Source organism: Oryctolagus cuniculus, chromosome 4 (genome assembly GCF_964237555.1).
Source record: "Oryctolagus cuniculus chromosome 4, mOryCun1.1, whole genome shotgun sequence".
Lineage (NCBI taxonomy): Eukaryota > Metazoa > Chordata > Mammalia > Lagomorpha > Leporidae > Oryctolagus > Oryctolagus cuniculus.
Window position 1 is genome coordinate 146,199,480 of NC_091435.1, and position 72,089 is coordinate 146,271,568.

Consider the following 72,089-nt stretch of genomic DNA (forward strand, 5'->3'; position numbering starts at 1 on the left):
TGGGGAGTCTCAGGGGAGGCTGCGGGAGTCGCTGGCTGGGAGGTGGGGTGGAGATGGAGAGAAGTGTTTCCAGCACAGATAGGTCCATTGCCCTTCCTCCTTGGCCTAATGAGGACCCGGAGGGGCCAGCACCCCTGGGACAGCCTCTTGGTTTAAGGACAACTCCAGCCTGGTCTTCGTTCCTTGTCACCGAGGCACCTTCCTCTCTATCCCGAGAGCTGTAGGGCTGGAATCTGGGCAACTTGTGGCCCCAGAGTGTTCACTGATCCACGGTTCCTTCCTCGGATCTTCCAGACTGTCTGCATCTCTTCCCGGAGAAGCTGAGGCAGAAAGCCCTGGTGCAGTGCTCACGCTGACTGCGTGCCAAGTTCATGGCCTACGGCAGGGACACAGGGAGTACCCATGAAAGGCTGGGGCTCCTGAGTCACTCACTTCCTTAAATTCCTCCATAATGCTATTTTCCAGCCCAGTTTTTTCCCTCCAAGGAACTATTCTGATGTAGGCGAGGCGGGGCGTTAGGGAGGCACACGGCGCTAAGAACCTTCCACCTATCTCCACGCTGTAGCCATGCACTGCTAAAATCTCTACTCTCTTCCATGTCAATTTGATGTGGGCATGGCTGTATTAATTTTTTCCAGATCCTTTTCCCATACAAAGATTTGCATTCTACATGCAGATATTGATAAGGTTTACAAATAGGAGCAGGACTGACTTAATAGAGAGAGAAAAAATTTACAATTACACTTTAGCGCTCCCTGTGCCCCCAGTGAAATCTCCCAAAGCAGCAAGGATCCAAAGGAACCCACAGGGGTTGCCAAGGTCCAGGCTGCCTTGGACTGCTGAGCTGAGGGGCCAGCTTCTGTTGGGCAAAACTTAGAATCCTACCGTCATCCGATACTATTCCCCAGCAAGCTTGTCCTTCCGGCATGCCCGAGACAGGGCTGGCCATGCGTCCTCAGCTGTCCCCCCGGGGCGTCAGGCAGCCGGCTCGCCAGAGCTGCTCAGACTCTGGGGGAGCCGCTCTGTCAGAAAGTTTCTTCCTGTGTGGAGCCAAGCACCGCCCACCTGCCGGGTGATCCTTCTGCCTTCCCAACCAACCACCATGGCGTCTCCAGCACGAAGCCCTGGAAGGAAGGCTGCTCTCGCAGGCCCCCTGAGCGGCCTGGGCTCCGCCATCCATTTCTTCCCATTCTCCTTCCTAGGGGCTGCGTTTGTATCCCCTCATCAGCCTGGGGCTTGCTCACAACACACTGCCTGTGGTGGCAAATACAGTGCTCGCGGTTGGGGGAAGGGAGGGCGGTGCATTCTCACCTGGGTCATTGGGCTTGCCAGGCCTTTGCCAGTATACTCAGCTTCTATTTCTTTCTTCTTTATTTTTTAAAGATGTATTTATTTATTTGAGAGGCAGAGTTACAGAGAGAGAGAGAGAGAGAGAGAGAGAGAGAGAGAGAGCTCTTCCATTCACTGGTTCACTCTCCAAGTGGCTGCAACAGCTGGGGCTGGGCCAAGCTGAAGCCAGGAGCCAGGAGCTTCATGTGGATTTCCCAAGTGGGTGGCAGGGGCCCAAGCACTTGGGTCATCTGCTGCTGCCTTCCCAGGTGCATTAGCAGGGAGCCGCTGGTGTTGTAGGTGACAGCTTAACGCACTGTTTCACTGTGCCAGCCCCTGCTTCTGTCTGTTAATGCTCTCTTTACCTCCCTTCTCTGATCCATTGAAGAGAGGCAGAGATAGTCCTTACCTCTTAGGCTTGCTTGAGAGTGGAAGCAGGTAATCCAAGTGAAATACTTTACACACTGGCTAAACGGGGTTCTCCAACATAGCCTGGGTGCCACTGAAACCTGAGACAGGCTAGCAGGAATGCAATTTGTCTGGGGAAGGGAGGGAATGGGGCATGGGAGGCTCACATACAGGCCATGGAGAGAATGACGCAGGAAGGAGGGAAGGCTGGCACATGGCACAGTCTTCTGTTAGTCACTGCTGTTGGCAACCAGGGCTCAATCCCACTGGACACCTCTTCAAAGCAATGCATCTTGGAATTGTTCCCTTGAGTGACGGAGGTGGGAGCATTTGAGATTGTCTGTCCATTGTCATGGCCGGCGTTCTTGGGTGTGAACTTCCTCACACCTTCTGACTGCATAAGGAAGTGCCAGTGGTCTCCCTAAATGTCTCACACTGGGAGATCTGACAATCCCTCCAAGGCAAGAGAGTCAAGGTGCAGCTGAAGCAAGGTGCCTCGGGGTGACATTTGCATAGAGGTGATTGTCCCAGCCAAAGCTGGAGTGAAAGGATGTGATGGAGGATGCTAGTGGTGTCCAATACATGGGGATCAATACATCTTTCTTATTTTTCTGATTATGATCATTATCAAAATGTAGGCAAGTGCAAGGTCACGTTCATTCTTGCCAGCCCCAGGCACAGGGCCTCACATCCCCAGGAACCTCCGAGCTGCATGTTGTGGCCTCTGGATTCTAGCAGTGCCCAGTTCATACAAATTGCACACTCAGCAAAGCCTTCTGCCCCCGGCTCCTCCTCCTCCATGACACTGCCCCGAGCTCGCTCACGGAATCTCAGGTTCCTAATCTACAGAATGGGTGGCTAGGAGTGTGAGGGAGGTGATATGACAGAGTCTCCAGGTTGGAAGTAAGGGCTTTTGAAAGGCATATTCATGGGGGATGTGTGCAGAAGCCTGCCCCGAGACAAGAGGGGGCACCCTCCCTTTGCTGGTGGACCCAGAGGACATGCAAGGGATCTCCCATAGTCCCTTCAGCCATGGAGAGACTGAACAAGAGGCATCAGTTCTGTAGCTGCGTGGTGGACACCAGGAGCAAGAGTGACCCTGGCCGCTAGAGGCCACTCCCTCTGCAATGGCCGAGAATCACCACGGCAGGGTCAATGCACAGCACACGTCCACCTCGGCCTCACTGCCCAGTGGAAGAACCGTGCTGCCCACATCAGAGTGTCACGAACCAGTGTCCTCCGTCCTCGCCTGGAACCACTGCTGCATAAGAATCAGATGGAGCCACTGTCTTCCTATTCTGCAGTTTTACCCAGGGAGGCCGGGGGGTGGGGTGGGGGGGTGCTAATCACCCTTGGCCTTCCCATCTATGCTGCAGTTTTACCCAGGGAGGCCGGGGGGTGGGGTGGGGGGGTGCTAATCACCCTTGGCCTTCCCATCTATGCTGGAGATGGAGCCTGCACTCAGCCATGCGTGCTCTGAGGCCAAGGCGAGCCTGACAAGCAAGCTGACACTCGCATCGCTCTCACGCCAGCGAGAGGCACGACTTTAATTAAACGGGGTTGCTTAAAACTGTGGCAGAAGAGCCGGGGCTCAGTGAGCCTCTGCTCCTGTGACGACGTCACCCGCTTGCTGGCGTCCTGTCTCCTTCCCTCAGGACTAATCTTCCCTTGGCAGTGGCCTTCCTCTGACTTCAGAACACTGAGATGTCTTTAACTTCTGCCTTCAAAGCCCTTTGCAAAAATAAACTCTGAGGCCGGAGCTGGTAGGAGGTGTAGGCAGAAAAGAACTTCCTCTCCGTGGGCCACCTCTTTGGGCAGAATGAATTCTCTCTGACCTTCTTGTGCCAAACCCTTACCTCCGTCTGGTTGTGCCTGTTTATGAAGAGTAGAACGTGTGAGTTTCCAATTTAGCCTTGCGTGTTGTCTAAAAGGTATGCAATTTGATCCTATGCACAGACACAGCCATGGTCCACGGGGGCTGGGATGGCCCCAGGGTCCTGGAGGGTCCGCTAAGGGCAGAGTTGAGGGGCAAGCCTGGTTCCTTGGGACCATAGGGATCCCAGTCCCCAGCTTCTCTGTTAGCACCATGCTGGGAGTGGACAGGGTGGGAAAGAAGACAGTCACACTTCCATATAGGTCTGGCCACATTCCAGTTGGCTGACCTCCTGCCAATCACGGCCACTCTTTTTCTGCACCGCTATCCACCGCCTACGGGGACTCCAGACTGGGGCTTTATTTGTTTCCAACTGTAGTTGTTTCAAGATGGGATGGCTCTTTGCTGGGAGGTGGGGGATGCCTTTTGCCTTTACGTTGGATATTGTAGTTCTCTCCTGGCTTCTGAAAGTTGATCTCTTCTAGGCTGCCATGCATAAAGGAAGGAAAAAGAGCAAGCTGAGTAAGTGGAATAAGTCATCTCCCCGGGCTCCATCCTGGCTGTCCGAGTTGGTTATGGAGGGATAAGGGCCTGCTCCTGGTGTGAGACTGATCAAGGCAGGAGAATGTTTAATCAGAAGAGTCTATGAGCGACGGGCAAACCCATTACCTCACCTTCCGAGGTGCGAGTCTAAGACATGGGGGGAACCGTGCTTTTGTCAGTCCCTCCTAACAGCTTTTAATTTTTAAATGCATTAAAATTCTTTTTAAAGAAGGGAAGAGTTCTGAAGGTTTTTTTTTTTTTTAATAACTCTGACTTGACTAAAAGTTGGATTGAGAACATCATTTCTTTCTGGAAATTTTTCCCCAGCCTTTGAAGTACTCCCAGCTCTATTCCGCCTTCAGAGAGAAAATGGTTGTTTTGAAAGTTGCCTTTTAAGCAGCAACGCTGTTTTTTCTCTGCTGAGAGCTGCTCCCGTGCACTTCAAAAGCAGACATGTCAGCCTTCTCCACCCTGTTTCTCCCCTTTGAAGTGAGTGTGGGGGCAGCGGCTGTCTCTTCAGCACGCTCTCTCGAATTTCCATGGCACTTCGCGCTGTTCAAAGCTCTTCCATAGCCATTATCTTATTTGATCCTCAGGACAACCCCTGAGGTAGGCAGGGCAGGTGGCCTCATCCCCATTTCACAGATTCGAAGCCTGGCGCTCAGAGAGGTGCATATTTGACCCCAAGTGTCAGGACCCCTTAACGGGAGGACACTGGGGCCTTCCGTGGCTACTCAAGGGCTCTTTTCACCAAATCACATCTCCGCTTGTTATGTTGACATTTGGGGGACCAAGACGTCGGGCTAATTGGCGTGCTAAATAAATATTTCATAATCGGCATAGGAAATAAAGCTGAGAATGCACAGGTCTTGCCCCCGCCCCCACGCTCCACGAATGCCCGCAGCTGTGCTAACTTCTCCCCCACCTCTGGTGCAGCCCAGCCAGGCCCTGGGAGTGGGACCATCAGAGGCTCCGCCTCCCTGGGCCCTGGCTTAGAGTCTGTAGCAGCTGCTGTTCCAGGTGACGCTGCTTTTCCATGACTGAACCTCGGCCCGTTTTGTACCCGCTACGGTACATTCTTGATTTCCGCCCACAACTTAATCACTACATCTAGGGCAGCATTTAGTTCAGGACTCCCGCTTCCACAACACGTTGTCATCTTTTCCATGTGCACATCCAGTATTTGAAGCCGAGCGGAAATTTCTCCCAATGGAGACACTGCAGGCTCAAGACACTTCACGGATTCATCTCATCAGCCAGGTCCCCCGATGAGCACCTGGCCCATACTACCTGCCCTGAGATGTTGGCAGAGCAAAGAATGAATCCAATGGGAAAAGAGACAAAAGCTCTTTGGTGTGGGAGAGGGCAGTGGGAGTGCTCCCAGGTGGGATGAGCCCAGGGGCTGGGGGCCTCCCAGTGCAGAACTGGGTGTCAGAGAAGGCTCTTCAAGGAGAGGCCTGCTCTGGCTCCTGAACCGTGATTAGGTAGGAGCCAGGCAAGGGTGAAGTGGAAGGGCGTGGGGATGGGGACCATGAGACAGACAGCATTCCTGGAGGAGGAAGCAGCAGGGAGAAATGCCAGGAGGCAGGAGAGGACATGCTGGGGGTGGGGGGGCTCAGAGTCGCTGAGTGTGACCAGAGCGACAGTCTGCGGAAGGAGAGAGGGGGTAATAGATGGGAGGGCTTAGTCATAAAGGAACAAATTAAAAATCTTGGACTTTTTCCCGAAGGCAATGTGCAGCCTTTAATAAGGGTTTTTAAGCAGGAGAATGTCATGTTCAGATTTGCATTTTAGAAAGATCATTCCAGTTGCAGTGCGGAGAATGCGGTGTAAATAGATAGAGACCCAGGCCTTCCCACAGGCCTGCTCAAGACATGGGCAATTGGAGAGACAGTCGGAGCAACATGCTAGCTCCCCATTTTCCTGGCTCCCCTAAGCTCCGTCCTCATATTTAGCAAGGTCATCACAAACCCAAATGCTTGGCCTGGGCTGTTTCAGTTCCCTGTAGATGTGCCATTTCAGAGCGAGGGTGTGATGATATTTCGTTTATGTAAGAACCGTCCATCTGGAAAAATGCTCAGTGTTTTTGTCGAATTGAAATTAAAGACCTTGTCCGTCAAGTACCCACCATCGTTTATTTGAGGAGCCTCTCAGAACAGAACTTGCTTTGACTCAGCACCAAGAAGCATGCTCATCACGGCTTTCTTGTCTGTAACACGGGATTGCCTTCCTGGGCTCTTGGGAGGCCTGGTGGCAGCCACACGTGTGAAAATCCTCCGATCCTCTTGGGCACTAAATAAGCGTTTGCTCACGTCTCATGGCTTATATACAACCTTTAATTATAGGAAGAAGGTAATGGGCTTGGAACAAGGTGGACCTGAGCTCAAATCCTGGCTGCACCATGTTCTAGCACTTCCTTTCTATGAATATGTGCTTTGTTATTCCTGAACTTGGAAACTGATGCTTTTTCCATCGAGTTACTCAGATGTGAATGAAGGAATACACAGAACGTGCCTGTCACATAGTAGGCACTGAACGGATATTGATGGCTTCTTCCTTCTGCAAGCAGACTCGTGGGCTTTGTTTCATCACAGGGAGAGGATGACACAAATCAGCTTATTTCTTTTTCCTTCTCAACTGTCAGAAAACTCAGCGCCAACTCAGAGCTCAACTACAGGTTCCTGCCAGCATCTATTCTGCTGCTCATTTTTCAGATCTCTGTTTGTTTTTGTTTTGCAAGGCTCTGCTTTGCATTTGTTTATATTCTATGACCACCCCAACTACCTCTGTGTAGCTGGCATCTCTTAAGAACCTAGTAGGTTTAAGAAGTACATTCATGCAATTATTACCACTTTGTTGGTGAGGTTTGGCTCCCAGAGTTGGCTGTCTTATAGAGAAGTGACCTTGGCCCTCACCTTGACCATGGGTTTGAATTCAGCCATGACCGTCAATGAAAGAATGGGGCTGGGACAGTCATGGGTGGCTTCCCATATATTAGCTGTCCATCCTGTTGGGTGCTGGTTCTCTTGAGCAGTGTGTTGAGGAGATACCCAAAGCAACAGTGCTCACTAGCCCAGCAGAAATGGAGTCTATGCCGAATGCATTGCAAGTGTGCTGGGACAATGCTGCGTGTAGCTTGACTGGGGCTCCTTCCATGTCACCAAGATGCAGACAGTCTCTGCCTCAGCTCCACTCTCCATCATGTGTTAATTCCATGCTTAGACTTAAGGTCCAGCAAGGCAGCTGGAAATTGCTCCAGGCGACAACTTTTTGGGATCAGCCTTGAACCTTTTTCTGCCTTTGTCCCAGAATTTGTAGGAAACTCTCTATGCATCTCATTCACTGAGATTAACTTTTGTTGTTGTTGTTACATTATCTCTTTGTTCCTTCTTTACTGAGACAGGGTGATGTGATCTTTTTTTCTTTTTTTAAGGATTTATTTATTTATTTGAAAGAGTTACACAAAGAGAGAAGGATAGGCAGGGAGAGAGAGAGAGAGAGAGAGAGAGAGAGAGAGAGTTCTTCCATCTGCTGGTTCACTCCCCAATTGGCCGCAACGGCCGGAGCTGCACCAATCTGAAGCCAGGAGCCAGGAGCAGCTTCTGGTCTCTCACGTGGGTGCAGGGGCCCAAGGACTTGGGCCATCTTCTACTGCTTTCCCAGGCCACAGCAGAGAGCTGGATCAGAAGAGGAGCAACTGGGCAAAGAACCAGCGCCCATATGGGATGCCAGCACTGCAGGTGGCGGCTTTACCTGCTATGCCACAGTGCTGGCCCCGATGTGATATTCTAATCGTATATACCATTCCAGGCTCACCCTTACCTCGTTTTCATGGAGGTAACAGAGAAGAAAAGAATGATTTAAAAAATAATAATGCTACTGTTTTTTTCTCAGAGTAAGATGAATGAATACCGCGTGGCAAGAGGAATAAATAGGCAGTATTCAGCCTGTACCAGAATCAGTGATTTATGCACCGTATCACCGTATCTCATCTCCAGGAGCACAGTTCACACTCTGTGATGCTGGGGCTAACATGTTGTAAACTCTGCTTCCGAGATCCCTCATCAGCCAGCTCTCTAGTAAGTTCTGCCGCATATATAGAACGGTCATTGCATTCCATTGTTATAGTGGTTCTATTTCATTAGTAGTACACTTTATCATAGGTATGCAAGAATAGAAGACAAAACACAGGACATGCTGGGTGTGGTACTATCCACGGCTTCACACAAAGAAGACTGGAGAAGACAAAAGAGGAAAAGCAGGAGTTTCTCCTGGCTGCCCAGTTCCTCCCATCTTGCCTCTGATAACAGCGCACAGCAACTGGCTCTGACCTCGTCTTCCTTTTGCCCCACCCCCACCCCAGCACCATCCTGGCCTGAGCCTCGTTGTTTCTAGACGTACACCTAGAATTCGATTACACACACTCTGGACGACAAGTGCAAAGTCTGCCCCAGAGGAAAGCAAGACTGGCAAGAGTTTGCTAATTTACATACGCAGAGACTTGGAAAATAGTCTGCGGATGATTTATAAGGTGACAAACTAAGGAAGATTGCTTACTACAGTGGATTGGGCTGAATTTGTATGGTTGAAGGGTTAGTTGACTGAAACTGGAGCTCAATAACATTGAGATGCTCAGACTTCCTGGCGTAATGCAGAGCGAAGAATCACAATGGTTAGGAAAACAACACTGCTGAGATAGGTTTATTCTGTGCAGCTTTCACACATGCTCAGCCCACTTAGCGCATGGGAAGGGGTCCATGCGGCTCTTCCTAGGAAAACATCAGCAAGGGGGCATAGGAAATCCTGCAGGGCTCTGCCGTGGCCAGCTGCAGACCGGGTGGGGCCGCCACTCAGGTTCTCTCACTGTGGTTGGGAGGCCTGAATTCTGAAGTAGCAGAAGCCAAGTGGTGACATGAAACTCCCAGACACAGGTGGGCCTGTGCCATCATTTGGATGCCTTCCGTCCACACAAGTTCCTGTGTGGGAGGCATGGTTTCCTGTTGGTGATGGGCAGGTGGCAGAAGGTTTCAGATGTGAGAACTTAGTTGAAAATGATTATGGTCATTGGGGGCACTGCCCTCTGCAGGAACTGGTCCTGGTCTTGCAGAGTGTGCAGCAAGGATGATGTATGTGGTCGTTAAAAAGTCAACCTTTAGGGCTGGTGCTGTGGCGTAGTGGGCTAAGCCTCTGCTTGCAGTGCCAGCATCCCTATGGGTGCCAGTTCGAGTCCCAGCTGCTCCTCTTCCCATCCAGCTCTCTGCTAATGGCCTGGGAAAGCAGTAGAAGATGGCCCAAGTGCTTGGGTCCCTGTACCCACATGGAAGACCCTGAAGAAGCTCCTGGTCTTGGCTTCGGATCAGCGCAGCTCCAGCCATTTCAGCTATTTGGGGAGCGAACCAGCGAGTGGAAGACCTTTCTCTCTGTCTCTAACTCTGCCTCTCAATTAAATAATAAAATCTTTAAAAAAAGGTCTTAACCTTCAGAAATGTTTGGCAATGGCTCTTTAATGACATTGTCTCCAGAAATGAAAAGACGGACAACTTCCTAAAACCTCACTTCATCTCCATAAGAGGAAAAACTTCAGTTTGTTGATTTGAAACCTGGATAGAGATGCCAAAGGCAGCATCCTGGTCTCCCACCCAGTTCTAAGTCCTGAGCCAATTCCCGGGTCCAGAGTCTCTGCATACATGGAACTCCAGGTTCTTGAGACAGGTCCCTGCAACACTGCCTCCATGAACGTCTCCCTAACTTCTCCAAAGGGATCTGAAGCTATTTCTTAGAGTGATTATACACAGGAGAATGGGTATTACCCAAGACTTCTAGGAACGATTAGACCCTGGTTCTGACTTATCAATTATCCTTAAGCATACACAAATTCTATGAAGATCCACCATCAGAGTGGAGGTTTATGGAAGTTTGGTGATCAATTAGGTCCAATATTATCTCACAAAAATCCCCATGAGTTGACAGATCCTCACCTTGTATATTTGCCACATCCCTAATTGTCCTTTTTAAAGATTTATTTATTCACTTGGAAGGCAGTTACAGAAAGAGAGCGAGAGCGAGAGCGAGAGAGAGAGAGAGAGAGAATCTTCCACCCATTGGTTCATTCCTCAAATGGTGACAAAGGCTGGGGCTGGGCCAGGCCAAATCCAGGAACCTAGAACTCCATCCTGGTCTCCACATGGGTGACAGGAGCCCGAGTACCTGGGCCATCTTCTCTGCTTTCCCAGGTGTGTTCCCAGGGAGCCAAATCAGAGGTGAAGTAGCCAGGACTCAAACTGGTGTATATACGGGATGCAAGGGAAGTAGGCAGCAGCTTAACTGGCTGCTCCACGACATTGGCCTCTATTGTGCATTTAGAACAGACCTACTCAGCAACTAGTAGAACCTCACATTGATTCCCTGATCTAGAAAATAATGGAATTTCCCCTTCTTATTAGGATAGTAAGCCCAAAGCAAAACTGTGTCTCAGGGGAAACTACGGAGACTGAAGCCTTGAAAGATGCAGGAGTGGTGATTCTTCCCATATATATTCCCACAATATTCACTGTGGTTTATGCAGGTGAATGGCTCACTCAGAGAATGACTGGAATATTGTAGGCATCATCGAGGCAAGCAAAATTTATGGCTGCTTTCCCAGATGTAGAGTCTGTCTTGGTACGTATTGACACAATGCCTAGAACCTGTTACACAGCTATTTTAAACTGATAAGAACAGATACTACACTTGATCTTAGCCAAAAGGCTGAGAAGCAATTACACAGCTATTTTGTAGCAAAGAGACAAGAAGCAGTTCTCTTTTACCTGGGAGGAACACAGTGCACCGTCGGTGTTGCCTCTGGCTATGCCAACTCACAACCCACCTGGCCTTTGCAGAGATATTAACCGCATTGGTATTCCACCAAACGTACCCATCCCTACCTATCCTGAAAGCACCAAGGTCTTTAGGGAGTTGTAGCAAGATGTATTAGATCCAGAGGATTGGCAGTAAGTCCTATAAAAACGCAGGGGCTTCCTACCCCAGGGACCTGTGCAGGGCTCCTGTGGTCCACAGCATATGGCAAATGCTCTTTATTGTGAAAGATTAAGTTTCTGCACCTTGAGCCATATATGCCAAGGAGATGAAGCAACATTTTAGGGAGCCTATTTGGATTTGAGACATAAACATATACAGTAGCCCTTGCTTATCCATAGTTTGGCTTTCCCTACAATTGTAATCTGAAAATATTAATATTTGCCTTAACTCTCTTAAGAGAGGAGAGACCCATATTCATATAGCCTTTATTACAGTGTATTGTTATAATTGTACTGTTTTATTAGTAGTAATCTTTATCATAGGTAAGCATAAATAGAAAAATTGAAAAGATATATATGCTAGTATGCTCATATATATGTGGGTGCATAGACACACACACACACACACACACAATGGTACTATCCTTAGTTTCGGGCATCCCCTGGGGGTCTTGAAATGAATCCCCCAACGACAAGGAGGAGGCAGCTAGTACCTCACAGTTGAGTGTTTTGTTCAGATTCGTTTATCTAGCAAACTGAATGTTGGGAGTGGGTCCTAGAGGAGAAGGTTCTGTAGGAAGTCCAGTCTTCAGGACCAGCTACCGTACCACTTGGCGCCTGTGAGCTAGCAAGCTCAAGGTCATATAAACTTACCTGAAGTCTTATTGTGTCTTCTGGCAATAATCTCAGGGGAGAGTCTTAGGGTTGTGGAGAAAAAAAGAAATCATCTCTCTTCTCCAGGGAACATCCTCCTTTAGAGAAATAGCTTCTTGTTATCTGTCCCTGGCAGTGTTTGAGTATCTGACCATGGGACTCCAAGGGGTGTATGTGATCTGAGCTGCTCTGCCCGAACTCGGTACGATGTACCTTCCAAGTCCTGGAGTTAGGCGTGCATAGAAGCAATCTGGTATCAAGCGAGAATGTAAGTGATATCCATGACCCCGACCACAGAAGTTCCGCAGGCCCAAGGGAGTTGTAGTCACAGATGATCCTGACTCTACAGCACCCAGTCCAGCCGAACGGCTTCCTTTTTCTCCATCCACACCCAAGGCAACATGGAGAAGTTCCCTATAAACAACTGACCCCCTCTCTCCCACCAAAGTAATTAAGATCTACTGTACAGACAGCTTGCATGACCTGCTGGTACCCACAGGAAGTAAATCTCGCAGTTTTACCACCTGGATAGCTTCTGTTCCTGTCTTGCTAAGTGCTCTAAGTCTTGTCTCCTGTGTGTGTGCAGGCAATGCAGGTTCCTTCAGTTCTTCTCCTGCCCCGACCTTAGCAGGTGCACTTAGATCAGACCACGGCAAGACGGCTGCTGTACTTCCAGACAGCAGGAACAAACGACGAAGGAAATGCCAACTGTATGTCCCATTAACCAAGCCAACAGCCTTGCAGAAAACTTCTGCTTCAGGCTCATGGGCCACACAGTGTAGTACGACCATCTCTAGCTTGTTTGCAGTGGAGGTTGGAGAAGTATTTAACTGCCCATCTTGGGCAGTCACAGTGGCCAAGGAAGAGGGGGCTGGTTGTTCTCCAGCCACAAGCACAGTGAGTGATTAACCATTCTTGGGGAGCAGAAACTGCGTCATGGGACCCTTCCCAGCAGTGCTGTGCCGTCTTCAGACAACAGCCACTCGCCTCCTGCACCAGCACCCACAGCTCAAATCATCCAAAAACCACCAGGAGAGGTCTAAGGGCACAGGTATTTTAATGCCATTGGTAATTCTGTGAGAAAGAGGAGGCCTCCCCTTCCATCTTAGTCTTGCATTAAGATATTTGAGAGCAAGTTAAATGCTCTTGGCTCAAGAATGAGGTTGTACAACTTGGGCCAGGTTTGATTTCTGTCTGTGGTGTAACAGCTGATGACAAGATCAATACACGCTTCTAGGTCTGAGGTTATTTTGACTTGCATTTCCAATTAGGGAAAATGGACCTTGCAGAGTATTTTAGATTAAAGTGCCTAGACCTGCACTTTATCTTAAAAAAAAAAAAAAAAAAAAAAAATTGGTGTCAGTTCTGGAGGTACACTCAGTGGGATGACAAAATAGAAATTTTGAGAAAGAGAGATTATTGCTCCCTTTATGTTCAAGGAATAGACTTTGGGGACCATCTGCCCAATTAATTAGCTGAGGTTAAGTGTTTTTGCAAGGACCAAAGCCTGCAATCCAGGGTAGGCTTCAGGGCATTCTGGAACCAGAATTCATCGCAGAAGCAGCCTTCTTGGGCTTCGGAAGCTAATTGGATGTTGTGTCATCCCTGGAAGGACTCTGTATTCAGTTTGGCACGGAGTGGATGTTAACGCCACCGATCTAGGAACTGCGCTTTACCCAGACAGCTACATGACCGCTTTTTTTGAAGTCTTGTCATAAGCCACCTTTTCTGTGTGTATGCCTAGAAACCTTTTAATAAAAACATTTATAATTGAAGTATGAAATACACACAGAACAGAAGACAAATGGTGCATGTTTAGTCTGGTGAATTTTCATGATCTGGACATAATGCATATAACCTGCACCCACATCAAGAAACAAAACATGGGGCTGGCATTGTGGCGTAGTGGGTTAAGCCGCCACTTACAATGCCAGCAGCCCTTATGGGTGCCGGTTTGTGTCCTAGCTGCTCCATTTCCAGTCCGGTTCCCTACTAATGTGCCTGGGAAAGCAATGGAGGATGGTCAAAGTCCTCAGGTCCCTGCACCTATGTGGGAAACCCGGATGAATCTCCTGGCTCTTGGCTTCGGCCTGACCCAGCCCAGCCCTAGCTGTTGCAGCCATCGGGGGAGTGCACCAGCAGGTGGAAGACCTCTCTCTCTGACTCCCCCCATCCATCTGGAATGCTGTCTTTCAAACACATAAAATAAAGTCTAAAAAAAAAAGAACAAAACATGACTGGCATCTCCAAAGCCACCCTCTTTGTGCTCCTTCCTTCCCGTCAACATTTCCCCCTCCAAGGGTGACTCAACCTTTCTATCAGTAAAGATGTAACTCACTTGCTTGCAAAATTTAAATCAATAGACTCGGCTGGTGCCGTGGCTCACTAGGCTAATCCTCCGCCCGCGGCACCGGCACCCTGGGTTCTAGTCCCGGTCGGGGCGCTAGATTCTGTGCCGGTTGCTCCTCTTTCAGTCCAGCTCTCTGCTGTGGCCCGGGAGTGCAGTGGAGGATGGCCCAAGTGCTTGGGCCCTGCACCCCATGGGAGACCAGGAGAAGCACCTGGCTACTGGCTTTGGATCGGCGCAGTGCACCGGCTGTAGCAGCCATTTGGGGAGTGAACCAACAGAAGGAAGACCTTTTTCTCTGTCTCTCTCTCACTGTCTATAACTCTACCTGTTAAATAAAAAAAAAATAGTCCATTGTATGAATAACCACCATCACTTTACCCATTCTTCTGTTAATGGTTGTTTGGGCAGTGGTACGTTTTTGGCTGCCATATGTAGTATAGTCTTGTCCGTGATTTTTGATGAATTCCTGGATTCATTCCCGTCAGATGAAATCGCTGTGTCATGGACTACGCGTATGCTCAGCTTCAATAGTTGCAAGCTGGTTGTGCCCCGGAATCAACAGATGCTGTATGCCCCTGGAGCTCAGGGCCGGGGCTTCCTCTGAAAGTAGTAGGGTCTCTGGCTTCCGCCGGGAAAAAAAAAGAACTTCTGAAAAAAGCATGAGTTCAGCATACCTTCTAACAAGCTCCTATTAAGAGTCTATGTTGCTGGTTTTCCTAGATTTTGATATTTCTGGATGTTTCCTGGAGATTCTCATTTAATGAGCCCTTGACTGCTCATGTGCGGGCAGTCAGGTGCATGCGCGTACCAGGCCCTGCGGGCTGCGGAGCCCCCTTAACTCCACCAGACTTCACCGGGAGACGGCGAGTCTCTTACAGATGATTGAACCCGTGATGAGAAGTGGTGCTGTGGCGCCTGCTCATCTCGCTGCCGTCCACCGTGGCTTCCCACTAACTCTGACACCTGTCTTTAGCACTCTTGAAGCTACTGCGAGTGGAGAGATGCATTGTCTGAGTCTTCTCTCAGCCTGCTGTTCTCTGCCACCAGACACAGTGTGGAAAGGTTGTAGCTTCGGGACTGCTCAAAAATCTACAACGTGGCATCTGGGGAAAGCCCGGCGAGGGAGCAAGTGTGACCGAAGTGAGACCTGCTGGTGCAGCTCAGGCCTGGGTGGGGGTGGGGGTGGGGAGCTGTCCCGAGCACACAGCATCCCCTCTGCACCCTGTGCATTGAATTAATGCTTTGAATGACTTTCACGCCAAGGTCCTAGGCCCTGGGCATGCAGAGATGGGAAGACTATGATGACCGCCCTGGAGGAGTTCATGGTGTACTGGAGAAGGCATGCAGTTAAGCAAAAATTGCCCCCCAATGCTGAGGTGCTCTAACAAATATGGCGCAGAGGGGGCCCCAAGAAGGGGTCCGTCCTTCTGAGGGTGTGGTGAAGAGCAATCTAAAGAGGCTACGTTTTACAAACCACCAGTGGACGGCGTGGGAGCCAGGTGTGAAGAGAATGAGACCAGAGACCTGGCAGCCACAGGCGAGGACGCAGGAGGGGCCGAGGCGGGGGCTGGCTCATTCCTGCCGAGGTCCCCACCTGTTTCCCGTCAGCATGATTCTGGAAGGCAATGGCAGCCCTGGCGAGAGGCTGTGGTCGGGTGGGCGGCGGATCATGGTGGGGTACAGCCGCCCACCCGCCCTGCATAACGCTGGACACTCCCAGGACGCTTGCCCCCGACGGCTGCCCCACACCCCAGGACGGCTCTCCCAAGCTCCTGCAGGCTGGGACATGCAGCCTATTTGTCCCGTGAATGCCCGTGCTCCCAGGGCGGGGGCCCTTCCTACCCTGCGCCGGAGGGAGACACGCCTGCAGTAAGAACTTTCACACTTCCAGGGAGGAAAGCTCAGGCCTTCAGGGAACGCGAAAGGGATTCGGTGCTCGCTGGCAGGAGAGGCGGCGGCGGGGGAAGTGCTGAAGAATTTCCAGGGGAAGCTGCACACCGGCCATGCGCGCTAAGAGGGTTCAGGCAGGGCCGTGTGGATTCCACCCAGGGGACCAGAGAGTGGTGCCCTTCCTTGCTCTGTCCGGGACGCAAAGGACGGAGCTGGGATCTCTGGGTCCTTTCCTGAGCTCCGCATGAAGCTGGCGTGGGTCGTCTAAGAGTCTCCGGGTTCCTGACGCTGCAGAGCTACCCCTGACAGCCCCATCCACGGGCAGACTTGTCAGCCCCGCAGCTGTGAGCCACCTCCGGATCCTTCCGATTAATCACGCACAGCCTCGCCCTCCTCTGCTTTCCTTCTCTTCCCTCCTGCGTGACGTCAGTCAGAATGAGTTTCTGTGGCTGCAGCAGAATCTTGGCCGGTACAGAAACTGCTTTCCAGGAATTAGCTGTAAGCAGCAGCAGGGCCTCGGGGCATTTGGAATTGCTCTGGGCCCAGATGGAATGGGTAAATGTATGGAGAAGGGGCGGCTTAGCCAGGCGCAGCCAGGTGCCTCTTGTGCTCCCCAGAGAGTGCAGGTGCGCCAGCAGGGCGCTGCTGCTGCCCACCACAGAGAGGATGCCACGTGGGGGCATCTGAGGCCCCAGCAGGTGATCTGGCCCAAAGTCAGACATCACAGATCTCTTCTTCCTCAGAGTTTGCGGCTGATACTCCAGAGAAAGCTCGCAGGATGCCATCTACTGGTCTGGGAATGGCAACCTCCTCCACCAGGGCGTAAGTGCCCCGGGCTGGAGGCGATGCGATGGGGCTGAGGACTCTGCTTCGCCAGACTCCTCTGAAGTACTCCCCCAGCCCTCCCTTGCCCACAGAAGCTGTGCTGGTTGGGGTCCGTGCTGTGGCACAGTGGGCTAAGCCTCCACCTGTGGCGCCAGCATCCTGTATGGACACCGATTTGAGTCCCGCTGCTCCACTTCCGATCCAGCTCTCTGCTATGGCCTGGGAAAGCAGTAGAAGATGGCCCAAGTCCTTGGGCCCCTGCACCCACGTGGGAGACCTGGAAGAAACTCCTGGTTCCTGGCTTTGGATTGGCCCAGCTCCAGCCATTGCAGCTGCCTGGGGAGTGAACCAGCATATGCAAGACCACTTTCTGTGTGTCTGTGTTCTCTAAATAAACAAGATTTTGGGCTCCACCTGGCCTGGAGTTGAGATGAATAATCCAAGCACATTCCCCTTTGGCTACCACATTTTCTCTAACTGATAGATTTTAGTGGCTATGCTTATGGGATAATAGATGAAACTTGCCGTGACCTGAGAGGGAGGGGGTTTTGGTCCCTTCCTTTTGTATGAACTGGCTGAACAGAAAAAGCAAAAGAATAATCAGTGCACAGAAGTAACAGTTAGGGCTGCCTGGATGTGATTGCAGGCCTATTGTTGGGGAGACTTGGGGGGCATAAATGCTGAGAGTGTTTAACTAATGAGGCTGGAATATGATCTTAAACAAGGCAGAATCTATTGTTACAGGTGCACCCATCAGGCACTGTACCTGCTGTGTGCCTGCTTAAGACAGGCAGCTGGAGTCCAGCCATTTGATACTCCCATTAATGAAAATCTTTGCTGAAGACCGACCCATGCTGGGGGAACCAAAAGGTCAGAAAGCTCCGCGATAATGTGGAGAGGGGAATTCAAAGACCCACCCAGACACTGCTTCCCCTGCCAGGGCCTGGGCCACTCTTCTGTCCCCCCAGCCTTGAGCACCAGCTGGTGTGAGAAACGCCTGTGTCGTTAACAATGCTCCTCTGCCAGTCGCCCTGGGGCCAGGATGCTGTGGGTGAGAATCAGCCAGAATGAGCCCTGGTGGTGGGCGCTTGGCCTTGTGGTTGAGACCCTGCTTTGCATGGCCCTCCCCACCCACCCTCTTCACTCCCCCCAGCCCCTGTCCCATATCAGAGGACCTGGGTTTCAGTCCTAGCTGAAACCTAATTTTCGCTTCCTGCTAAGGCACACACTGGGAAGTGGCAGGTGATGGTCAAGTAGTTAGCTCCCTGCCACCCACGTGGACAACCCAGATGGGGTTTCCTGCTCCTTGCTTTGGCTTGGCACAGTCCTAGCTATTGTGAGCATTTAGGAAGTAAACCAGTAGGTGGGAGATCTCTGTCTGTCTCTCTTTCTCCCTTGTCCTGCCTTTCAGGTAAAGTAAATAAAGAAAGAAATAAATCAGATCTTCATAAAAGGGGTACAGAGAGACAGGTGTCACTGACTTTTGTAAAATGGGCCTTTGCTTTCCTTGGGAAGGAAGTAATCTTAGGGTCGTATGGTGGCACATCCCAGAATGCAGCCAAAGGCACAGTACTGTTGCCTCTCATAACGGGCAGCTGTGTGCTGTGGAGGGAGGGACTCAATGGTCTTACCTCAGCAATAGTGAACTGTAATTAGTCAACCATTGCTCCCAGAGACTGGCACCGCAGTCCCTGGACTCATCAGGCTAGGTTATGCCACAGTGGGTGTAACCCTGCCTTGGACAGGAGCTCTGTTGGGAGAGCCATAGACAGGAGGGCTATGAATCTTGCAGTTACTTAGGACCCAGGTGGACGGACCTACCATCATCCCAAGTGATGCCAGCCATAATGCAGAGGGGAAGGGTGATGGACCAGCCAAGCACCGTAGTGAAACAGCCTCACAGCAGGCTTGTGATGTCTCATCCACTCGAACTCATTATATGGGGGCCAGCAGTGTGGTATATCCGGTAAAGCTGCCGCCTGCAGTGCCGGCATCCCATATGGGCGCTGGTTTGAGTACCTGCTGCTCCTCTTGCAATCCAGCTCTCTGCCATATCCTGGGAGAGCAGTGGAAGATGGCCCAATCCTTGGGCCCTGCACCCGTGCAGGAGACCTGGAAGAAGCTTCTGGCTCCTGGCTTCGGATCAGCACAGCTCCGGCAGTTGCAGCCATCTGGGGAGTGAACCAGTGGATGAAAGTCCTCTCTCTCACTCTCTGCCTCTGCCTCTCTGTAAATCTGCTTTTCAAATAAAATAAGTAAATCTTTATAAAAAAGAGTACTCATCATACAGGATTCCAGGACCCATGCATGCAGCTCTCCTGTGTACTTAACGGTGGAGGACTGAAAATATTCAGGACTCAAAGCTGATTCCAGGCCACCACACTAGCTAACTGATCCCCGACTCTGTGAAGAAGTTCCTGTGGCTTTTCAACAACAGTGAGCCTGACATCCAAGTGATTCCGAAAGTATACATCAGTACCACCGGGAAGTACCTGCTGGGAGTTACAGCCCCACTTAGAGATGGCCTGAAGACCACCTAGAAGGACTGACCAGCAGAGGAGGGGATCTGCCTAACTCCTGAGCAGGGACCACCAGACGGGGTACATGGTTAGACTCTGTGAAAGAGTAAGGCCATAAGACCAGACAATGGTGGACACAAGGATGGGAAAACCCTCCAAATGGAGTCAGATCCTTAAAATACACAAGCCCCTAGGCTCCTACACCAGAAGAGCTGAGGAGCAGAACAGAGCGGCTTGTAGAAGACTGGATTTTGACACCATCTGGGAGATGGCTCCCTCCATGACACAGTCATTCCCCTGCAAGATGAAGTCCATATGCTATTTATTAGACTCCAAAGACACAGGGCTGGGAAGCAAAAGGACCACACTGCTGATGGTCCCCCAGCTCCGCCACTCATCCTGTGACAGTAAGCATTCCTGGGTTTTGACACATGCATAGTCACTTATCCACCACCATGGTCACAGAGCATTATACAGGGTTGTTCCACCATCCAGGTCGGCTGCATAGCCCCGTTGTCCTGCTGGGCATCGTATGTCCAGGAGACAGCATAGGGGAGCGCCTCTGGCCGGCCTGGGTCTGTGACGAAGCCTCTCGTCATGCACAGGCTGTAGTCACCAATAAAGCCGGCCATCCCCCACGGAAGCAAAGACCCGAGCCCCTCCAAAATATGCTTCTCTTTGAGACCAGTGGGAAGGGTTGGACAACAGAAAGAATTATGGGACAGGGCTCCATGTGCCTGGTGTGAGAATAGAGAGGAGACAAAGCAACTGAAACTCACGGCTGAGCCTCATCTCTTCTGCAGGAAGGGCAGTGTGCAGGCTGCTGGGCTCAGACCCAGGCTGCGTGCACCTGTCCCAGGCTGCGTGCACCTGTCCCAGGCTGAGCTCTGTGGAAGAGCCTGAGGCGAGGTCTGCGAAACCAGTGTCTCCAGGGCACTGCCTTCCCTCAGCTATGCCTACAGCTAGAGCTGCTAAGACCCAGAGACCCTCCCCACACTCTGCTCAACCAAGGCACCATCACTTAGCACAGTCACAGCCCTCTATGCTGCTGAGTGGTGTGCAAGGGTGTGGGGACTGGAAATGCTGAAATGAATGTGTCCCAAGTCGAGCAACTGGCCTCAAGTCTGCCACCCACAGGCCACCATTGAGCAGGGCCCAAATGCTGGGTGAAGAGCCTCATTTTATTAGCACCTGACAGCAGCACAGAAATGAGAGGGGATACTTAGGGCTCGGGTGGAAGTAAGACTGCTGTGGAGAGCTTGCGCTCTCTCTCTCTCTCTCTCTCTCTCTCTCTCTCTCTCTCTGTGTACGTGTGTTTTGGAGTGCGTGTGAGGCAGAGTACATGCATTTTGAGTGAGTGTATGAGTGTGTGTAAGTGTGTGTGTGAGTGTGAGAGTGTATGTGTGTGTGTGTGTGTAGGGCACTGAGGTTGGTTGGGAGGGAGGAGAAAGAGCAGGAGGAGCTGAGATGATGGTGCAGAAGCAACCGTTCAGAGCGGCCGCTGGAAAGAGGCAGGCGGCTTCAAGCTCAGAGAGAAAGAGGGAGAAAGAGAGAGGGAAAGAGACACAGTGAGATGGCCACAGAGAGAGAGAGAGGGAGAAAGAGGTAGAGAGACAGAGCCTGCCCGCCCCCACCCCCCATGGAGTTACAGAAGGAGGGAGGGAGGTCTTGCAGGGCGAGTCCGGAGAGGGCGTAACTGCAGTGAGTGGTGCTTCAACAGTGGCTTCTGCTCGTGGCTGTCCACCTTTATACCACATTTCCACAAGGCTTGCACACTGGCAGCAAAAATGTAAAACTCTCTATGTCTGCACATGCTTCCTTAGCAAAACTCGTACAGACAAAAATGACTCCCATTCATGTGCTGCTTGCTTCATTCATTCATCTGTCCCTCAGCCGGCTGGGCTCTCACTGTCCTCAAGCGACCCTGGAGAGCCCCGGCCTTCTGCAATCCAGGTCTTCATTGTCATGGGGTCTAGTCCAGAACTCCCAGCCCAAGCTGGAGAAGGCGACTCCTTGTCTCTTGCCTGGCTGGGTTGGGACTGGCCCAGACAGAGCCAGACAGCTGGGATAGGGCCAGTGCTGGGAGTGCAGGCCCCAGCCTCCTGCTTAGAGGATGGGGAGACAGTTGAGACCCTTGAGGGAGGACCAGAGCTTGACTTGTGCTGGACAAGTGCTGGTGTGCTTGCCTTGGGCAGTGAGGGGGGTGTTGCAGGGCCTGGTAAGGACACTGCATGGCCCAACTTGGCTTCGGCCTGCAAGTGTCCCTGGTGAGGCTCAGACTGCCCCCGGCATGCACCCTGAAGCTGCTCCAGCTGCAGGCAGGAGAGCTGGCCCTGTGAGTGAGGAGCCTGGAGCAGCCTGCTGCAAGGTCATGACATTGTGGTGTGAGCTGTCAGCCAGCTCTTGAGTGGCACCTGCTCAGGGTGAGAAGCAGACGGCTGGTCCAGGTCAATTGGAGATTGATTTACTCGACATGTCCATGTTATATGTCTATTGGATTTCCACAGATGGCTGATCTGCAGTAGATACCACACCAGACAGAAGGAGAGGGCCGAGGTGGGCCGTCTGACATCCACCCGCCGACCCCTGCAGCCAGACAGTTTAACCCTCGCATACAGGTGCAGTTCTGCCAGGCTTGGGACCACGGCCAGCACCAGGCAGAGGTTCAGAAAGGCCTCTGGGTTCTGTGACTTGCTGTCTCAGAGTCCATCAGCTGGCTGTGGTCCATCTCAAGTGTCCTGAATTACAGAGTCAAGGTGTTTGGGCTTTTCTAGGATCAACCTTCTCCCTTGATCTGCACTTGGCCTCATGGAAACCAGGAGCATCCTCTATGATACCACATCATCTCTGGGCTTCAGTGCCCAGTACTTCGCCAGAGTTCCTTGCTTCTGGCTTGAACCTCTGCACCCCAAGCTCATGATAAACATCTTGCCCCCCACTGTATGCTGGGATGCTGTCCATGGACATTGCCTTCCCTGCTCTTGTGGTCTCAGTTCCCGGCCCTGTGTGGGTGCATTTAGCACTGCCTCCTCCACCTCATTCCACTCTCCCACCTGCTGGGAGAAATTGGCAAGACCTCTCATTCCCCATTGCCTGCCCTGATCCCGTGGCCTACTGAGCCCCTACTGCATGAAAAGCAAGCCAGACATTGCTGACCATAAGGAAAGGTGCAGTGGCGACCAAGGAGTCTTCTGGGTCAGCGCGCTGGTGGGGGCTGTGCGAGCAATGTTCAGGAATTCTGTGTGAGAGGAAGCTGGCCCTTGTAAAGCAACTCGGTCAGGGCCATCACTGAGAACTCCAAGGGAAGTAGATCCTTGGGGTATTTGGCTAGTGGTCTGTTCTCCCTCCTACGTGGTGGCAGTGGTGGAGTGGTCACCAGCACGGGCTTTGAATACAGAGAGGCCTGGTTAATCCCTCTGTTCTAGTTCTCACTTGTAAAATAAAAACCCCAGTACTTACATTGCAGGATTATTATTATTATAGTAACTAATTGAAATAATACCTGTAATTCACTCAGCACAGTGTCTGGAACACAGTACGCTCTCAATAAATGGTATCTATAAACTCACTCTATTGAGTGACTGGAGCTTGTTTTCATTCAGGAAGGAGACAGTTGCCTTTCGCTATCTTGTCAATCCTCAGTTGCCTGGAGCTTAGACCTGTGCTTGCGCCTAGGGCATGAGGACTGGTCAGTCTCTGGATCCTGCCCAAACTACTGCCTGTTTTTTTTTTTTTCACTATTGGGTTCTGGTTCTGGAAGGTGCCACTAACCAAACCACACACACAGAGCATGCAAAAGCCATCCTTTTAAGCTCTCTACTCCTGGGAGATGTCTTGAACCTACGTTGAGGTCTAACACGGTAGTTGTATGAACTAAAGCGCTTTTATAAACTTTCTGTTAAACAGAGCAATAATCTGAAGTGTGTGTGTGTGTGTGTGTGTGTGTTGGGAGGGGGAGAGCTGTAGTTCAGGCAGACAGCAAGAAGATCAAGCTGACACCCATCTCCCACCCCATTTCAGCCACAACTTCAACTCTGTGTCTCCAGCTTCATTCTATTCATGCCTCCCAGCTGGGTCTTGCAACCTCTCCACTCAATGCTAATTAAATATTCACGTGAACTATCATTTTCACACCCTCTCTTCTTTCATCCAAGTTAAGCACTTAATTGCCTAGTAAGAGTGTTTAGGAGATAATCAAATGGAGGAAAATCCATTCAAGGCCAGTGAGGGCTGGAAGAGGGACTCTGAGCCTCATCAGTGGGATATGCAATGGGTGCTGGTGAGCAGCAGCCTCACCACCACCATGGGGCAAGCTGGAGATCCACCAGGCGGCGGCCAGCCTGCCCAGCGTGGCATTCCTCCAGGCTGAGGAAGGAGCCGTCAGCCCGGGATCTCGCTCCTTCTCTCTAGGCTTTTCCCCTTGTAGGAATAAACTGAAGAGAAGGTTTGCATGCTGGGCTCCATTGTTTTCTTACGGTTGACGTTCATCGTTGGACACTTTGCAAAATGTGCACACTGTGTTCCAGAGACAGAGGTTGTGTCAAGGTGAGTGTGAGCTTAGGGTTTTGTCAATTTTGGTCTCGTTGGCACAGGTAAGAATATAGTACACACTCAAGAAATATCTTCCTTGATTTTCTCGATGTCCCTCCGCTTGGATCTTGGGAGAACTGTAACCGTTTGTCAGACAGGCATGGAAAGGAAGGCACACGTGGTTTCCTCTGTGAGGTGTGAGTACTGTGCACCAGTACTGTGAGTACTGTGCAGCAGAGGCCATGAGAGATCTGCCCTGCGTCTCTCCCGTCTCCTTTCTGACCTGTCCTTGCCCTTCCCTTTCATCCAGAGACTCTGTCTGCGATGCGGTGTTGACTGAGAATCCACTGTGCGAGGTGCACGGACAGTGCTGAGATACTAGGGCAAACAGGGGCAGTGTCTGACCTCGGAGACTCGCTCCTAGGTCAGGAGAGGACAGGGAGAGACAGGCGGCTGAACCCCACCCTGGGCCTGGAAGAATGGTGCGGCTGCTTCCTGCCTTCTGGCTTTCTCTGTGTCTCCCGGCAGTGCCTGTGAACCACACACAGGGTGATCTTTTACTTCCCCGCCCTGCTCTCATTACAGCACCTCAGATGGCACCCAGGAGGACATCAGCCTCGACTTCTACTGCTGCAAACCCTCTCCCTAACCACCGTGAGATAATAAAAACAAATATTCAGTGTCTGTCTGTTTCCCGGCATATAGCTCCTAAAATCCTTGGACTCTCCAGAGGGAGAAGAATGTCTTTTTCATGCTAGTAAGATGACTGGTGGCACGGAACCCTTAGCTGTGGGCAGGGAGCTGCTTGCCAGAAAGATCAGGAATGGCTAGAGGGTTGGAACTTTACTTTTTTCTTAAGATTTGTTTATTTATTTGGAAGTCAGCGTTACAGTGAGAGTGGGGGAGAAAGAGGGAGAGAGAGGGAGGGAGAGAGCAGGAGCGAGGGAGAGAGGGAGAGGGAGAGAGGGAGAGAGAGAGAATCTCCTATCCATTGGTTCACTCCCCAGATGACCAAAACCTTGGGGCCTGGGCCAGGCTGAAGCCAGGAAGCTGGGGCTTTTTCTGGGCCTCACACAGGGGGACAGGGGTCCAAATGCTTGGGCCATCTTCTACAGATTTTCTCAGGCCATCAGCAGGAACCTGGATTGGAAGTGGAGCAGCCAGGACACAAACCAGTGCCCGTGTAGAATGCTGGCATCTGTATCCACTATGCCACAATGCAGGCTCTGAGGGTTAGAGCCTTCAGCCCCTCCTCCCTAACATCCAGGGAGGGGAGAGGGGCTGGAGATCACACAAATCACCAGTGGCCAAGATGCCACCCATCACACCCACATAATGTAGCCTCCATAAAGCCCCTTAAGCAATAGGATCTGGAGAGCTCTCCCCACTTGACTCTGCAGGAATCCTAATCTTCACAACAAGCAAAGTGCCTTCCAGAATTCCCTGAACAGTTCTAGCAAATTCTCAAACCTGCACATGAGGTTTTGGGAACCCCCAAAATTTACTGCCAGGACTTGAGATGGGCAGCAGAATTAGCGGGCAGTCTTGTTTGACGAAGCCCTTAACCTGTGGGGTCTGTGCTCACTCCAGGTAGCCGAAGTCAGAACTGATTTGGATTGTGGGACACTCAGTTGGTGTCTTGGGAGTTAGAGGACTGGCTGAATCAGGAACCCTACCCTTTACATTTGGTGTCAGAAACGTGGTGAGTAAAAAGAGTTCAACCTGGTACCCAGTTTATCGCATAGCAAAGAATGACCAACAGCAATGGAAAAGGCTCTGCCTGGTAGGTTTTGTGCTGGGTTGAGAAGGAGGGAGATGGTTCTGGAATTACGGACGCAGCTGTCTCGCAAGACCAAAATGGTCCTGCTACAGAATATCACTGGTGAGAGGTTCTCACCAGTGTAACTCCCAGCCCCAGGCCAGACTCTATGGCTCTAGAACACCTTCCAGCCTGCTGACTTCATCAGCACTTCTCCAGCCAGAGCCCAGAAGGTCTTTGAGGCCGCTACTCCTCCTTTCCTTTGCCCTTCAGAAGTCATCTGAGGGCGCCGCTAACACTGAGTTTCCAAGCAGAACTGGGAGAGCAAATCTGGTGTCTTCCTTCCCATAGATCCACAGCTGTTCCTGCTCTGCGGGTGGAGAGCCAGGCCCGCCACTTACAGACAGGAGAGAACTTAGGTGCCTCTGATTTCTGCCAGCAGGGGACAGGATGTCTACATCCCATTGAAGGACATGCCCAGATCCTTCCTGGCCACGTGGTGAGCAAAAATCTGTCACTGAAGTCTGCTGCCTTGGCAGTCTCCAGGCTGCAAGTTCATGGAGAGACCAAGAGCCAAGAAACCAGAGTTAGAACGCAGTGTGACTGTGGGCACATGCTAAGAGCCTGGCACTGCAAAGCTGAATGGTCCAGCCACGGAGGCAGGGTCTCTGGTAGCCTCTCAGGGCAGAAGAGGGCCCAGCAGGGCCCCAGAGGGGCATGGAGAATACCGTGGGAGCTCCAGACTTCTCCCCTCTTGATGTAATTTCTTAGAAGATTCTCTTCAAGCCGCCGCTGCAAATCAGGGAGAGTTGATTCCGCATCTCCCAGCTTTGCTGAAGGGTGTTGGCTCTGTTGCCATGGCAACAGGCCAAGCCAATGATGTCAGTTCCCAAACTCCAGGAGCTGTGGAGCCAGGCAAGGCCTGGAAGAAAGTTTTTTCTTACATTGATGAAAAGTTTGCCTCCCTAGCATCTCTCCCCATTAGTCTGAATTCTGAAATCCAGAGAATGAGGTTTCTCCTTCATGTGACAGTCACCCAAGAATCTGAAGGTGCCTCTCAACTTATCCAGGCAAATTATTTCTTGTTCCTCCAGTGCCTGCTGCTGCTCTTGTCTTCATTCTCCTATTTTCATCAGATGTTTATGAGTATAACTTGTCACTCAATGTGTGGTCCATGGTCCCACAGCGTTAGCACCACCCAGCAGCTTTATAGAAACACACTCTTAGAGCCAGTGCTATGGTGTAGCGGGTAAAACCACTGCCTTCAATGCTGGTGACATCCCATATGGGCCCTGGTTCATGTTCCAGTTGCTCCTCTTCTGATCCAGCTCCCTGCTAATGGCCTAGGAAAGCAGCGGAAGATGGCCCAAGTGCCTGGGCCCCTGCCACCCATGTGGGAGCCTTAGAAGAAGCTCCTGGCTCCTGGCTCCTGGCTCCTGGCTCCTGGCTTCGGCCTGGCCCAGTCCTGGCCATTGTGGCCATCTGGGGAGTGAATCAACAGTTAGAAGATCTTTATCTGTAACCCTTTCAAATAAATAAATACATCTTTACCAAAAAGAAAGGAAGAAAAGAAGAGAAAAGAAAGGAGAGAGAGAGAGAGAGAGGGAGGAGGGGGGAGGGAGGGAGAGAGAAATGCAGGCTCTGGGGTCCCATCCCAGACTCCTGAATTAGAATCTACCTTTTCATGGGACCCCTAGGTGATTTATAGACACAATGAAGTTTGGAAAGTAGTTTTATAGCCCCTTCATAGCAATGCTCCCTCTCTCTCTCTCTTTCTCTCTCTCTTTCTCACACACACACACTTATATGTAACCTCTATAACAAATAACAGGAGAGCACTGGCAGTACTCCGGACTCCGTTCAAAGCATATTTGCGATTCTCTCCCTGAGTCATCTCAATAACACCATAAAGTAGATAACATTGCTGTTCCCATTTCAAACACACTAAAAGCATCCCGGAGAGGGAAAGCAACTTGCTTATGATCACACAGCGAGAACCCCAGCAATTTAATTCCAGAGCCTGTGTGCCTAACCGTTGCTACAGTAAAACGATAAAACCCTACTTACAGAATCCCAGCCATGCTAGGACTGCGACAGGGAGGATATGTGCTGCCTGTTCTTTTCCACTGTCATCTTGTGTTATTGTAATAAAAATAATGAAAACCAGCATGCCCCAAAGAGACCACAGCTTTACCCAGTCCCACCGGTATTTCTATCACCTCGTTTATGTTTTCATTTCAATTTAAACAATGTTTACAATATAAAAATAATATACATTCATGGTAAAGGAATTCATATATGGGAAAGCATGTAAAATGAAAAGTACAGAACTCCCTCCCTCAATGTCCCTCCCCCGCTTTGAGATAACCACGGTTAGCACTTCCTTTTGTATCTCTCTCAAAATGTGTTCTGCATTTAAAATAATGAGCCCCCCACCCCCGCCCCGCCACACACAAAGTACGTTTCTAATATAACACGTGCACACATTCCACTCTTAGCTTGGATACATCTGTTAAAGCAATCCTGTGATTGGCTCCTGTTTTATTTATGATAAATTGGAACACCCATATCTTTCTCACATGAAGTGTTATTAAGTTTTCATCTCCCCATCTTGTACAGTTTTTTTTTCTCACTTAAATGTAGGATATTTTATATCTTCTTATTGAGTCTCATGTAGCTGGTTGTGTTCTAGCATTATGGCGGATTAAATATTTTTTTTGCTTTTGACTCTAAAGGGTAGAGACTTTCCCCTTCACAAGTCTCTAAAGCTGGCCCTGATCTTCCAGGCCTGGAGGGAGTGGCTGCAGGGAAGGGGGCCATGGAGTTAGAGAATATATGCAAATGTTAGCCATGGCTATCTCTGAAGGCTGACAGTTTTATTTGCTCTTTTTTGCTTTTTTCTTATACTCCAAGTGTTTAACAATGAGCATAGGTTATTTTTGTCATTAAAAAAAAGAAGCAAAGGCTGGGTTTTTGTTGGCTGGATCATTTTCCTATCTTTTCACTACCTTCCTGGAAGAGATTCTACACCCACTCCCTTGGGGGCAAGCCTGTGTCACCTCCCAGGAGAGGAAGTATAAGGGCCAGAGCCGCTGATCCTCGGTTTGGACCAGACGTACCCTGGCCAGTATGGTGGTGGTCTGTGTGCTTAAGAGCAGAGACCTTAACTTGCTGGTGTGGTTTGGCTCGGTTACTTGCGCTTCTGCTGCCCACCAAGCACCCTGGGAAGAGCATGCGCTATGTGATTGTGGGTCCCAGAAGTGAGAGCACTTGGAGCAGACATAAGCGTGGCCTCCAACCTAAGGAAGAAAGCCTCATTCCCCAGTCAACCCACTGAAACGCAAGTATGGTTTGGCAAGTTGTTGGCACACCATCATCGCGGTGGCTGCTGACTAGGAGCGAGAGTCAGCCACTCCCACGTGAACTGGTCTGGCCTGCAGTGTGGCCCTCATCACCCTAAAAAATCTCCCGTACTTCACCTGTCCTACCCGCTCGCCCTGCCCCAAGTCCCAGGAACCCACTGATCTATTTACAGTCTCCAGTTTTTCTCTTTGCCGACTGTCATAGTACGCCATGTAGACTTTTCAGACTGGGGTCTTTCACTGAGCAGTACACATTTAGGATTCATCCCTGTCCTTGTGTGTACTCTCACATTCTCTTATACTGTCATATTGTGATGTTGTCATAAAAATAATTCTAAAAAGTCCCAGCGTGCACCTGAAACTGCCGTAAAAATGCTACATAGACCAATGGAATAGAATAGAGAGCCTAGAAATTAATCCACACACATCCAGTCAAGTGATTTCTGACAAAATTCTCAGACCCTACAGTGGAGTAGGATAATCTCTTCAACAAATGGTGCTGGCAAAACTGGATGTATATATGTAGAATGAAATTAGATCCATACCTTTCACCATATACAAAAATCAACTCAAGATGGAGTTGATTTAGACCTTAAATTTAAGACCTTAGACTATGAAGTTGTTGCAAGAAAACATAGGAGGGAAACACTCCAAGACATAGGAGTAGAGGGCGACTTCTTGGACAAGACCCCCAAAGCAGAGGCAACAGAAGCAAAAGTAAGCAAATGGGACTACATCAAACTCAGGAGCTTTTACACAGCAAAAGAAATGAACAATAGAGGGCCACTAGCTCACTAGGCTAATCCTCTGCCTGCGGTGCCAGTACTCCAGTACTCCGGGTTCTAGTCCTAGTTGGAGCGCTAGTTCTGTCCTGGTTGCTCCTCTTCCAGTCCAGCTCTCTGCTGTGGCCCGGGAGGGCAGTGGAGGATGGCCCAGGTGCTTGGGCCCTGCACCCCATGGGAGACCAGGAGGAAGCATCTGGCTCCTGGCTTCAGATTAGTGCAGCGCAGGCAGTAGCGGCCATTTGGGGGGTGAACCAACGGAAGGAAGACCTTTCTCTCTGTCTCTCTCTCTCCCTCTCTCTCACTGTCTAACTCTGCCTATCAGAAAAAAATGATTAATAAAGTGAAGAGACATCCAACAGAACGGGAAAAATGTTTATAAACCACCTATCTGACAAAGGATTAATATCCTGAATATATCAGCAACTTAAAAAACCCAATAGGGGCCAGTGTTGTAGCATAGTAGGTAAAGCTGCTATCTGCAGTGCTGGCATCCCATATGGGCACTGGTTCAGCTCCCGGCCACTCCATGTCCAATCCAGTTCTCTGCTATGCCCCTGCACCCACATGGGAGACCTGGAAGAAGCTTCTGGCTCCTGGCTCCTGGCATAGCTCCGGTTGTTAAGGGAATATGGGAGTGAACCAGCAGATGGAAAACCTCTCTTTTTCTCTCTGCCTCTGCCTCTCTGTAACTCTGCCTTTCAAATAAATAAATAAATCTTAAATAAAAAACCTCAACAACAACGAAACAACCAGTCCAGGCGAGAAATGGACAAAAGACTTCTACAGTTCTCAAAAGAAGAAATACCAAATATATGTAAAAAACCGCTCAACATCACTAACCATCAGGGAAATGCAAATCAAACCCACAATGAGCTACCACCTCACCCCTGTCAGAATGGTTAATATCCAAAGCAGAGAGTAATGAATTCTGGGGAGGATGTGGACCAAGGGAGCACCCTTCCACTGTTGGTGGGAATGTAAATTAGTGCGGCCACTGGGGTAAACAGTGTGGAGATTTCTTAAAATGCTAGAAACAGACTTGCAATCCCACTATTAGTTATGGACCCAAAAGACTTGAACACAATGTATCAGAGATACCTGCACCACCATGTCCACAGCAGCAAAATTTAGAAATGACCAAGGTGTCCACCATCAGACGAATGGATAAAGAAAATGTGGTATATATACACAGGGGAATATTATTCAGTTGTAAAAAAGAATAAAATTCTATCATTTGTAATAAAACCAACACAACTGGAGTAAGTAATGTTGAGTGAGATAAGCTGGATCCAGAAAGAGAAATACCACATGCTCTCCCTTGTATGTAGGAGCCAAAATTAAAAAAAATAAATAATGAAAGAAACAAAAAAGAAATGTCTGTGTGTGTCAGTATTGCTGCATAGTTTTGTAAAACTTTGCTTTAAACCTCTGTCAAACCAATGGTTAAACACGCTGTACCACTATAGTTTTAATGACCTGAGATTACTTTAAAACTCACTGTATATGGGTGAAATGGTCATTTTTCCATTCAATTACTGTTTATAGTGCTGTCTATATTCCCACTAAACTAAGATCTTTTTGCTTTTTACTCATTAAGCTTCTTATTTGGTGAAGTATCAAGCCTTTTTACTGCAATGTAAATTTAAGAAATGTTATCTCAAAAACTAAAAACAAAGGCTGAAAGAAAGAGAGAAGGAAGAAGGGTGGGAAGGAAAGAAGGGGAGGGAGGGGCAAAAGGAATACCACTGTGTTCTTAGAATTGCGTCTACAAAGCACATTGAATCTGTTAGAAACTAATTAAAATTAAAGTAAAAAATTCAAAATGAATGAAAAAAATACTGACAAATTAAAAATTTTTCAAAAAAAAAAAAAACCAGTATGCACCAAACTACAGCTTGATAGTTCTTGCCTTTTTATTATTAAATACTCATGGCATTCCAGTATATGGATACACCACAGCTCGTCCGTTTATTCGCATTTCCAAGGCTATCTTGATTGCTCCCCAGGTTCTGGTAATGATGGATAGGACTTCTGTAAATATTCATGTGCAGGCTTTCATGTGTTCAGATCAGAGGAGTGCATACCCAGGAGTATGATTGCTGGATCGTGTAATAAGAATAAATCTGGATTTATAAGAAACTGCAAAGTTGTCTTCCGATAGCAGTCAGAGTCCTGTTTCTCCACATCCTTGACAGCAATTCATATTGTCGTTCTTGTGGATTTTAGTCATTCTAACAGGTTTGTTGTGCTAGCACACTCTTGCAATTTACATTTACCTAATGACAGTTGCTTATTTGTCATCTGCAAATTTTCTTTGATAAGGTATCTGTTCAGATCTTTAAAATATTTATTTATTTATTTATTTGAAAAGCAGAATGACACAGAGAGAGGGAGAGACAAGGAAAGAGATCTTCCATCTGCTGGTTCACTCCCCAAATGACAAAAACAGCCAGGGCTAAGCTATGCCAAAGCCCAGAGCCACGAACCTTATCCTGGTCTTCCATGTGAGTGGCCGAAACCCAAGTACTTGGGTTCTGCTCATTATCAAAATGGAATGTATTTTTTTGAATTGTTGAATTTTACAAGTTCTTTATATATTCTAGATACTTTCCCTTTATCAGATATGTGTTTGCAAATTTCTCCCAATCTGTGATTTGTCTTTTCATTCTCTTAACAGTATCTTTAGCAGAACAAAAGTTTTCAGTTTTAATAAGGTCCAGTGTATCAGTCTTTTCCTTATGGATTGTGCTTTTGATATTGCATCTAAAACCTCATCACAAAGTCCAAGGTCACATAGACTTTATCCAATATTTTCTTTTTAGAGATTTAGCCATTTTGCATGTTACATTTAGGTCTATGATCCGTTTTTTTTTTTTTGTTGTTGTTGTTGTTGTTCATCTTTGTGAAAGCTTTGTAGATCTTTGTCTACTTTTTTTTCCTTTTCCTTGTTTTCTTCTTATGGAAGTCTAATTCTTTCAGCTCATTTTTTGAAGACAGTCTTTTGTCCTTTAACTTTATACCTCTGTCAAAAACAAAGATAACAATACAAGAGAACATGACAGTCTGCGTGTTGATGATCCAAATCATAACTTCAAAATACACACACAGCGATGGATAGAACTGGAAATGCCACCACATCCCCCTTGATAACTGACTGATCATGTAGACAGACGACCAGTGCAGGTATTGGAAGACCTGTATTGCACTACCACTACTAGCAAGCCTGACCTTTTTGAAATTTGTCAAGTATTCATGCAACAACACTACCACACATCTTCCTCTCAAGTGCACCTGGAATATTTTCCAAGACATACCATACTATGAGCCATAAGAGAACTATCAATAAGTATAAAATATTCAAGTCATAAAATCTGGGGCTGGCATTGTGGCCCAACGGGCTAAGCAGCTGACATCTCATGTTGGAGGGCTGGTTCAGCTGCCTGCTGCTCTGCTTCTGATCCAGCTCCCTGCTAATGCACCTGGGAAAGCAGTGGAAGACGGTCCAAATGCTTGGGCCCCTGCCACCCATGTGAAAGACCCAGATGGAATTCTGGTTCCTACCTTCAGTCTGATGCTGGTCTGGCTGCTGTGGCCATCTGGGAAGTGAGCTACTGGATCGAAGAGCTCTTTCTCTCTGTGTGTCTTTTCTTTTCAAATAAATAATATATATTATAGGTTTCTGATTTGATAAAGAGGTAATTATATTAGAAATCAATAAAAAACAGTATCTGGAAAATCCTCAAGTATTTGAAAAGTGACTAACACATTTTAAAAAAATTCATGGGTCAAAGAAATAAATCATAGGGGAAACTAAAGTATTCAGAACTGAAACAAACGAAAACACCACAATTAGAAATTTGAGATTTTTATATAAGGCAATAATCAGAGGAAAATACATAGTATTAAACATCTAGAAAAGAAAAGAAATAATAGAAAATAAAAAGAGAGAAAAAATTTCCTAAATCAAATATCTCAGCTTCGACCTCCAGTTTAGAAAGAGTGAATTACATCCAAACAAGTAGAAGAAATGAAACAATAAAAGTGGAAATAAATGAAGTAGAAAAACAGACAATGAAAAATCAAAGTTGCTTTTTTGATAAGATCAAAAAAATTGCTAGACTGGTAACCAGATTTATTATGAAATTAGAGAAGACAGTAATTATCAATATTGGGAATGAGATATGATATCAACACAGACTCTGTAGCTATTAAAAAGTTAGACAACATTATCATAGAGTTTTATACCATTGAATTTATTAAAAGTTAGATGAAATGGAAAAATTTCCTAAAATGCACAGCTACCCATGTTTATTCAAGAAGAGCTCTCTGCCCTGAGGAGTCCTGTGCAATTAAAGAAATTGAATTTGCAGTTTGCAAGACAGAGGACACCCTAGAAACGCTCACAGCCAACACCATACTTGATGATGAAGGGCTGAGAGCTTCTACGAGGCAAGGCAAGACTATCTACTCTCCCACACTAGTCAGCTTTTCACTAGAGGTTCTGGGGAGTGGGGCAGAGGTGGGGAGAAAGGGAGACAAAAGGCAAGGAAAGAGAGAAAGGCATCAGGTTTGGAAACGAAGAAATACAATAGTCTTAATTTGTATATAACATGGCTATCCACGTTGGAAATCCCAAAGGATGTGGACAAAGGCCACTAGAGCTAATAAGTGAATTTAGCAAGGTCAATATAAAAACTAAATTGTGTTTTTAAAACCGGAGATGAACAACTAGAAATATAAATTACAAATTCAATATGTGTATCATCATAAACAGAAAACACCAACAAATATATGCCAGGATGTGTATGCCAAAACTATAACAAACTAATAAAAGTTATCGAGAAAGCCCTATAGAAATGGAAAGAAATATGTAGAGTTGTGTACATTTAATGCAAGTCCATTGAAAACATGAACAGGCTTTTGTAGAAATACAAAACTGACTATAAAACCTACACGGATAAAGGACTTAGAATAGCCAAAGCAACAATTTATATATTCTTTATATTCATGTTCTTTAAAAGAACACGAAGAACTCCTACCCTGTCGCTTCAAGACTCATTATACAGCTGCACTGATTAAGACAATGTAATATTTGTGAAAGGCTATACATACTGATAAACAAAACAGAATAGGGGAGCAGAAATAGTTCCAAACAGTAATGTTGAATTGATGTTCAATGAAGATGCCATCATAATTCAACGTATTTCAATGGATAAAGGACAGTCCTTTCAAGAAATGTTGACAGAACTGTTGGATTTCCACATGCAAGAAAAACAAACATCAACCAATACCTTGTATCATATACAAAACCAACCTACAATGGATCATAGGCCTAAAATCATAAAATATATCAAATTGACCAATAAAAATAATTTTTTTTACCTTCAGTTATGTAGGTTTCATTAGAGAGGACTCAAATCACAAACCATAAAAAAAGAAAATCAAGATGAACTGGATTAATTAAAAATTAAAGCTTATACTTTTTCTAGGTTAAGAAACTAAAAAGGGAAGCCACAGGATGGAAAAAAAAATGACTGCAAGGGAAAAGTGATAGAAGACATCTATTCAGAATATATAATGAACTCTTTGTGTGTGGTAACTTTTTAACTGGATGCAACCCCATTTTTTTTTTCTTTTTTTTTTTTGCGGAAGGGAGTAAAGGGGGTTTGCTGCTGGAATTTTTGTTGAAAGATTGAAAAAGTTCTTGGCAAGACTGATATCAAAGAGTTTTTACCCTATGTTTTCTTCTAGGAATTTTACTATTTCAGGTCTTATGTTCACACCTTTAATCTACTTTGAGTTGATTTTTGTGTCTGGTACTTAAGGTAAGCGTCTAGTTTTATTCTTTTGAATGTGAATACCCAGTGTTCCCAACGCCATTTATTGAAGAGATTTTCTTTCACTGTTTTTTTTTTTTTACACTCTTGTCACAGATGAGTTGATGTATATACTTGAGTTTATTTTTGAGTTATCTCTTCTGTTCCATTGGTACAGATGCCTGTTTTTAGACAGAGAGATCTTCTATGCTCTTGTTCACTCCCCAAATGGCTGCAATGGCTGCCATGGCTAGGGCTGGACCAAGCAGAAGCCAGGAACATAGAACCCCATCCAGATCTCACACATCGGTGACAGGGGCCCAAGCACTTGAGCCATCCTCCACTACTTTCCCAGGCACATTAGCAGGGAGCTGGACTGGAAGTGGAGCAGCTGGGACTCAACCGGCATTCGTATGGGATTCCAGCACCTCAAGTGGCGGCTTAACCCCTATGCCTCAAGACAGGCCCTTACATGCTTGCCTTTCTCCCTGTACTATGTTGCTTTGGTAGCTATTGCTTTGTAATATAATTTGAAATCAGAAGTGTGAAGTTTCCAGTTTTGTTTTTCTTTCTCAAGATGGCTTTTGGCTACTCATGGTCTTTTGTGTTTCCACCAGAATTTTGATAGGAATTGTTGAATATATATATTGTTGAATATCTATATTGCTTTAGGTAGTATAGACATATTAACACTAGTAATTCTTTCAATCCATGTACATATTATCTTTGGCCATTTATTTGTCTTCTTCAGTTTCTTTCATCTTAAGGAATATATTTTATAGTTTTCAGTATAGAGATATTGTACTTCCTTGATTAAGTTTACTCCTAAGTCTTTTATTGTTTATGATGGCACTGAAGATGGCATTATTTCTTGATTTCCTCTTCATGCACTGATTTTTGTGTGTTATTTTGTATATGTGGGATCACTGAACTCATTTATTAGTTCTCACAGTTTTTAGGGGTGTGTTTAGGGTTTTCTACATATAGGATCATGTCATCTGCAAACAGAGATAATTTTGCTTCTCTCTGATTTGAATTTCTTTTATTTCTTTTTTGTGTCTGAATGCCCTCACTAGTGATTCCAGTAATGTGTTCAAAAAAGTGAGGAGAGTGGGCATCTTTGCCTTTTACCAGATCTTACAGAAAAAGATCCTCCCCACCCAGGTAGAAGTTTAATGTCCAAAATACATAGGGAATCAACACAGCTCAAGAACAAAAACAAAACAAAAAAACAAAAAAATAGTCTGATGAAAATAATGGGCAAAGAACCTGATTAGGCATTTCTTAAAACAGGAAATAAAGATGACCACTGGGTATAGGCAAAAATGCTCAGCATCATTAATCATCAGAGAAATGGACATTGAAACCACAATAAGATGTCACTTCATAGTTTTCAAAAAGCCTATTACAAGAAAAAAAAGAAAACAAGTGTGGGGAAATGCAGCCATTTTGTGCTACTGGTGGGCAGGTAGATTGGTACAGCCAGTATGGAAAACAATGTGGAGGCTCCAAAAGAAATTAGAAATGTAACTTACATGCAACCCAGCACCTCCTCTTCTGAGTACACACCCAGGGCAAATGAAATGCCCATGTCATAAAGACAAGTGCACTCCCGTGTTTGCTGCAGCATCATTCACAAAAACTGAGATATGGGGGGACAGAGCTGCAGCGTAGCGGGTAAAGCCGCTATCTGCAGTGCCAGCGTCCCATGTGGGCACTGGTTTGAGTCCCAGCTGTTTCACTTCGATCTAGCTCTCTGCTGTGGCCTGGGAAAGCAATAGAAGATGGTCCAAGTACTTGGGCCCCTGTGCCCATGTGGGAGACCTGGAAAAAGTTCCTGACTCCTGGCTTTGGATTGGCACAGCTCTGGCCGTTGCGGCCAGCTGGGGAGTGAACCAGCAGATAGGAGACCTCTCTCTCTCTCTCTCTCTCTCTCTCTCTCTCTCTCTGCCTCTGCCTCTCTCTCTCTCTGTAACTCTACCTTTCAAATAAAAAAAAAAACAAAACGAGATATGGAGACAATTCAAGTGTCTATAGACAAATGAAAGGGAAAGGAAAATTGTGATAGAGGGATAGATAAAGATATATAATGGGATGTTATTCAGTCTTAAAAAAAATTCTTCCATTTGCTGTGACAACATGGCTAAACCCACAGGATATGATATTAAGGCAAATAAGCCAGACACAGAATGAAAAACATTACATGAACTTACTTCTTAGTGGAGCTGAAAAGAAAAACACAACAAATTTGAGCACACAGAACCAGAGAGGAGGCAGGTGGAGGCAGGAGTGAGGGGATGATGGATGTGGGGGACAGACGTCCAAGGGTCCAAACTGTCAATAATGTAGCATGAATAAGCCTAGTAATCTAATGTACAATATGAGAAAATTTGTTAACAGAGTAGATTTTAGGTACTTTTAGCTATAACAAATAGGAAATGTCAGTTTTGCTACAACAAAATGGATATGTCAATTTACTTGACCATAATAGTGAGTTCATGTGTATGTGTGTGCGTGTGTGTATCTCAAAATATTATGGTGTATACATTAAATATATACAATTTTTTAGTAAGGCAAAACTTTTCAGGGGGTTGTTGATCTACATCTTAAAATTGAAAAAAAGAAGTGAGGCAGGGCAAGATGGCAGATGAGTAAGAGGCTAAACAGACACCGCTTTGAACAGGCATTCATGCACCAATTCGCCTTCATAAGAGACAGTGAAATGTGGCAAGAGACCAGGTGCCTGATTTTAGTAGAATAATAAGAAGAGGTGCTTGGAAGAAGGTAGGGAAGCAACTGTTGCTGTGTGGCCCCTCTCACAGCCCCAAGTAGCACAGCATGCAAAGAGATGCTGCCTACTTCAAGAAAGGAGAAGAGAAAAGTCTAGAACTTAAACTTGAAACCCAGCACCAGCCCTGTAATAATGAAACCTAAAGTCCGACAGGACCCCATAGCCTCTGCCCCTGGACCAGAACCTGCAGGCTGAGTAGTTGGACCATCCAAAGCCAGGTGACCAAGGGATCACTTCCACCATCTCTCCCTCACCCTTCAACTAAGCAGCAGCCTCCAAGGAGGACAGTGGGAAAGTGAATTTGTGACTTTGCTTTGTAGCTCAGTGTCAGGTCTGAAATCTAGCACCAGTTAAAGCCCAGAATCCTCTACTCCCAGGCCTGTGCTCACAGGCGCAGCCTCTTAATCAGCCCCAAGGCAGACAGGGATCTTTGTCCTAGTGGGATATAATGGTTTGGGCTTGTATCACTATGAGCATTGTGCAAGACTGACATACACCCCAAGACTACACAGAGCCTGCTGACTGTAAGATTTGGATGTGATTCAGCTCATTGTCAGCCTCTCCCAACCCAGACACAGAGAGAGTAATTAACTTCTTGGGCGCAGATTAACTAGTTGGGTGCCAAAAAAAAAAATGCATAGAAAGCTGTTACTGACATTCCAGGGACGCATGCCTCTGCTGAACTTTGGACAAAAACTATTACAACCCTGACCACAACTTGGCAACACAGGTGCTCCAGGACAGTGCTCCCACAACCCTACCCCCGGGACTGGAACCAAGATCCACACACCCCTGCTGGGACTGAGAGGATCTCCACTACTGACGTTGTTTATCACTGTGGCAGAAGATACAAGGAGACCATAAGAGCATCCAACTGGAAGTAAAGCCAAACCAGGCTACTAAACCAAAACCTGAAGATTAGCTTTGGGAAAAGCATGTTACCATGAAAGCCACTCATGAAAAGTGATAGAATCATCTAATTCATCAATGTACAACATCAAATTAGAGATCTGCGAAATATCAAAAAGGTAAGGCAATATTATGCCCCCAAAGAAAAGCAGTGATGCTTTGTAACAAACTCCAAAGAAAAGGAGATTGATGAAATGTCTCATAAAGAATTCAAAAGATGATTATAAGGGTGCTCAAAGAGATATGAGGAAATGCAGACAGTTGAATGAAATTAAGAAAACAATGCATGACATGAATGAGAAATTAAGCAGAGATATTAAGATCCTGAAGAATTGAACAAAAATATTGAAAATAAAGAACTCACTGAGTCAAATAAAATAAACAGTTGAAAGCCTCAACAACAGAGTAGATGAAGCAGAAGAAAGAGCAATGAAATTAGGTCTTTTGAAATATCCCAGTCAGATTAAGAGAGAGGGAGAGAGAGAGAGAGAGGAAGGGAGGAAGGGAGGAAAGGAGGAAGGGAGGAAGGGAGGAAGGGAGGGAGGGAGGGAGGAAGGAAAGTGAAGACAGCCTCTGAATCCCGTGGGACACAAGCACTAAAACAATTATTTATGTTGTGGGGATTTCTGAGGGTGAAGAGAGGAGTAGAGGTTTAGAAAACATATTCAATGACATAGTAACTGAAAACATCCCATTCTGGAGAAAGATATGAACATCTAAGTACAGGAGCTTTTAAGAGCCTACAAGTAGACGCAGTCAGAAAAGAATCTCATAACCCATCAGAGTCAAGCTCTCAAAAATACAACACAAATTGAGAATTGGAAAATTTTCTAGAGAAAGTTTCCAGGTGACTTGAAGGGGAGCTTTATTAGATTAAGAGCAGAATTTTTAACAGAAACCTTACAGTTTCTACAGAGAATGAAAGGATTCATTCTGAGTTTGAAAGGAAGTAACTGAGAACTAAGAATACTTTCCCAGCAGAGTTATTTTTCATAAATGAAGGAGAAAAAGTCTTTCTAAGGTAAGCAAAGTCTGAGAGAATTCATCACCACCAGACTAGCCTTACAAGAGATGTTTAAGGGAGTCCTACACACAGAAGCAAAAGAAAGATAGCAAGCATCCCAAAGACATGTGCTAGTGTAAAACACACTAGGAAAAAGAACAAGATATTGAAAATAAACAGAAGAACTTTTAAAGACAATGACAGGACTAAGACATTCCTTGTAAATTCCTAAATGTAAATTGTCTAAGCTCCTCAGTTAAAATATAGATTGATTAAATGGATTACAAAATAAGACCCAATGATAAGCAGCCTGCAAGAAACTCACTTCACCAACAAAGATACACATGGAGGGAAAGCGAAAGGATGAGCCGAGATATTCCAGGCAAACAGAAACCAAAAGTGAGCAAGAGTAGCTGTACTTTTATATGAGATCAAATAGGGTTTAATACAAAAACCTGTAGATAAAGATGATTCTCATACAATGATCACAGAATCAATTAAACAAGAAGACTTGACAATTATAAACATATATGCATCTAATGCTTTTGCACCTGATTTTATAAAACAAACATTATTAGAACTAAAGGAAGAAATAAACCCCTATGCAATGGTAGTAGGTAACTTCACCATCCCATCATCATCATTGAACAGATCATTCAGACAAAACACCAGAGAAGAAACTTAAGAATTAAACTATGCAACAGACGAGCTGGATCTAATGGGCATCTACAAAGCATTCCATCCAGCAGGAGCAGAGTGCACATCCTTTCCATCAGTGTGTGGAACATCCTCCCTTGGATAAATCACATAATAGGCTGCAACACACATCTCAACAAATTTTAAAAATCAACATCAAAAACTAAGACAAAAAGAGAGAGGACTCAAATAAGTAAAACTGAAGATGAAAAAGTGATAAAAAAACTGATAATACAGAAATAAAAAGAATCATTAAGGCCTATTACAAACAACTATATGTCAACAAATTGGAAAACCTAGATGAAATGGGCAAATGTCTAGGTACATATGATTCACCAATATCAAACCATGAGAACAGAAAAATCTCTGCAGGCCAATAACAAGTATTGAGATTGAGTCAGTCTTAAAGAGTCTCCCAACAAAGAAAAGCCCAGGACCAGATTACTTAAATGCCACATTCTACTCAAATTTTAGAAATTAATACCAATTCTTCTCAAACTGTTCCCCCCACCAAAAAAAGTTCAAAGGGAAGGAAAACTTCCAAATTCATCCTGTAAGTTCATCCTTACCTTGATTATGAAATCAGGTGAAGACCAAATATATATATATATATATATATATATATATAAAAACCAATACCCCAGATGACCATAGATACAAAAATTCTCCATTAAGGTATTAGCATGTAGAATCCAACAACACTTTACACAGATCATTCATCTTGATCATTTGGGATTTATGCCAGGGATGAAGGGATGATTCAACATACACAAATTAAGAGACATAATACATATCTTCAACAGAATAAAAAGTAAAAATCATATTATCATCTCTACAGATGCAGAGAAAGCATTTATAAAATGTAGCATCCATGAATAATTTTAAAAATTTTGAGCAAATTAGGGACAGAGGGAACATACCTCAACATAATGAAGGCTAAATATGGCAAACCCTTAACTGACATCATCACATTGATTGAGGAAAGCCTGAGAATTTCCTCTAAGATCATCATCGAGACAAGAATTCTGCTCTCACACTCCTTATTCAATACAGTCCTGGAGGTTTCAGAAGGGGCCACCAGACAAGAGAAAGAAAGAAAAGCCATAGGCACAAAAGGATGGAGTGAAGTTATCCTTGTTTACAGATGACATGATTCTATATGTAGAGAAACCAAAATATTCCACCAAAATACTATTTAAAAGGATAAAGAAATTCAGTAGAATTGCAAGGTGCAAAACTAACACACAAAAGTCAGTAGCATTTTATACATCAATAATGAACTTAGTGACATAGAAATTATGTCATTCACAATGGCTACAAAAATAAAATAGTTTGTAATATAGTTAACCAAGGATAAGTTTAACCTCTAACCTCTATAATGAAAATTACTGAATAATTGTCAAAGAAATTGAAGAACACGCAAAAAAAAAATTCCAAGCTTACAATCATACAGATCGGAAGAATTAATATTAAAATAACCATATAACCTAAAACTACAGATTCAAAAAATTCCCAGCCCACTACTAACAACATTCTTCATGAAACTAGGAAAAAAAATCCTAAAATTCATATGGAAGCACAAAAGATCCCAAATAGCCAAAGTAATCTCCCCCCCGCCTCCAAAAAGAACAAATCTGTATATATCACAATACCAAAGTTGAAGACAGATTTATTCTAGCCTAAACAGCGTGGTACTGGTATAAGAACAGCCACACAGACCAATGGAACAGAATATAGATCCAAGAAAGTAATCCATGGATCTATACCTAACTTCTCTTTGACAAAGATGCCAAAAACATACACTGGCCAAAACAAGACTCCCAAAGCACAGGCAATCAATCAAAGCCAAAATAGACAAATCAAGTTACATCAAACTCTGAAGTGTCTCCATGGCAAAAAGTACAATAAGCAAAGTGAAGAGACAACTAACAGAATGGTGAAAAATATTTGCAAGCTCTGCACTCACAAAGGATTAATACTTAGAATATAGAAGCAATACAAAATACTCAACAATTAAAAAATAATCCAGTTAAGAAATGGCCAAGGTATCCGAGCAGACCGCTCTCAGAAGGAGAAATACAAATGGTTGTCAAATGCATGAAGAAATGCTCATCATCACTGGCCTTCAGGGGAATGAAAATCAAAACCACAAGGAGACATCATCTCACACAGTAAGAATGGCTATTATGGAAAGACAAAAAATCCTGGTGAGGATGTAAAAGAAAAGGGTACCCTATACACTGCTGGTAGGAATGCAAATGAATGCAGTCATTATGAAGGCTCTTCAAAAAAAACTAAACATAGTAGCGGATGTGTTCATGATAAGAGCCTCAGGTGATCACTGACATCATAAATAAGAGTGCCAATTGTCAAGTCAACAACAGGAGTCATTGTGCATTTGCTCCCCATGTGGGGCCTCTGTCTTTAACGTGTTGTACTGTGAGAATTAGTGGTAAAACTTGTCTTCAAACAGTACTTTATACTTTGTGTGCCTGGGTGGGTGCAAACTGTTGAAATCTTTACTTAATGTAGAGTTGATCTTCAGTATATAAAGATAATTAAAAATGCATTTTAATGAAGAATGGGATGGGAGAAGGAGTAGGAGGTGGGACAGAAGTGGGGTGAGAGGGTGGGTATTGGGGGAAGAACTGCTGTATTCCTAAAGCTGTATCTATGAAATTTGTATTCATTAAATAAAAGCTTTCTAAAAGAAAAAAAAAAAAAAGAAGCAGGTGTGTGACTTACCAGTTTAGTCACCACTTGGGATGCCCTAAACCATATCAGAGTGTCTGATTTGAGTTCCTGTTACTCTGCTTCTGATTCAGTTTCCTGTTATTATACACCCTGGGAGGCAGCAAATGATAGCTCATGTACTTGGGTCCCTGCCACTTATGTGGGAGACCCACAATGAATTCTGGGCTCTTGGCTTCAGCTTGGCCCAGCCCTGGGTGCTTCGGGCACTTTGGGGGTAAACCAGTGAATGGAAGATCTCTCTGACTCTCTACCCTTAAAGCAAAATGAAAATAAGTAAATAAAAATGCTAAAAAACCTAAAAATAGATGTCCCTATGATCCACATATCCCACTTCTGGATATATTTGTGACAGAAATGAAGTCAGTATATGAAAGACACTCCTGTTCTCCTATGTTTTGTGCAGCAGTATTCACAATGGCCGTGATGACAGATCAAGCTAGGTGCTCATCAACGGGTGAATGGAAAAAGAAAAGGTGGTGCATTTACACAATGGAATAGTATTCAGCCATAAAAAATGAAATCTTGTTATTTGCAGCAAAATGGATGAAACTGGAGATCATTGTGTTAAGTGAAATAAGCCAGACACAGAAAGACAAATACAAGATGTTCTCTCCTGTATGTGGAAGCTAGGAAAGAGTCCGTCTGAACTTACAATCGTGAATACTGGAGTTTGGGAAGGGTAGGCAGAGTGGGAGAGAGGCAGGTTGGATAACGGATTGCAGGGCAAAGTAGAGAGAAAGAACCAGCTCTACTTTTCCTCAGCACAGCGGGTGACTACAGCGCACAGTAATTACCTACTGTGGAAAGAACTGGGAAAGAGGGGCTGGTCAGATCCCAACACAAAGGGAAGACTAGAAAGGCGAAAGCCCATTCCCCTGGTTCGATGGGCTTATACTGTGTGTCTATGTGCTGAAGCATTGTACCGTACCCAATAAAAATGTACAGCAATACATGGTAGTCAAATATCTTAAAAATGATTTAGGAAAAAGGACTCCAACTATGTAATGTACTGTATCATCTTATTTATAAAATTTAACTCATAAATATATTTCAATTTAAAAATATACTCAATTTTTTAAAAAATAAGAAAAACAGATATTTCACCAAAGACACACAAAATGGGGCAGGTGTTGTGGCACAGTGACTGATGCCCACATCCCATATCAGAGTGCCTGGTTCAAATCCCAGCTCCTCTGCTTCCAATCCACTTTCCAGCTAATATTCATCTTCAGAGGCATCAGATGATGACTCAAGTACCCTGGCCCCTGCCACCCACCTTGGAAACCTGGATGGCATTCCTGGCTCCTGACTTTTGCCTGGACCAGTCTTTTCTGTTGTGGGCACTTGGGGAGTGAGTCAATACATAGAATCTCTCTCTCAATCTCTCTCTCTCTCTCTCTCTCTCTCTCTCTCTGTCACTGCTGTTGCTCTGCCTTTCAAATAAATACATAAATAGATGTTTAAAATATAAGACACACAAGATGATAAATAAGCATAGGAAAAGAAATTTGACAACATTAATCATTATAGAAATCCAAATTAAAAGCACAATGAGAAATCATTGTATAGCTACCAGAATGCATAAAGTCTAGAAAAATAGAGAAATTTAAAAAATCACATTAAGGACAGGAATGTGAAGGAGTAAAACATTCATATATTCCTTAATGTGAAGAAAGAAAAATAGTACAAACACTTAGGAAAACGATTCGGTAGGTTTTTTGTGAGGTTAATCATGAGCTAACTATATGCACATACTTCAAAATGTATGGAAAATGAAACAAAAACATAAGTTGATTATGGTGCATAGAAATTTTTGAAATCTCTGCAGAGTTTTTTCATAATATGCATTTCCACAAACTTTTTGAAGTACCATCATATGGCCCAAGAATCTACTTCAAACTAATTACTCAAATGAAGTGAAAACATGTGTTCACACAAAGACTTGTACAAGAATATTTATAGTATATTTATTCATAATAAAAAAATAAACCTGGAAACTATCCAAGTATCCAGAATGAATAAAGAAAAACATATTATGGAATACTACTTAGGAATAAAAGGAACTCAATTACTGATGCATGTGATGGCATGGATTAATCTCAGAAGCCCAGCACTATATCCTTTATTATTCTGTTTTTATGACATTCTAGGAAAGGCAAACCCTAGAGACCAAAGTGGTGGATGGTGGAGAGAAGAAAGTGATGATGCAGGAGCCCATGGGAGGCTTGAGGGTCAATGACAACTATTCTACATAGATTGAGGTAGCGGTTATATGACAATACATAGTTGTCCAAACCCACGGGTCTCAAAGTCTCCAAAGGGTGAACTCCACGCAAATTCTTCTTGTTGAGAAGCAATTCTCCATGGATGGCGTATGTTCCTGGATGCCTTGAGGGCCAGGTAACGATCTCCTTCTCTTCTGACCACCTTGATAGACAGAGCTGCGGTCATCTTCTGAAGCAAAGCACAGGCGGGTCTGCTATCCAGTATGATGAAGCTCATGTCTCCTTTCCGAGCAAAAGGCAAACGTCCTGTGGTGTAAGCTCAGATTTCCTCTTTTGTAGCCAGCACTGCTTGTGCACACTGTGCAAGTGTCACCTGCCCTTCACCATGTCCCCTTTTGGAATTGTGGCTCAAAACGATGATCCTACTATTACTCCTACTGCTACTGCTGTACTACACCACTCTTGCTCCCTGACTAGGAGTCTGGTGTCTTCTAGCAGCGTTCGTGGAACCGTGACAGGGTGACTTGTCAGCCTGCAGGTAGAAGAAAATCTCTGACCCTCTACAGTTTTGACACTTTTGGCAGTGAGGATGGATTTTGACAGAAACGTGACTTTCTCAAAGAGAAGGGATGAGGACCTATTGAACCGGTTAATGGGATTTAAGGAAAACAAACATATTGACCAAAGTTATGTTCACCCAGGCAATAAATTGTCCTCCACTTTGTTGCTAGTTAATGAGAAGGAATTGCAGAGGCGGTTGCAGGTTAAATCCTAGGAAATAAGTTCAAAGACAGCATCCAAAAATAAGCCTTGGGTGTTACAAGCTCCCCTCTGGCATGGAGATTTCTTCACCAGTATGATGGTCAGCTTCAAGTTCATCCCACTGTAATAATTTAGTATTAAGACTTTCTTGAGAGTGTGGGACTTAAAAACTATCCCTATCAAACAACAGTCACAAACCACGCACCTTCATTTAGCATGAGAAGGAGGAAAGTTAGCCACCACTTTGTGCAGAAACCTGAAGACTGATGGACCTTTGGCTGATGGACTTGGGAGACGCTTGTGAAGGAAAAATGGAAGCAGCTGGGTTATCAGAAGGCTCAGGTCATCCTGCAGGGTCTCATGCTCACCATGGATTCGTTGGAGACAATGGAAACAGATTCAGAGGGTTTTTCTGCAGTGAGTATTGGCTGGCTACAAGGGAATTTTCCTTTAAACACACTAACTCCTTTGGGAAACTATACATGAAGCATTGACCAGTATTCAGCCCTGGATTGGGTTTACAATAATGATGAAAGTGCCCCACTGTAGAACGAGAAACTGACCCAAAGAAATCTAGATAAATGTTTGCTGTCAGCTCCAACACCTTGAAAAATTCCCCTAGCCCTTTGTAGAAATCGAATGAGAACTTAGGGGATGTTACCTTGCTAATGGAAAATGAGCTCCAGGGTAATGTGAAGTCCTCCAAGGTGACTGCTAGGTGAGCCAAGCCCAAGCCAGGCAAAGGGCACAGGCCCCAGGACCCCATTTGGAAACCAGCCTGCCTGTGGCTGCTGAGTCATGAAGTTCTCAAGGATATAAACAGATGGGGTCAGCCATAAGGATCTCACCATTCAGGATAGCGTTTGATTGGCTGAGAGTAACACAGGCTCATTTGGCTGAGTTGAGAGCGGCTACCACACTGCTCAACATGGAAGGCAAGCATACCTTGTGTGGGAAGCCACTGGCTCTCCAGTCCTCTTGATTCGTCTATCCCCTTCTGCACCAACCTCAGCTACTCTAAAAGAAAGAGAATTAAGGATGAGAGCCGAGTTCTCCCCTTATCTGATCCCCAAGAAGTACTGAAAGCAATGTGCACCTGTTTGAGTGTGGTAGGGAACCTTGGGGAGTGGGAGAGCTTGAACTTTGATAACTGCTGGATACAGGTGTCCAAGTCACCATCTTCCATTATCCACAAGGGATATGCTCCTAGATGTCTAAAACTATGGATAGTACTGAACCCTATATATACCCATGACAAAGTTTAACTTAAGTTAGGCACAGTAAGGGATTAACAACAACAACTAATAAGATGGAACAATTATAGCAATATGCTATAGTAAGAGTTATGTGAATATGGTCCCTCTCTAATTATCTCATTGTACTCCACTCACTCTTGTCCTTCTTACGATGATGTGAGACTATATTTAAAGGAAGCACTTTACATCTTCTCTTTATCTGCATTGCAAATGCTAGCACCATGAAGTTTGTGCTGTGGGCCCTTATTAAGTAAATAAGGGTTGCTTATCATGGTGCAGTGACAGTCATCTGACGACCAAGGCAGCTGCTAAGTGAGTAAAGGGTGGGTACCACGTACAACTGGACAGAGGGATGACACATCCTGGGGAACACAGAGTGAGATGACACAAAATGTCATCACGTTACTCAAATCAGCATGCAACTTAAAGCCTATGCAACCTGCAGAATGGGAGGAAATATTTGCAAACTATGTATTAGACAAGGAATTACAGCCGGAATATAAAGAGACTCAAAATACTCAACATAAAAAAAAAATCTGATAAAGAAATGGTCAAATGATCTGAAGACGTTTCCCCGAAGATCTACAAAAAGCCCAACAAATGTCTGAAAAAAAGTGCTGGTCATCAGGGAAATGAAAATCAAAACCACAATGAGGGTGCTGGAATTGTGGAGTAGCCAGTTAAGCCACTGCCTTCGGTGGTGGCATCACATATGGGTGTCAGTTCGAGTCCCAGCTGCTCCACTTCTGATCCAGCTCCCTGTTAATGTGCCTAGGAAAGCAGTGGAAGATGGCCTGGGCCCCTGCACCCACATGAGAGACCCAGAGGAGGCTCTTGGCTCCTGGCTTCACATCGGCCCAGCTCTGGCCATTGTGGTCATTTGATGATGGAACAAGAAAATGGAAGATTCTCTCTCTCTCTATCTCCCTCCCTCCCTCCCTCCCTCCCTCCCTCCCTCCCTATCTCTCTCACTGTAAAACTCTGCCTTCAAATAAATAAATAAATCTTAAAAAAAACACAATGAGCTGTCCATCTCTCTCCAGTTAGAATGGCCATCATCATCAACACGAAAAATGACAAATGCAGGCAAGGATATAGATAAAGAGAAGTGCCTCAATGTTGTTCATGGAATTGTACATTAACATAGCCATTGTGGAAAACAGTAGGGATGTTCCTCAAAAAAAAAAAAAAAAACAAAACAAAACAAAAAAAAAAAACAAAAATAGAGCTGTCATATAATCCAGTAACCCCACTAAGAAGGCAAAGAAATCTCCAAAGGCAAAGAAATCAGTATAGGAAAGAGATACCTGCCCTTTCATGTTTATTGCAACACTATTCACAATAGCCAAGATGTGGAATTGGCAGATGAATGGACTATTATTCATCCATAAAAATGAATGAAATCCTGTCATTTGTGGCAATATGGGTGGAGCTGGAAGACGTTATGTTAAGTAATAAGTCAGGCACAGAAAGACAACTATTGCATGTTGATACTCATTTGTAGAAGCATAAAAAGCTGATTAGTTAGAAGCAGAGAGTGGAAGAGTGTTCAGCAGAGGTTCATAAGAGTAGGGGGAAGGGGAAATAGAGTGAGACTGTGAAATACCAAAATACATCAAGATAGGAGGAGAAAGGTCTAAAGTTCTACAGCACAGTAGGGTGACTAGGGTTTACAACAACTATTATATATTTTATAAAGGACTAGAAGAGAGAAGTTCAGAGATGCTCATTACTGATTGTATACCTGGACTGAATATGCACAATTATTATATACCAATAAAAATGAATTTTTAACAAATGAACTAAAAAAATGTGAAAAATGAACTTCATTTGTGGAATTTCCTACTTCAGAGTGTTGGACTGCAGTGGGCTGAGGTTGACTGGCCCACGAGTGAGGGGGGCCTGCTCTACTGATGTTTCACACGCAGGTCCTGTGACTGCTCTGCAAGTCAGGAAGAGATGCATGAGAGGAGCACTTGATGAACGGCCAGGACTTCCCCAGGGTACACAGGCTCCACTTGACCTGTCTCTGTTCCTGATGGCCAACGCCTTCACTTCACTCTTACAGGGGACGATGTCCTGTTGATTGGCAATCAGAAGCCAAGGTCTAGATGTCTTCCCCGTACCATAATGACTCCCTGCCTACAGGAGCAGCTGGTAGACCCTGACATAACTCAAGTCCTGCCCTCCAAGGAAAGTTTCTTGAGGCTGTGTGGATGGATTCACAATGCTTGGCTACACCCCGTTTGGAAAGCATCTCCTAGTTTCCATTTTTGGAAGTGAGCACCTGGGCTGATGTTTTCCTTGTGTGGTGGGTCAAGTCAGACTCAACGGTGAACAAACCAGGAAGCACTCAGTATGTCTCCCTTCTTGAGTAGAAATAGTATTTTCAAGAACTTAGTCAAGTTGATCCCAGCAGAATCTTAGATTTTAGAAAAATTGCTTATTATTAAATTTTAATTTTACTTGAAAAACATCATCTTCCATTTGTCAGTTCACTCCCTAAATATCCACAACAGCCGGCATGGGAGTAGGGCCAAGCCAGAAGCCCAGAACTCCATCCAGGTCTCCCAGGTGGGTGGCAGGGACCCAGCTAGTTGGACCATCACCTGCCACCTCCAAGAGTCTGCATTAGCAGGAAGCTGGACCAGAAGCAGAGGAGCTGGGACTTGAAGCAGGCACTCTGAATGCCTGAATGAGGTTTCTAAGCAGCAACTTAACTTCTACAGCAAACACCTGCCCCAGCATCTTAGATTCTGAAGAAAAAGTTGCATCTATCCCTTCAGGAAAAATTTTATTTCTCATTCTACCACTTTGGAAAAGTATTTTATTATACTTGTTAAAATAGTACATCCAGAAATCCTCTGACCCTGCAATATCACCTGTAGGTGTGAACAAATAGTAATGTACACACACACACACACACACACACACACACACGTCAGCAGATGCATACACCAAAAGACAATATTTATTGGACAACTATATTTATATTACAATTTTAGAATATTTCTGGTACAATTATTCATAATAATGAAAAACTGAAAATAAAACAAGTGTACAGAAACAATAGAGTAAATAAATAAATTTTGGTACATTCCAACAGAGGAATATACTGCAGTCAAGATAGATAAATTACCATTACAAGGACATTAATGAATTTCATAAATATTATTTGAGTAAAACAAATTGAGCACAGAGTAACACATATGATCTTATTCTACTTACATAACTTTATACAGAATGGAAAACAATCTTGGAGCATAGAGACCGATGCCAGTGGCTGTCTTGTTTTCTCATCTGCTGGGGAGCAGTACTTCATAAGTGAGTTCACTTTATGAAAATTCAGCAAACTGTTGAAACATAATTTGTAATTTTTTCCTCTAAATATGACACTTTAATTAAAATGACTATTAAAATCATGGCCATTGATCATAAAATTCTGTTAAAAACTAGCAAATATGCACAAATAAGAAAAGTACATGCGAATAACAGTTATTAATACAGAAGCAAGAATCTCATGTAAAATTCACAGATCAGACTCACCAGTAAATTAAAGTGTGCCAGGATGAAGTAGAGTTTATTTCAGGAACACAAGTCTGGTATAACATATTATCTTCTGTAAAAAGCCAAAATGCTTTGAAAAAACAAAATATCCATTCTAAATAATAATTCTTAGTGCAAAGGAAAAACTCCCTAATTTTAATATCTATATTATGGAAGCAACCAATAACAGACTTTATGGTAAACAAAAAATAAAGATCCTTCCATTTAAATAAGAAAAAAGGTAAACATGTTAGCCAATATTGTTATTCACTATTTTCCAGACTTTTGTAACAATGCAATAAGGCAAGAAAATCAAATAGAAAACACTGATGACCTGGAATTAATCTTTTATCACAGAATGTAGTACTACATGGCTGAATTTAAAATTAGCAAAATGACAAATTCATTAAAGAACTATTTAATAATAATAATGGTAGGTATGTTGGACAATTGTGAAAAACATTTTAAAAACAACTAGAAAGTATATTGAAAAACAAGATCCCTCTGACTACAGAGAAATATACAATAGGAATCTTCAGCAAGAAATGTACAAGGAAAAGTACATAAACTTGCAGAGAATTATGAAGACTGATGACACTGATGGAATGATGAAATTGATGAAATTCTCGTGAATGGGAAAATGCACCTGGTGATGAAGCCCATTCTGTCCCAAATTATTTTAGTTGTTTAAGAACTACATCAATAAGCAGACCAATGTTTTAGAATTTTACAAAATTACCTCATAATTCACCTGGAAAAATATACAGGTTAAAGTATACGGAAGAATTACGTGAGTGAATAAGGACGGATGACTCACATTACATAACATTAAAATGTTCAATGGACCTATGATAATTAAGAAAATGCTTCTTGGAATAAGTGTGGACAGACTAGTGGAGCTTCTCAGATACCCACAAACAGAGATGCACACACACACACACACACATACACGAAGCTGGTTTAAAGACAGCGTTGAAGTACGTGGAGAATGATAGGTGATCCCCGTCTCTCCCAGACAGAGGCGATCCTTCTGTTGTGTTCAAGGAGGACACTTTGGTCGTGAACTTGCATGTGAGATGAGAACTGTCACTTTGTGTACCCAGGCTTCTCTGGCTTTGCCTAGGTAGCCCTATTGTCTTAATATCCGTGAAGGTAGCTGTGTGAGAATCCAGTATTCCTTCTGCAACACATAGCATTCCACGGTGTGCATCCACCACATTTGGGTAGCTGACACCAGACTGCTTCAATTCCTTGCCATCAGAGAATTTCTATAGAGTCTTGCAGCATCAGTCACTTGGATTGGGAGAGTTAAAAATCACTCAGAATGTCTGCCTTCTCCTTGGATTCTTTGTCACTGTCTAGGACTTGAACCTTTCCTTGGCCAGGAATTTTACCTTTTACCCCTTGATGCAGATGTATGCCCCTGTCCAGAGGTTGAGCCGTAGGTACTGGGGACAGCTTTGCTCTGCAACCTTCACCTGCTGAGTGTGGGGTCTCCCTTGAGTTTGTGGCTGGATTCTGCATTCCATTTATGATCAACACCTCCACACTCACCTTTGCCCAGCGGGTTTTAGGAAATAATGTGTATTTTAGGATTCCGATCAGGATTGGAACCTCAGCCCTGTCACTTCTCATGTGGACAGCCTTGGCCAAACTCTGTAGTCCTCATAAGTCTCAGGGTTTATACCCTTGTGACATGCTAACATGTATCCCTTGTACGCTCAGGTCAGGCGTGGTGAGGCTTAAGTGAGGTCTGGTGTGGAGAGTCCATTGGCTATTACTGGGATGCACCAGGGCATAGCTCCAGTGGCTTTCGCCTGCAAGATCCTTCCATCCACTCCCTTACCCTCCCCCAGATGTCTGCTCAAATCCCACCACCTCAATGAGTTCTGTCTTGATTACCTTCATTAACACGCAGAGCCACCCTTTCCCCACTCTCCAATTTTTGTTTCTTCCGCGGCATTTTTCACCTTCTAGGATATTAACTTATGCAGAATGTTTATTGTTCGTTGTCTGTCTCCCCTTGCTAGATCCTTCTGAGGACGCAGGTTTGGTTGCCTGGTGGCTCCTGACCACCTACAAACAGTGCCTGTTTCGCGTGGCTGGGAGTCCTTACTAAGCAAACATTGGCTGAATGAATTTGCCGGTGTCAGAACAGTGCTGGGAGTTCTTGCTAAGATGTTTTCACACTGCCAAAAGAGCTGTTGAGGACGTCAGAGATTTTGGAGAAGGCAAACACTCCGGTAGGAGGTCTGGGTGGGGCTGGGGCCTCCCAGGAGGAGTGTTTATCCTGGGTCTTCACCTAGGAGGCAGCATTGGGCTGGAGTCGATTCCACATGCAGTAGTCGCTTCATAAAGGACTGTTGGCTGGCTTTAAAGATGGCACGGACTTGTTCACTTTGAACACAGAGGCAACCTTGCTTGAGGCACCGAGAGCTCTTTGCCCAAAAGGGAGCCACCCCGGTCTTGGCCCCTTAGCCAGGCAACTTGGAAAGTGTTCACCTTTTATCTAAAATCAGCCGGGAAGCTGAGCCTTCTGTTAGCTGAGAGTGACAACAGGGCACCCACAGGAGAGGGCTTCTCGGGAGTCCGTGGGGCACAGGCCGTGTTTGGAGGCTGATCAGGGGGTGTCGCTCCCTCCCCAGGGGTTGGAAGAAGCCTGTATACCTGGCTTACAGGTCGCTCTGCTCAGAGTGAGGCCGCGGAGGCCACGGTCCGTGGGGTCAGCAGGAGACGGTGCAAGTGTCTGAGTGCAGGGACAGACAGCTGGATCCTCGGACTCAGCTCCACACTGCTCTCCTCTCTCCTCTTCCCCCACGCCTCCGCCGTCCCCTCCTCCGGCGGCTCCTTCTGCTCTCTCTGCTGCTTTCCTCTGCCTTGGTTCGTCTGCTGTACACCAGGTGTCCTCACGCTTCTTTGAACATCAGAATCATCTGGAAAGTTAACGCAAGCTCAGATCGTGGGTCCCCTCCCCCAGAGCTTCTGGTGTGTCCGGGCTGGGGCCTGAGAGTGAGCATTCCTGGTAAGTTCCCAGGTGCTGCTGCAGCTGGCCGGGGGCCCACCTATGAGAAGCACCGCTCTATCACTGGCTCCTCCCCTCTCTTCCTGCACCCGGCCGCCTTTCTCTGCCCACCACCTCTGTCTCCTCGCTCGCTGTCTCTGCCTGCCTCGCTGTCTCTCTGCCTCTCTTTCCTCTGCTGTGGAATCACACCATCCTCTTTCTGCAACGTGGAACCAGGAGCAAGCTGGGAAAGGAAGCCAGGGTCCCCCAGGCCAGGGTCCCCCGGCCAGCATCCTGCGTCCCGCACTGGGACGCTCGACAGCAGCCTCCGTGCCAGTTCCCTGCTGGTGACTGCCACACCCTTCCAGGCAAGGTGGGAAGCAGCACCCCAGGTCTCTGCAGATGACAGGGCTGCGCCTCTGCTCCCCTCTCCCGCAGAGAGAGCCTGTGCATCTTCAAAGACCACAGAGGTAGGGGGAGAGATGATAGAAAGTGAATCCATTAAGAGGCCTAAAAGCTGACAGTTTCAAAAATAATGATCTAGGCCTCCTCTTATTTAAAACCACCCAGCTGCCCGATGCTGTGCTCACCGCGTCTGCAACTGACACTCTCGGCTACGTCTGGAATTAAAAATACATAAGCGTTTTTGGAAAAAGCTGCTAATTTGAAGGTCATTAGCAGCCCCAAACATATTTCTTTTATTTATAAAAAAGGCACCTAATAAGGCCATTAATACTTCCCCTCCTCCCCGAGCTCTTGCGCAGTTACCCCCTCCTGCGTAAGCTGCCCGCCTCTCCCCGGCACCCAGCAATGTGTCCTCCCAGTGGTCTTGACTCCCCTCCACCTGCCCTCGGCCCGACACCCACCTGGTGGTTTGCAGGACCCATGGCTGCCCTTGATTCCCAGGGCCTTGGGATGATGTCGACGGCCACCAGAGTTGGCCACGTGGCCCTGTCTTCCGAGTGGAGGGCACTTCCAGCAGTCCAGTGCCCGTGGGTTCAGAGTCACTTGCCTCCGTCACAAGGATATTTGGGGTAACTCCCCGTGTGAGCTGCAGCCAGCCTCTCCCGGGTCCATCCCGCCTGGCTGTGCCACTGCCACATGGCTGCAATAGCCGCCATCGGTGCTCCCACTGGGCTTCCATACATGCATGGCTGGAGGGCCCAGGCGGACTTGGCATTGCAGGCTGCCAACCCTTGCACTCCGTGTGCTCTGTGCATGGTTCTCGCAGCGTCTCTGTCCCCGAGGGGCTTCCCCGGGGTTGGCCCCTCTGCAGGGTCCCAACCCCCGGCTCCCTTGCCTCCTGTTTGTTTTATGAGAGAAATTACTGGAGGCCCAGCCTGTCAGCAGCTTCTTTGCAAATCCCACTTGCCAAAGGAAGAGGGAGGGGTTGGAGGGAAGAAAAGCAAGGGGGGCGGGGAGAAGGCGGTACTGTTGGGGGGTGTGGTTGCCATAAAAATCCAGACATGGGACTGACAGTTGAAAAGCATTGCCCTAGCATAGGAAGAGGGTGTGGAGGGGTGTGGCGGGGGGTGGGGGTTGAGGGGCAGCTAACCACAGAGCAGTCCCATCGCACACACTGAGAGCAAGGGCCCAGGGCTGTGCATTCTGCCAGAGGGTGCAGGATGGAGATAAGGGTGTGGTGGCCTGGACTAGAGCAGCTGCGGCACAGGGGTGCAGGGGCATGGCCAAGCCCCTCTACGGCACTCCCAGAGTCAGGACGCTGTGTGCCAAGCTTGGGCTCCTTCTGAAAACGAGAGAGTGGTGTATTCTGGCTTCCGCTAGCTTCTTTTCTCTGAGATTTATTTCCTCATTATGAAAAAGTCATTTTGGGCTTCCTTCGCCAATGTTCTCTCGCTGCTCTTATTCCTTCTAATTACACATGTGCAGCGGCCGATTACGCTTGCTTCTCAGCATGACGGGCAAAGGCACGGCTTCCCCCAGGGCGCGTGGAGGGCAATCAATCTTATCCCAGCCTGGAGGAAGGCTCCAGGGGCCTGGGAGGCCACGGACGTGGGCAGCCGACCCTGAGAGCCGGCTTCTGGGTCCTCGAGACGTGGCCATCAATGCCAGCAGCAGCAGATGTCCCCAGGGAGTGACCCCTCTTGGTCACCAGGAGTTTGCTTCTCCAGACAGCCACTCTCCAGGCCAAACCTGGTGATCCCTGCATGTCGTAGACAGCTAGGGACCATCTGCAAATGGTCACCTTGTCACCTGCCAGATCCCTAACCAAGGGCAATCAAACTTTAGTGGCCAGGACCCTCAGCCCTCTCTCAGGACTGCCGCCTCTGTTGATGCTGGTCTCACAACATTTTTCAAAGGATCTATTTTATATTTGAAAGGCAGAGTTATACATAGAGAAGAGGAGAGACGGGGTCGGGGGGCGGTTTCCATCTGCTGGTTCACTCCCCAAATGGCCAGAATGGCTGAGGCGAGGCCAGACTGAAGCCAGGAGCCTGGAGCTTCATCTGGGTTTCCCAAGTGGGTGCAAGGGCCCAAGCAGGCATTCTCCAACACTAAGTTAGATCAAGACTTGGCAAGCTATGGCCCTTGTTACACAGTCTCCACCTGTTTCTGTGAATAAAGTTTTATTGGAACATATCCATATCCATTCACTGAGACACTCTGACTACGTTCATGCTACAAGGGCAAGGGTTGAATAGTTGTGGCAGAAACCATATGGTCCATGAAGCCTGGAATATCTGTTGACCACTTACAGAAAAGGTCTGCCATCCCCCGGTTAGATCTGCTGGGCTGGAGTCCATAACGCACGCGTGGTTTTCTTGCTCAGCTTCCGGTAGTCATGAGATTCATAACCATAAACGGTTAACTAAATCTCAGCACCGCATGACAGTTTGCAAATAAGACCAAAGGAATGATGTTCACTCAAATGAAATCAGCTGTACAGTAATGCCCCCTGGGCCAGACAAGTTAATGCTTGGCAAACTGCCCTCGCTGGGAAACAGCCCAGCAGGAGCTGAGCCCCATGGTGGGAAAAAAACAATAAAAAATGGTTAATTGTTAAATTGGATGTCAGAGAGAATGTTTTTCAGAGTTGCAGTCGGCACTTTGTACTTGGAAAACATGGGGTTGTGAGGAAGGCTGGAGGTCACCCGTAGGCAGAGGAGCCTGCCCCCCCGCCGGGCAGAGTGGATGCAGGGTTGGTGCCATCTGCCGCTTCCTGCGGGGACACCCAGCTCCAGGTGCCCTGCTCAGCTGCGGGAGTTTCATTTAGAGACAGATAGGCAGGGTTGTGCACACAGACAGGCTCCTGGAGAGCTGAGTTACCACGGCCCAGCCTTGAGCCTGCCGGGAAGTAACTTCATGAAGAATCAGTGAAATCTGTGAGCATGCATTGGGTTCAAGGTGACTGATGGCCAACGTGCATGGCTTCAGCTATTAGTTTGTTTATTCCACAGATTTACCGTGTGACGACTGTGCCCCAGGCCTGCAGAGTCAGCCATGAATTAGACACGCTCCCTGGCTCGTGAGCTCCCAGGACTAGAGACCCATGGACAGACCACTCTACTACTTTGAGTTGCACACCAGGACAACGAGAAGCACAGGGGATCGAGGGGCCATGGACGAGGGGCAGCTCACCCAAGAGGGAGACCCCAGGATGTTTGCAAGTGGAGCTGAGGCTCCAAGCATGGCCAGGAAGCAGCCAGGAGAGAGCAGCGGGGGTCAGAGACCTGAATGCCCTGGCAGGTATTACATAGAGGGTGTCGGGAAATGGAAAGGAAAGTGAGACGAATTTGTAGGTTTCCAAATTTCCCTACTGCAATGCTGTCCTCGGCATTTTGCCATACCCATGTTTTAATTGTACTGTTATTTAGTTACCTATTTTTTTTTTTTGCTTAAAACCAAGTCACAGGTTTACCCAAATAAACTTATTTTGAAAGAAAACCTCAGAATATCTATGAAAAAATATACACACATTTATGCCAGGTAAACTTCTCCTACATAAAAATAAATGAGCATAAAACTCTATGTATAACTATTGTAATTTTAAAGAACCTGGACACATGTATCCTCAAACCTTCTCACCCACTCATTATACACACTGCACACTTCTAGAAACCCAGCCAGGTTGGCCCTCGAGGAGGCTTTGTGGTTACAAGACAATCTGAACAGTTATTTAGCTGAAGACGGTTCTTCGTATTGACTGATAGGCCCAGAAATTGGGCCTGAGTCAAAAAAAGAAGACGAGATTTGGCTTAGTACCAGGAAGGAAAGGCTGCCCGTTCGTTTGACTGAGCAAGAAATGTGCCCTGTGCAACGCTTGGAAGAGAAGCTTCCGGAATCCAACCATTGGCCCAACATGACAAGCAGCCCGAGAAACCACCCAGGAGCAAGGCAAAGCTCAGGTCCAATCTTTGCAAACATGCAAGATGAAGGTCAGCAATGATTAAGATGACAGATACACACAGCTGAGACTTTCACAAAAACCCCAGATCCACAGAGGTTAAGGATTAACCTTTATCAGAAGGCAAGAAGACTTTTTACAACAAACGTAGGCACTGATTCACTTCCTATTTTTGGGTTCTGTTTCCAAATCTTCAGAAGCAAAATAAACTAACCGATAGCAGCCATCATGTATGAAGCAATCCTTAAGAACCTGGCACCAGGGGCTGGCGCTGTAGTATAGTGGGTAAAGCCACAGCCAGCAATGCCGGCATCCCATATGGGCACTGGTTCGAGTCCTGGCTGCTCCACTTTGAATCCAGCTCTCTGCTATGGACTGGGAAAGCAGTAGAAGATGGCCCAAGTGCTTGGGCCGCAGCACCTGCGTGGGAGACCATGGGGAGGCTCCAGGCTCCTGGCTTTGGATTGGCACAGCTCTGACCGTTGTGGCCAATTGGAGAATGAATCAGTGGATGGGAGATTTATCTCTCTGCCTCTCTTTCTCTCTGTGTAACTCTGAATTTCAAACAAATGAATAAATCTTAAAAAAAAAGAACCTGGCACTAGACTGTGTGATTAGTATGCAGGCCATCCTTTTGCCTTGCAAACATATTGTGGGGTTCAGATAATATAACCCCCATTTTACAGGGTGGCGATAACCACCTGGCCATGGGACAGGACCGTGGGACAGGACACTGGGAGTTCCTAGAGGACATCTGGTGCAGGTGGCAGCTTGAGGGCACCGAGAGCCCACGTCAGGGACATAACCTGGGATCTACCCCTGGCTCGTCACTGTCACTTAGTGTAAGCCTCACTAGTGAGATTTCAAAATTTTATTTATTTATTTATTTATTTATTTATTTATTTATTTATTTATTTATATTTGAAGGGCAGAGAGACAAAAAAACAAAGACAGACAGAGATGTTAGCTAATTTTCAAAATGGTATAAGAATAAGTGTTGTTGGGGCCAGCACTGTGGCATAATAAGCTAAGCTTCTGCCTGTGGGCCAGCATCCCACATAGGTACCAACTCTTGTTCCAGCTGCTCCACCTCTGATCCAGCTCCCCATGCTGGTGGCCTGGGAAAAGCAGTGAAGGATGATCCAGGTTCTTGGGCCCCGGCAGCCATGTGGGAGATCCTAATCATTGTCCATGTGGGAGACCCGGATGGGATGAAGCTCCTGGCTCCTGGCATTGTCCTGGCTCAGCCCTGGTGGTTGCAGCCACTTATGGAGTGAACCAGTGGACAGACGATCTCTCTCTCTCTCTCTCTTCCCATCTATTCCTCTCTGTGGCTCTTTCAAATAAATAAATAAATTTTTTTTAAAAAAATCATAATTGTTCTTACCACTTATATTATTGAATTTGTTAATTACTTTTAAGAACTTCTCAAGTGGCCATAATTTCAGTCCGCACTCCGGGATCACTTCCTGTAATTAGTTGATAGAAAGACTCAGTGTAAATTCTAAACATAGAACACTTCCTGCTGTCATCGTTATACCCAAACCTGGTATGGGGGCCTTAATCAGCTTATCTTCCACTGTAAAGCTCCTGGCTGTGGTCAGAAAGCCCTGGGAGTGTCTTTGATCAAACAGGGAAAGCCCAGTTGGACAGCCAACCCTGCTGCCCCAGAGCCAGGCGCTTGTGTGCCAAACCTTTCTTAGTTTGAGCTCGGTGGGTGTGGATGATGAGACGGGCAGTCGCTCCAGCATGGGGGCTCCTGAAGACTCGACACAGAACCACGGCTCTCCAGCCAAGGGTGGACCAGCCTCTCAGAACAGAACCACGGCTCTCCAGCCAAGGGTGGACCAGCCTCTCAGATCTGGAACAGTCTGCTCCGTGCATACGGCTTGGGCGTAGGACCCTCTCTCTGTCCTTCGTTTCCTGCCCACGCCCACAGTGCAGAGAGATGGAGCCTGGAGCTTACAGGCAATGGCTCACCTTGCTCATCCAACAGATTCCACAGCATCTGAGTGGGGAGAGCCCGCTGTGCACCTGCCGGACTGTGTTCCACGGGAAGAAAGAAACTCGTGAGCACAGCCCCAGCGCCCCACCCCACCCAGGCCCGGTGTTTCCCAGCTTCGATGCTGGGGAAGCTGAGCTGGAAAGGCACTGGTGGCCTGCTTAGGGACTCCCCGTCGTTGATCTGAACAGTCAAGCTCTGCCTGATCTTTCTGACTTACCGTGCCGGCTGTCTGCCCGGCCTCCTGGCCTGTGTCGTGGCACTGCAGTCAGAGACCAGTTGGCTTCTGTGTTTCCCCGTGACCACAGCCTACACCCTCAAGCAGGCTTACGCTTACCCTGCTGGGCTGTGTCTTCTTCACCTTGAGGGCAGGGCTGTGCTGACTTCGTTTAATATTCTTAGCAGCCTGCAAAGCCCCTGGAGCCCAGCAGCAACCCAAGGCATGTTTGTTGAGAGGAAGGGTGGAGCCTTGCTTGCAATTACCAGGTGCAGCACCCCAGCCTCCGCCCCTAGTCCCTGGGACTTGGGGGCCCTATCCCTGGGCTCTGCCCAGTGGCTGAGATTCTGACCCTGATGCACAAATGTTCCAATTCCACATGCTGTAGAGTGGTTCTATGGCCAGGCTCTTCTACCCATTAATCTGTCCTCAAACTCTCCCTTGGCTGCCCAGGGCTACTACATGCTGGGGCCCCTCCCTGAGGACCCCCTCCCATGTGTGTCCTTGGGCTTCTCTCTCTGCTCCTAGTCCCAGAAGTTGTCTATTCCTTAACTCCAAATCTCCAAGACTGCTCCTGCTGGTCCTCCCATAAACATTTCTTCCATGCAGACCCTGAACTGGGTGTCAGAGGTACAAAGGTGAGTATGGCAGGAAGTTTGGCTGAAGAGCTGGGCACAGCCTTCCTATCCACCATCAGAAACACATGCTCTGTCTTGTCGGGCAGCCACGGCTGGGTTCTGAGCAGGAGAGGGGCGACAGGCTTGGGCATCCCTTGCTCACTGTCCGCGGACCTGCTTTATCAGATTTGGGTGGGCTCCACCTTGTCACTCCAGCACTGCTACAGCAATGCCCAAGAGCTTGACATAGGAGGCCACGTGAACTAGGCTGATTAGATTGCGGGGGGATTGGAAAGTGCACTCAAGTTCCAGCAGGAATTGTGTCACTCTTCATTCCATTCATCCCCCAAACGGAATCAGAATTGTGCACCTGAAGCCCCATCATCCCGCCCCCTCCCTGCACTCCATGCCTCCTTGGGGCTGGACCTGCTCAGTTATCCTCCTTCTCTTTCTCTCTCCCCATAGATTCTTTTTCATTAGCTTCGAAACCTTCTCCAGTCTTTCCACTAAAAGATAACAAAATAACCAAGAGGAGCCTGGGCCAGCTGCACCCTGATTTTCCTTCTTCCCTTTGAAATTAATCTTCTGGAAAGATGGTGATGCCCTCTCGTTCCCCAATCCAGCCTGCCTCCTACACCACCATCTCTCCGGTGAAGCAGCCCTTAGGAAAGTCACCAATACCTTCTGTGCTAAACTCGCAGGTGGATTTCAGCCCGCAGAGGCAGCGTGGGGTCTCAGCTGCCGTGTCCTCCCTGACCTGGTCTTCTTCTCCAGCTCGGGCACCGCACGCTCTCTCTGTGGTGGAAGTGTCAGCACAGACTCCTCTGTGAGGCTTCCTTGGCCTGGGCAACTCTTGTTTTTTTAAGATTTTTTTTATTTACTTGAGAAGTAGAGTTATAGACAATGAGAGGGAGAGACAGAGAGAAAGGTCTTCCTTCCACTGGTTCACTCCGCAGGTGGCCGCAATGGCTGGAGTTGCACCGATCGGAAACCAGGAGTCAAGAGCTTCTTCCAGGTCTCCCTTGCAGGTACAGGGGCCAAGGACTTGGGCCATCTTCTACTGCTTTCCCAGGCCATAGCAGAGAGCTGGATTGGAAGAGGGTGGGCAAGGTCTAGAACCAGTGCCCATATGGGATGCCGGCGCCTCAGGTGGAGAATTAACCCGCTGCACCACAGAGCCAGCCCCGGACTGGGCAACCCTTAAGTGTGGCTATTTCTCAGGGTTCCAGGGAGGGCTCATTTCTCACATCTGCATACCACTGGCCTGTGGCTTTAACAAGGACAGCTCCCAGATCTGCATTATCAGCACAATCTTTTTCTTTCTTTCTTTCTTTTTTGAAAAAAATTATTTTTATTTATTTGAAAGTCAGAGTTACATAGAGAGAGGAGAGGCAGAGAGAGAGAGAGAGAGAGAGAGAGAGAGAGAGAGAGGCAGAGAAAGAGAGAGGTCCTCCATCTGATGGTTCATTCCCCAATTGGCCACAATGGCCAGAGCTGTGCCGATCTGAAGCCAGGAGCCAGGAGCTTCTTCCAGGTCTCCCACGCGGGTACAGGGACCCAAGGACTTGGGCCATCTTCTACTGCTTTCCCAGGCCATAGCAGAGAGCTGGATTGGAAGAGGAGCAGCCGGGACTAGAACCAGTTCCCATATGTGATGCCGGTGCTTCAGGCCAGGGCATTAACCCGCTGTGCCACAGCGTTGGCCCCATCAGCATAATCTTGATGCTGAATTGTGGACCATTGTATCCAATGGCCAAATTCCTATTACCCCAGGCCCCCTCCACAACCACCACCAGCACCTTCCTCCTTCTGCATTCCTTCTCTCAGTGAATGGTATCAAAATCCAATCAGCTGCTCAAACCAGAGACGTGGGTGTCAACATCGTCTCTGCCCTAACTACCTCCGACAGCAAATCCACTCCCCTTTCTGCTGACCTCTCCTCCTCCACATTCCTTGGGTCAACCCCACTTTCTCCATCCCACTGCTACTTCCACACCTTTGCCCAGGACACCTCCATCCTCTGCCTAGAGTATTGCCCCCAGCTCCCTCTCAGTCTCCCCGAAGCAGGTCCAGCTCTTGCCGTTCCATTGCCATTTCATGGGCAGAGGGATCTGTATGACACAGAATCCCCTGGCTTCGACCCCCGTCTACTCCTTGCATTCAGAGTAACACCCATATTCCTTATCATCGCTTTCATGATCTTGCTGGGCTTACCCCTCCAGCCACCCCCATCCAGTGCTATATTCCCCAGCCCACCCACACCCCAGCCCTTGAACCTCTTCCCTGTCCCCTTAACACCCAACCCCAAATGTGGCAGCTCTTCTCAGTCCTCCGGTCCTGGGTGAGCAGAGCCCCTCGGCGATGCTTTCCTTGGCCACCTGGGACAGCAGCAATGCCCTTCCCTGCACTGCCGTACCCATGCTTGCTTCCCTGCTGGGGCGATTTGCAAAGCTGGGCTCTGCTATAAGGATGGCATCTTGTTCTGTCTCAGAAAACCATCTCAAGAGCTGCAGTAGCTGCCCATGTTTATGCAGATATGGGTTTAAAACAAGCCCAGCGGAGGAAACCAACATCTTCCTGGGGCGAAGAGAGGTTGCCTCCTTTAAAACCAAACAGCATAGGCTGAGTATCTCCGTAGCTCACAGGAGCTTATGTGCCCATCATTTTTTTCTCTTTTTTTTCTTTTTGATTTCTGTATCCTTCCACTGAGTGGGAGGCTACAGGAATTCTCATGGTAGCACTGGCTGCAGAGAGGCCATAGGACTCTTAGAAGAATGTCTTAGCAGAGAGGGAGCTGTAGAAACCACTATGACTGTCCCTGAACAGACAGACAGCACCCGGCAGCCACAGCCACAGTCTGCTCTCGGAAGCGTGGGCCGTGCTCTGCCCCTGCTCTCCACTGCCCTTCAGCTTTGTCTCTGCGGTACCAGGAACAGCATCAAATTAATTTCTGCCTCCTGGGGCCTGTGCACAGTGACTGATGCTCAGTGGGAGGCTGCTTCACCCCGGGGCTGCAGCTCTGGGGAAGAGGATGACAACGCATGAACGATTCAGACAGGGTTGAAAAGGAGTGTTTTCAACTTCACAAAACTAAAATTAGAATAGACCACGATTGATAGCAGTTAAGAGTAATTGAGAAAGATCCCAACTAAATACCCAGGGATTAATTTATTTTAAAGCATGCTGCTTAAGGTCATGCACTTCTGCAGGTGACACAATGACAAGCTAAACTTTCTCAGTTATTATTTCAGCCTCCAAACACCTACTGAGAACCTTTCCTGGGTCAGGCAGTGGTGTGTTGAGTGCTGGGGACAGAGGTGAGAATGCTGTGCCCAGTGTGCCTTGTGTCTCTACTCAGGGAATTGCTGGAAGGTACTGGCTGGGATGGTATGAGCCAAGACACGATTTCTCACAATGTGGGAAGGCATCCAGGGGATGTGATACCAAGACCAGCCCAAGCTTAAGGCAGGAGCAGGGAGAGGACTCTTCCGTCTCTCACTCACCTCCGCCCAACAGGTGTGTCCCTCACAAGCGCCCGGAAATGGCATCTGTAGGATACATCAGCCCATCCCACCAGGGCCTCCGGTCTCAGCCAAGGCTCGAGACTTTGCTTTTAGACCTATGTGCACCTGCTCTCATTTGGAAGCTGCTGGTCTCACGAAACGTCCTGGTAGTGAACAAGGTCACCATTTGACCTCAGTCAACTCACACGACCTTCCCCCTGGACAACTTTCTGTGACCTTAGGGATTCCCCTGTGCCACCAGCCCAACCCCCAGTCCCGCTGACATCTTGAACGACACAGTACCTCGGGCGACTTCTGAGAACGACCGTGCAACTCCTCTATGAACTGCAAGCTTGAAGCTCTGTAGCGCTCACCCTGACTGAAGCTTCAGGCCTCTGGGCACTGCGTGTCTTTGAGATTGCTGGGTGCTGACCGTTGGCTGCTGTTACCCTGGTAATAGCTGTGCCTCCCCCCTCACTTCCCTTGCTAGGGACTAATCACGCCCTCAGCCAGTTGGTGCTGGAGCAGTTACGATTTTTACATGATGATGAAATCCCAAACACACTCACATGGGCCTTCCTAGAACTGTACAATGCAGCCCTCACATTCTGGCATCTTTAATAGATTCCCTGTAGATTCTCTCATTCCTGCTGTGTCTCACTCTGGCCTCAGGACTGCTGGCATCCTATGCCTCCTTTGCTACTTGTCTCTCTTCTCAAGGACACTTTTCCTCCTCAGCAGACTGCAATGATCCCAGGAGACCTCAGTGAGCACCCAGGGACCAGGGTCTGCACACCGTGTGGAGGTGGGAGGTGGCAGCAAGCACAGACTCTTAGTGGTACATGAGCCTGTTTGATATCTGGACTTCAGGGATCTCTGAGTGATGCAATAAACACAGGCTCTGTAGATGTGTGGGTTCCCTGCCCCCTGCCTGTCATTCCCTTCTTTGAGTGTCACGGGTGGGGAGAGGGTGCAGGGAGGTGGAGCCTAACCTCCATGGCTTCTCCACAGCTGCTTCTATTACCATCTCCCGCCTGCCTCTGTGTGGTCCCCACCCACTTGATCTTGGTGGTCCACCTGCTGTGATCCATGCTCTGGGCTCTGTGGGACAGATTCCTACTCCTTGGCCTGGCTCTCAGGGTCACAGGCCACTGACCACTGTGAAAAGTGTGGGGCTTTTTAAATCTAATTTACTTATTTGATAGGCAGAGAGGTAAAAAAAAAAAAAAAAAAAAAAAAAAAAAAAAAAAAAAAAAAAAACAAACCAGGGGGGAGAGAGAGAGAGAGAGCGATATCTCCCGTCTACTGGTTCACTCCCCAAATGCTCCCAACAACTAGCGCTGGCTGCAGCAGGGCTGGGGCAGAAGCCGGGAACCCAATCTGGGTCTTCCACGTGGAGAGCTAACCCTCAGTGGCTGCCACTTCCCCAGCCAGGGGCTTTGGGCCCATTACCACCTGTTCTCAAGAAGGCAGGGTAGTGCAGTGCAGTGCTACTCAAGCTGTGCCTCTGGACTTGCAGCAGGTGCACCCCTTGGAGACTCAGGAGAAGTGCAAGGCCTGCCTCAGCTTCCTGTCCAGAACCCAGAGAGGGAGCCCGTGACCTGTGTTGGAGCACAGGGATGCTAGAGCACCAGTGTTGGGCCTGGGAGACCCCTCGGGGTGGTGGCTCACAGCAGGGAGTCATATCGCCAATCATGGAAATCCTAGTTCCTCCATCAAGTGACCTGGGAAGGGAATTTGTCTATTGGTTTCCTAAAACTGGGGATAACGAAGCACCTGAAGAACCCGTTACCCATTCACAAGGTGATGGTGAGAGAGGGAGTGCAGACACGGAAAGCACTCAGAAAAATGCCTGGTCCAGAGAACCCAGCCAGGAACGCCAGGTACTCTTTACCAGAGGTACCTATTACTTTCCTGTTACTCACATGAGGAAGCGGGGGCCCGCAGAGGCTGGGCCCTGCGCTAGGGGTCGTGTGTGAGGTCTCACTCACTAGTGCCGCCCCTCACTCCCTTTCACGCACCCCTGCTCTGCAGTTCATCCGCAGCATGGGCTTGGGGCAGCCTGGGGTCCCATGCTGAACAGGGCACCTGGGTGGCAGGAATGGGGGTGGCCTCCCCTGAAGTCTGTGCCTTGGGGTCCCTGGCCATGGCTCTGCTGACCCCTCACACTGTCTTCCGATATACTTTTTCTCGCTCTCCTTTCCACCAAACCAAAGGGCTTGGTGTGACTTTGATCTTGACCCTGCGTATTCCACAAGCCAGAAAGTGGGTCAGCCTTGCTGGAGGCACAGTGAGGGTGCAGGGTTACAGGATGCTGCCTGCCTGAGGAACCTGGTGACAATTAAGACTCATTCCTGTGGAAAATTGAGAGTGGATGAAGCAAACTGCCCAGGCTTGTAAGATACTTCGTGGACTGAAGTCTTTGGAGTAATTAGTAAGTTGCACATGGAATTGGTAAGCGATTAATGCAGGCAAGTTTTGGTGTCTACCCGCCTGCCTGGCCTCTGCACCCACACATGAACCTGCTGGGCCTTTGTCCATCTTCTCCTGGGGTCAAGCCCCTGGGAGAGCTTTAAGGCACACTCTCCTGGGTTGGAGCTGCACCCCTAGGGGTCCCGGCCTCTTTGAGAGGCCTTCCTGCTATAGGAATCTTGGCTGGTGACTTCAGATGGTAAGAACCGCCCAAGGTCAGAGTTACCCAGAACCAGGGCAAAGGCTGATGCTGCCTGAGTATGTATTCAGTGGGCTCCTTGGGAACCACAGCTCTTGGCTGTCTCACTTCCCCTCCCCCCAGCCGCCAGCTACATGCTCCCAGTCACAGTCCAGGCAAGCTTTAATGGCTTTTCTATAATCAGGCTGGGTGTGAATCACACTAAAATCAGGGCTGAGTGTGTCATTGGCCATCGTGTGACTTCTCACATCGCCAGTGCATTCAGCTTTTCCTTCTCCATGCCAGGGAGTCTAATATACTTTTCTTCTTGGCAGCCGTGGGTTCAGGGACCGGCTCCTCTCTCCCACGTTAGGGGAAGGGAGGAGGAAGGTGGCTGAGGATTCTCCCCATGGGGGACAACCCACCGGGGACCCAGCGACACACACTCTGACGCCATTCTATGTAAACCCAGACATGCTTCTGCTCACTTTAATTAGACAGATAAAATTAGCAAGGAGCTTAAGGTCAAAGGAAAAATTAAAAACATTTCAATGTTAGGTGGAATTTACAAAAGTGAATCGAACAATGAGGTACAATAAGGAATGCAAAGAGAAACACAGACACATCTGAAACATTCCTCGAACGCCACGCGGCTTACGCCAGTCCACAGGTAAGGCAAGATGGACTCTCCCCCGCCCCCTCTTGATGGCACACTCCCCGGATGTGGAAGAACATTCTCCAGAAACACTTCCCTTCCGATTTCTTCAGGTGGCACCCACAGGAATCACTCAGTCAGCATCATTCCAGAATGGCCCGCACTGCACCCAATTCAAACCGCTCACCTGTTTCCTGTCTGAATGTGTAAACTCTTGGGCGTTTGGCTTTCCCCTTCTCATAGTAATCCCCCCACCCTCACCTCTCTTCCCACAGAGCTGAGAGGCCACTGGGCCGACCCCCAGCACATTCCGGCCCCTCTGGATATCCCAGAGCAAAGACGTCCCGGTTCTTGTTTCTTATTCACATCTGTTACGCACAAGCACAATCACTGTGGAACGCAGACATACAGAGGCGTGCTCTCGCACACGGAAACAGGTTTTTCTATTTTTTTCCCCAATTTGTGGTTTCTTTTTCCTTTTTGCAGAAAATGCAAACAAAAGAAAAACAAGGTTTTCAATTGAAGGTACATCGCTTCTTCAATATGAAGACATTAATTGAATTGGTTGGATCCCCATGCAGTGGTCAGCAACGTCCTTTGGCAACTGACAGAACGAGATCTGGAGACTCGGGAGCTGGGTTTTTGTGTGTGTGTGTTCCGAGACATTTCCCGACACGAGCCAGGGGCGAAGGGCGAGGCGGCTGGGAGAGGAAGGGGCTCGCGGGGAGCAGAGCGCAAGGAGAAAAGAAAAGAATGTCATTGGTGGGGAAGAAACTGGAACAGGGCGTCTGTCCCCTCCCTCCACCTCCACCTCCTTCCCTTCTTCCTGCCGCAGCCCGGGACGGTGGGGGCTCAGCTCAGGCCGCTGCCCCCGAGGCATAGTGCGTGGTCTTCACTTCCGCTGAACGTCACCTTTTTAGACTTTTGTTGGGAGGTACTTGGCTTCCCGCGGCGGCGCACGCGTGCTTCCGTGCGGAGGAACCCGGGTTGCCTCCCCAGCCGCAGGTCTAGTTCATGCTTTGCTGATGGGAGTGCACGTGTCAGCTGAGAAGCCAGGCTTTCCAGCGTGTTCCGCGGGGGTCCGCCTCTGCTTCCCCCTGACTCTGGTCCTTTGCCTTCCTTGCCTCCCCCCACCCCGAGAACACGCGAGTTGTCAGGCCATCGCCGTCGGTGACTGACTCATCTGGACCCGCATCGAATGAATGCTGTTCAGGATCTTCTTCTGGTGGCCTGCCAGGGTGACCCCTATTCTCAGAAGGTCTCTAGGAGGGGAAAAAGGCAGAGAGGAAGCCGCGTTAGTGTCCGGGCAGCTTCTCCCGGGTCCCAGCTCATTGCCCAAGGCACGCTTGGCTGATGGTCGGTGAGGCAAGCAAAAGAGTTCAGGTCCAACCACCCCACACTTTCCCAGGCTTTCGGCAAACTCCCAGTTGGGCATTCTCTCCTTCAGTCCCGCATTCCCTACACAAGGGCTCTAATGCCTTCCCCAGCTCTGCCTCCCCCAACTCAGACCATCCTGGCTGGACCGTGTCTACTTGCTGGAGACGTGTTCCCTGCACGGATGCTGGAGAAGTCCCTTCACTGTGTCCGTGACCCCAGCGGACTCTAATGTTCCTCTGTGATTATCTTTTAGCACTTGGAGTGCAGGGAGTCCGTGGGGCTTCAGCTATTCTGTGGAGCTCCTGCCTAAATTAGCGGTCCCCCACTGAGACTGAAAAGATGCGGGGCTTGCCTGGTCTTCTGATGTTTTCCCCTGAGTTTCCATTTTCTGCCTCTGTTTGAATTTTAATGTCATGCATTTTTTAAGAAGGGTGATCTCAAAATAACTTTAAAGTATCTGCCCAAGCAGGAATCTGAGGAATAAGCCTGGGCTAGGGGCTTGGCTTGGATTTATCTTTGAGCTCTGAGTATTAACACGAACAAGTTCATAGCTTGCATCTGACCTTGGGGAGACGGGCGCGTGATTCCTTAGTTAATAATAAATAACAACTGTTTGAGCGCATCCTGTGCACCCTATCCTATCTTCCTGCAATGCTATGGGAAGCGTTTCATAAGAATTGAGAAACTACTGCAAAGTCGATGATAAGAAAAATTTAGCAGCAAGCATTTCTTGCTGTGCAACCTGTGGGCAGGAAATGGGCCAAATGTTTTGCATGTACTCTTCCATTTACCTCCCACGACAAACCAGTGAGAGGGGCACTGTTATTGTCTGTGCATTTGTAGCCAAGTCAAGTGGGGCTCAGAGAATTTAAGGATGTGCTTAAGAGCACCTGCTGAGTAAGCCCTGGTGGAGCTGGGGTTCCAGCACAAGCCTGTCTGGCCGTCAGTCCCTCCGCAAGGCAACTCTGGGCTCTTCTAAGGTCTTGGGCTCTTCTAAGGTCTCTGGCCACAGCACCACCGCTCACTCTGTACGCTGCCTACCAGACCCCGGTGGCCCCTGCTTCTGGGCTGGTTTCCTGTCCATAGAGTCTTAGTCCTCCTGCCACTCCACCCCTGCCAGCTGTACCGAACTCCCCAGGAGATGCAGCTGGCTGCGATCGGCAAATTATTGTCTGTGTCTTTTCAGCACACGCTGGAATTTGGGATTCACAAATTGCCCCACAATCTATATTTTATTGAGTTGCTCATTTTCTTTTTTTTTCCCCAGCTTTTATCTCTCAAGAAACAAACTGAATTGCTCAGTAGTATGTGGACGTGTTTCACTTTGAACCAAATCCCTTAATTTTCAGTTTGACTTTCTTTTGGTTGTCTTGTTCTTTTGCCTAAAGATTATTCCCAGACCAAGGGGATGGCTCCAGTGGATTCCTGCAGACACAAGTGGGGGGGTGGGGGTGGGAGGGTATCGCATGATGCATGTTCTCACGCTCACATGTGCAGGGTGCAGTGGGAGAGCAGGAGCCGTCCTGCCTTCACCAACACTCCTTCCTATTCCCGAACCCAGGCCCCTTGACCATTGGGAGGCACCCATTTCAGCTCTGCAAGGTGGGGAGAGCGGTTTGCCACTGGTGACAGCTCCTGTTTTATTTTATTTTATTTTATTGCTGTTTGACAGTCACTGGGAATGTCGGGGACTGTTCATTTTAGACACTACCAGGAAAGGAACCCAGATTTTTAGAAATGTACTCTGATAAGTAATGGATCCAAGGCTATATTCAATCATGTCATTGAAGAAAGTGGAGGTGCCATCATTTCTTTGGTTATTTTTAGTTTTTGGACAGGCTGAGAGACACACAGAGATTTGAGAGAGAGAGAGAGATAGAGAGAGAGGATGAATGTGAGCACATTCCCATCTGCTGGTTTATTCCCCAAATGCCCATGATAGCCAGGCTGGACCAGGGCAGAAACCAGGAGCCAGAAACTCAATCCAAGTCTCCCATGTGAGTAGCAGGAGCCCAGTGACTTGAGCCACCACTACTGCCTCCCCAGGGTCCGACTAGCAGAAAACTAGAGTGGAGCCAGACATCTTAAGTGCCAGACAGG

General features: G+C 47.3%; 1 protein-coding gene, 1 non-coding gene and 1 pseudogene across 2 annotated transcripts in view; 1 reads left to right on the forward strand and 2 right to left on the reverse strand.

The window, feature by feature from the left end:
• Positions 1–10,798: 10,798 nt before the first annotated feature.
• LOC127483111 (U2 spliceosomal RNA) lies at positions 10,799–10,912 on the reverse strand (annotated as a pseudogene).
• A 6,423-nt stretch (positions 10,913–17,335) lies between these two features.
• LOC127483084 (small nucleolar RNA SNORA29) lies at positions 17,336–17,477 on the forward strand. The gene has a single exon (XR_007909050.1). It is a non-coding gene; the product is annotated as a small nucleolar RNA SNORA29 (small nucleolar RNA).
• Positions 17,478–68,413: 50,936 nt separating this feature from the next.
• The window catches only part of EPHB1 (EPH receptor B1), a 431,842-nt gene continuing 428,166 nt past the window's right edge, over positions 68,414–72,089 (reverse strand). The window contains exon 16 of the mRNA XM_051818616.1: positions 68,414–69,874. Coding sequence (XP_051674576.1) covers positions 69,766–69,874 — 109 coding nt within the window. The 3' untranslated portion in view covers positions 68,414–69,765. The remainder of the gene's footprint in view (positions 69,875–72,089) is intronic.